Here is a 72,089-nt window from a genome sequence, read left to right as displayed (position 1 = left end):
TGCTTGAAAGTTTGTGGACCCTTTAGAATTTTCTATATTTCTGCATAAATATGACCTAAAACATCATCAGATTTTCACACAAGTCCTAAAAGTAGATAAGGAGAACCCAGTTAAACAAATGAGACAAAATATTATACTTGGTCATTTATTTATTGAGGAAAATGATCCAATATTACATATCTGTGAGTGGCAAAAGTATGTGAACCTCTAGGATTAGTTCATTTGAAGGTGAAATTAGAGTCAGGTGTTTTCAATCGATGGGATGACAATCAGGTGTGAGTGGGCACCCTGTTTTAGTTAAAGAACAGGGATCTATCAAAGTCTGATCTTCACAACACATGTTTATGAAAGTGTATCATGGCATGAACAAAAGAGAATTTTGAGGGCCTCAGAAAAAGCGTTGTTGATGCTCATCAGGCTGGAAAAGGTTACAAAAAGATCTCTAAAGAGTTTGGACTCCACCAATCCACAGTCAGACAGATTGTGTACAAATGGAGGAAATTCAAGACCGTTATTACCCTCCCTAGGAGTGGTGCACCAACAAAGATCACTCCAAGAGCAAGGCGTGTAATAGTCGGCGAGGTCACAAAGGACCCCAAGGTAACTTCTAAGTAACTGAAGGCCTCGCTCACATTGGCTAATGTTAATGTTCATGAGTCCACCATCAGGAGAACACTGAACAACAATGGTGTGCACGGCAGGGTTGCAAGGAGAAAGCCACTGCTCTCCAAAAGGAACATTGCTGCTTGTCTGCAGTTTGCTAAAGATCACATGGACAAGCCAGAAGGCTATTGGTAAAATGTTTTGTGGATGGATGAGACCAAAATAGAACTTTTTGGTTTAAATGAAAAGCGTTATGTCTGGAGAAAGGAAAACACTGCGTTCCAGCATAAGAACCTTATCCCATCTGTGAAACATGTTGGTGGTAGTATCATGGTTTGGGCCTGTTTTGCTGCATCTGGGCCAGGACAGTTGCCATCATTGATGGAACAATGAATTCTGAATTATACCAGCAAATTCTAAAGGAAAATGTCAGGACATCTGTCCATGAACTGAATCTCAAGAGGAGGTGGATCATGCAGCAAGACAACGACCCTAAGCATGCAAGTCGTTCTACCAAAGAATGGTTAAAGAAGAATAAAGTTAATGTTTTGGAATGGCCAAGTCAAAGTCCTGACCTTAATCCAATTGAAATGTTGTGGAAGGACCCAAAGCGAGCAGTTCATGTGAAGAAACCCACCAACATCCCAGAGTTGAAGCTGTTCTGTATGGAGGAATGGGCTAAAATTCCTCCAAGCCAATGTGCAGGACTGATCAACAGTTACCGGAAACGTTTAGTTGCAGTTATTGCTGCACAAGGGGGTCACACCAGATACTGAAAGCAAAGGTTCACATACTTTTGCCACTCACAGATGTGTAATATTGGATCATTTTCCTCAATAAATAAATGCCCAAGTATAATATTTTTTGTCTCATTTGTTTAACTGGGTTCTCTTTATCTACTTTTAGGACATGTGTGAAAATCTGATGATGTTTTAGGTCATATTTATGCAGAAATATAGAAAATTCTAAACTGTTCACAAACTTTCAAGCACCACACACTCTCTCTCTCTCTCTCTCTCTCTCTCTCTCTCTCTCTCAGTAACTTGCAAACAGAAGGCAAAAACATAAACATATATGCTTTTATGGTGTGTATTTTAGCTTCAGAGGAACTGCGTATTCCTCACATTAGGTTGAATATTCTCTTGCTACTTTCTGAAATAGAACTACATACAAAGCACTAGACTAGGTTTAACCAGCATTATATGTTTTAGTGCCTATTTTCTAAGTACTCATTTCCACTCATTCATGTTTTTTAAAACCTTCTGTCTTGACTTTGCCAGAAGACAGTTTGATTTATTTTCTAGTTGAATGCATCAGCTCCAGAAGACTGCAGTTATCTCTGACTTCATAGACTTTGTTTGCCCTAGTTAGCACAGCGCAGATCCAGTTTGCCTCATTATGGCCAGGCAAAGAGCGATAACTCAGGGTCAACCCCATGACACCCTCGTTTCAATGATTGATGAAAGAGAAGGTGTGCCTGTTTAACCTCCATCTTTAATGACAATGTGAATCTATTTCGAACCATAATTAAAATCTTTTCATGAGTTTTCATAAGCGCATTTTAGTAATCGCACCAAGCAATTTTTCAAGAGCAATATCTTCAAAATGTGCCTCGTTTTATCCCAAGTACATTTTTTCCAAGTAGAACAATAAGCTTTAATGGGTTATCAAAAGGTTTTGTCATTGATTTATCCACTCACAATCTGGCAGATTAATTATTTCCCCTGTTATCAGGCTTGTGTATTAAAAAGAAGCAATTTGTGTAATAATTTCTAGAATGGCACAAAGTAGTGGATATTTAAAGGTTTTTTTTAATTATTATTATTAATTATGGAAGCAGTTCATCACTACTGACATTTCATTCTCTCTGGCAAAAAAATTAAGCCTCATGTGTGCCATCACTGCATCCCATGGACAGTGGCTATAAATAGCACTGCATATTGCCTGGAAATAATGTGTTAAATCCATGTCAGTGAAAATTTAAGTGTCCTTTATTGCTCCACACATGCCATTGAATTGGATTTTCAGTAATAAAAGGTTGCACTACATGAGGAGCATGAAGTAATCAGGGGGTGGAATTAAATACTCAAGCTCACAATTAAGTATCAAAAGACATACAGGCTCAGTGGAAGGCAATGCAGCCAGTGTGTAAAGTGATGGACTGGATCCTTACAAAAAACCTTAGTTTAAGCTGCTGAACCCTGATACAACACATAAGAAAATTTAATTACACCCTTGATCTAGCTGATCAGGACTTCCATTAACTCTTTGAATATCGGAGTTAGGTGTGTACTATCATGTATAAGGTGATGGATTTCCAGGATTTGAATTTGCATTCGATTCATGGCCCATTCTCTTATTGCGGGTACATTTCAAGTGTTGAAAGAAAACAAAAAACTGGAATTTTTTTTCTATTAAACTTTTTTATTGTCATAGAACACACTTCAAATTTAACATTACAAGTATTTTCAAACCTTAAACCTGTAAGACATTAAATATTTATTCAAAAAATGTATTGTTAAACTGGACAACCCATGAACAGAATTGACGACAACAGAGTTGACATTTTCTGCCATTTTGTGTCTTAACTCCACATGCTAACCTCAAACTAGCTGGCACATGGCATATATAAAAACAGAATTTTATGGATTTTAATCATATGATTGCTTTTAAAAAAAAATGAGCAAGAGATTCACTCCAGTATCACAATAACAGATTTGACAAATAAATAATCTACTGCTGGTGTATCCTCAACATTTTGTTCAATTGAATGAGAGAAGAAACGTAATGTACGTCACTGCCTTTCTGAAGTTTCCTGCCAGAGGAAATGACATCTCTCAGTGTAGGTGTCATATGCATTATTAAAAGTCTTTGTGGATTTTATGCGGTTTTATAACAGAGTTAACAGAGTTGATGAGAACACTGGGATGAATATATATATATAATTCTTATTATTACTGAAATTTCACATAATACATACAGAAAATAGACTTTCTATGCAACTGATTTAATAACAGTTAATAGAATAAGCCCCAAAAAACACATTGTTAGACTGAATCACTTTGTTTATTCAAGCTGAATGGATGAATCGGTAGTCAAAGACAGTCACTAATGTGGGGGAAGGGGTGGGAGTCATTTAGTTAATGTTTTATGGATAAATTGGGTCTAAAATGTACATCAAGCAATGCTACTGGTGAAAGTTTGTCATAATTTGCGTTATTGTTCAAAACTGATTCAATAAAGAGTTCTTTTGTGGAAAATAACAAAAGGTTTATCTTGGAGACACGAAATGTGCCCTGAATTCTAGAATGACCCTTAAATATTCTATTTAGTGACTCTAAGTAAGTTAACAGAGTATGTTTTATCAGAAGCTGATACATTGCATGCTGCTGTTTTTCCCCCACATCTTTTTAAACTTTGTTAAACTAATGTCTGTAGAAGATATGTTCTCTCTAGGTAAGAGAGGTACCAGCTAGGTTCACTTCAAGCTAATGATACCAACATTTTTGAGTGCAGTTGTCATGGAGTTTAGTGAGATTAATGCTTGCTGAATCCACTCCTCGGACCTGCCTGATCCATCCTGGTGCCCTACGTCTGACTGGAGTTTCATCACGTCGCTCCTGTGGAAGACGGCCCCATATGGAGAATTAACAGTCGCACTTGGAAGATGCTCTGGACACTTACAGTAATGCTTTTATGGCTGATGACTACAGTTGACTTGCTAACTTTAGGACGGCAGTTGCCATGAACAGTTTTGCACTCAAGTTTCTATCAGTGAAGAGTTATAACATCAACAAAACAAACTTCATGTTAAAACTGTTAAAAATGTTATAATCACATTGTCTGTTATCACCCAAATGAGGATGGGTTCCCGTTTGAGTCTGGTTAGCTCTCAAGGTTTCTTCCTCATGTCGTCTGAAGGAGTTTTTCCTTGCCACCATTGCCACAGGCTTGCTAATTGGGGATAGATTAGGAATAAAATTAGCTCATGTTTAAAGTCATTAAAATTCTGTAAAGCTGTTTTGCGACAATGTCTATTGTTAAAAGCGCTATAAAAATAAACTTGACTTGACTTGACTATCACCCCAGGGTTCCGGGGTCTAATGGTCTTGTGTGTGAATGGGCAAAACCCCACAGCCACATTCCAAAACCCAGTGGAAAGCCTTTCCAGAATAGTGGAAGTTAACATAACAACAATGGTGGGACAAAATCTGGAATGGAAAGTACAAAAATGTAAAGGTCATGTGTCCACAAATAATGTATGTTGACAGCACTCACTGAGGCCATAATTCCCATAATCTACTTTCATTCTTCAGGGCACATCAAACTGCCACAAACCTTTTTAATAAAGAGGAAGCCTGAAAGGATAAAACCCTGTTTTGTGTGATTAGTGTCCCAAAATATAATCTGTAGCTAGTGTACAGATTAGAGTATAATATGTGATAAAAATTTTTTTTAAATATCTCTATCCAAGTCACTTCCTGAAGCCCCTGCAGTCATGGATTAGATGATACAGATTGATTAAGTCATTTCAGTATTTATTTATTTTACAGCTCATGATAATTCCCCTTATATAATGACAAATGCCTTTTTTTTCCTCAAACAATTTTAAATCTTAAATTAAAATGTTTTGAGTTAAGCTGAGCAAGATCATCCATCAGTACAGGGCGTTCCATTTTAAGTCTGGAGCTTTGGATGTGAGACAGGGATTTAAATATAATAGAAATGTAAATAGAATAAGCCTCCGGGCTAAGTGTGGGTTGCCATTAGTACAGCCGATTAATGCATCATGCAGTAGTCTTACTTGTCTGTTTAAAGGCCATTCCATCCAAATGGCATGTTACACAGTATTTTATATGTCTATTCAGTCAGTAAAGGGCAAATAAAAATTAAAAAAAATTGCAACCTTACCATAGGGCATATCACTACTGTAGATCGTGAACTTTTTCATGCATGTCTTATTGTGCATGTCAAAGATTCCCAAGGGATAAACTTGAGTAGGTGTTGGCATTAGTACTAAGGTGCATTATGTCGCATGTTTCCTTGATCCACTTCAGTTCCTCGTGTAGACTCAATTCCAGGCACCCTTGAGATACCGGGCCACTTTACTTTCATGTCACAACTGCATTTGAAGCACTTTTTCATTCCTTGAAACCAAAGACAAAATTGTGCAGCTTATTGATTTTTGCCATGCTAAACCCAACCCTTTACTTTAGATTCTTTTTCAAAGTCATTAGTGTCATTCTTTTCATTTTGTTTTGGTCTACACTAATCTTGTTGTATTAAAGAAAGGAACAACAGCCTGAGGGTGTGGAGGAGGAGCAACATCTGCTGGGAACCCAGAGCTGAAACGTGCATGCTGATGAATCAGCAAAGCAGGCTGTGGGTCAGGGATCTCCCAAGCCTACAGGTCAGGGTAACAAGCTAGCGGGTTAAGGAAGTCAAAATGGTTGTGAGTCAGGAGCTACTATTATGTTTGGAGAAGAAAGCAGATCCCAGTCGTAGGTATGTGTAAGAGCCAGCATACGAAGCATTATTATACATACAGGAGACTTTTTCGATGGAATCAAAACATGTATTCTATTCCCTTCTAGAGGGTTTCATTCATTTGGTTTGATAGCATGCAATATTGTTAGCATATTGCTTATCCTATGTGTATTACATCACTCTACCCAATGGAGAATGAGCCTTCAATATGGTTTACGGTATTGCATGGTTGTCAAGACAACATGACGATACTCGTCGGAGCTGATGTGAATGTTCAATGGGAGAGTTTTCTGCTGTGCATGCGCAGAAGCATTTCTGTGTTCACTGGTGGCGCCCGCAGTAAACTGTCGCATTGAATTGAAAATACCATAAGATACATATTACACCTAAAACTACCATGCTAACGAACGACTGTGACAATTTGTAAACCCTGTAAAATCTATAATTGTTTCATCAAATGTATAATAATAATAATAATAATAATAATAATAATAATAATAGCTGGCTTTTTTGTGGTATATCAGATATATTCCATTCAGCTAGCATGATATTGAACGAGTCTTTGACTCGTTCAATATCATGCTAGCTGAATGGAATATATCTGATATACCACTCAACGCCAGCCAATATTATTTAATTAGTGTATTTACCTCAGTACAGATTGAATAAAACTCCTCTACACAGGTAGAGAAGCCAAAGTAGAAGGAAGCACATTTGCCATGTTTGTTCTTGTCATAACAAGTAACTTAATACAGTTAGAAAAGAACCCAGAAAGGAAGAATGAAGGACACAGGCCACTTTGCTATAGGCCCAGGTACACTCTTCCCATGACCTTCCTTCAGGCTGGTTTTTGTTAACATTGTTGTTCTTGTCGCAAATTTTACAAAAGAAGTAAAATTCACCAAATTACAGGGAAAGAAACCACGAAATCGGATTTGACAGACCTTTTGACATTCAGTCGGCTCTTGTGCTGTTTAGACAATTTTGCATGATATATGCCAAAAAAAGGATGTGAGTCACACAGCTGTTCTTTCACACCACACCAATGTACATAGGTCTTGGCTGGATATTGTATGGGTTGGATATGATATTTTGAGATTATATACACATTTGAACACCAACAGGTTTATTACAGTTTAATTGCTATTGCCACAGACAAGCATACACAACAATTAAATAAGAAAATTAAACGATTCGTGGAACGTGTTAACTGGTTGCTTTCTAATCCTAAAAAGACTTTAAACGAGTGTTAGGCAGGCAGTGAAAGTGTAAACCCTTTAAACCTGGATAAAAGACTCAGACAGTACTAGTAATAAACTCTACAACTTAAATATGAGGATATTACAGATTTGCATGAAGATATGAAGTTTATCTTCGAATGGTGAATGGATATATCACGAGTGAGTGAAGTGAACGAGTCATACATTTTTCAACAGGAGAAGATAAACTTCATATCTTCATGTAACCGTGTAATATTCTTTATACAGTGGTGCTTGAAAGTTTGTGAACCCTTTAGAATTTTCTATATTTCTGCATAAATATGACTGAAAACATCATCAAATTTTCACACAAGTCCTAAAAATAGATGAAGAGAACCCAGTTAAACAAATGAGACAAAAAATATTAGACTTGGTCATTTATTTATTGAGGAAAATGGTCCAATATGATATATCTGTGAGTGGCAAAAGTATGTGAACCTTGGCTTTCAGTGTCTGGTGTGACCCCCTTGTGCAGCAATAACTGCAACGAAACGTTTCCGGTAACTGTTGATCAGTCCTGCACACCGGCTTGGAGGAATTTTAGCCCATTCCTCTGTACAGAACAGCTTCAACTCTGGGATGTTGGTGGGTTTCCTCACATGAACTGCTCGCTTCAGGTCCTTCCACAACATTTCGATTGGATTAAGGTCAGGACTTCGACTTGGCCATTCCAAAACATTAACTTTATTCTTCTTTAACCATTCTTTGGTAGAATGACTTGTGTGCTTAGGGTCGTTGTCTTGCTGCATGACCCACCTTCTCTTGAGATTCAGTTCATGGACAGATGTCCTGACATCTTCCTTTAGAATTTGCTGGTATAATTCAGAATTCATTGTTCTATCAATGTGGCAAGCCGTCCTGGCCCAGATGCAGCAAAACAGGCCCAAACCATGATACTACCACCATCATGTTTCACAGATGGGATAAGGTTCTTATGCTGGAATGCAGTGTTTTCCTTTCTCCAAACATAACGCTTTTCATTTAAACCAAAAAGTTCTATTTTGGTCTCATCCGTCCAAAAAACATTTTTCCAATAGCCTTCTGGCTTGTCCACATGATCTTTAGCAAACTGCAGACAAGCAGCAATGTTCTTTTTGGAGAGCAGTGGCTTTCTCCTTGCAACCCTGCCATGCACACCACTGTTGTTCAGTGTTCTCCTGATGGTGGACTCATGAACATTAACATTAGCCAATGTGAGCGAGGCCTTCAGTTGCTTAGAAGTTACCTTGTGGTCCTTTGTGACCTCACTAACTACGACACGCCTTGCTCTTGGAGTGATCTTTATTGGTCGACCACTCCTGGGGAGGGTAACAATGGTCTTGAATTTCCTCCATTTGTACACAATCTGCCTGACGTGGATTAGTGGAGGCCAAACTCTTTAGAGATGGTTTTGTAACCTTTTCCAGCCTGATGAGCATCAACAACGCTTTTTCTGAGGTCCTCAGAAATCTCCTTTGTTCATGCCATGATACACTTCTACAAACATGTGTTGTGAAGATCAGACTTTGATAGATCCCAATTCTTTAAATAAAACAGGGTGCCCACTCACACCTGATTGTCGCCCCATTGATTGAAAACACCTGACTCTAATTTCACCTTCAAATTAACTGCTAATCCTAGAGGTTCACATACTTTTGCCACTCACAGATATGTAATATTGGATCATTTTCCTCAATAAATAAATGACCAAGTATAATATTTTTGTCTCATTTGTTTAACTGGGTTCTCTTTATTTATACTTTATACTTTATACTGATTTATTATATACTTTTAGGACTTGTGTGAAAATCTGATGATGTTTTAGGTCATATTTATGCAGAAATACAGAAAATTCTAAAGGGTTCACAAACTTTCAAGCATCACTGTATTATATAGACACATCCACAAAAAAATTACGCAAGTTAATCAAAAGAGTTTAAATTTCAGTGGGAAAGCACTGGAAGTGACGTCATGGAGTGAAATATTGGGGAATATGCCACTCAGATCTACAATATATTTTGTATGAAAAATAGGAGTTTTTCAACACGAGAAGATAAACTTCATATCTTCAAGCCAATGTCTGATTTTCTTTTTATTATTTAGCACATTCACCAACAAAAAGTACCCAAATTTATCAAAACAATTCATTGATTTCCTCGCAAGTGACATGTAGAGATTTATGTCACGGTTTTGGTTCTCCATGTTCTGGATGTAGCTCGTATGAAAAATGCAAGTGGTGTATTTCCCAGTAAAACACTCATGTCTATATAATATATATGTGTTTGACTCTCTGATTTATGTTTCCTATTAAGAATTATAAAGATTTGGGCCATTTTAGATTATACAGTAGCTACTGTATATTGTTCTAATAAAATAAGGTAATTTGTAATATTTCTTACTTCAGTCATCATTTACAGTAATAATTTCTCACATTCGTGAGTCACAAGTACGTGTCCTTTGTTTTGATGTTCAGTTTTTAGAGTATATAAAACTGCACATCATCATGCACAAGGTGAATACTTTTATTCACACAAAGTAATGCAATATCAGTCAAGATAAAAAAGAAAAACGGCAACAGCATCTCTGCATGGGGTTTGGTTTGCCTCTTTTATTGCCTAGACACATTTTGTAATTGCAAATATTTGTGAGTGCATTTTTCAGATCATGTTACTGTTGGGCTCATAGCACTATTTTTCTTTTAATAAAGATACTCCCCAAAAGCTACTCGAGTAATAGCTGTCCCTTGTGGAGAATGATTAGCCTGCTAAATATTTTAGCATGCTAAGTGTTTGTACAAGCTGGGTCCATGAGATATTTAAATAGCTTTCAGGAGAGTAATGTATTTGGTGCAGGTGTGCTCAGTGGTAAGGAAGGGCCCCTACTTAGCCTAAAAAGCCACATACAGTACTATCTTTGGCTTTCCCATGCTGACTCTGTGTAATTCAGGAGTGAAGTTTTCTGGAAAGTGGAGGACACAGGAGAGCAGAACAGCTCTAAATACAGAACTTTATTACAAAACCTTTATTGCTTCCATATCAAGGGTTAGGGCAGCACAGTGGTGTCGTGGTTAGCACTGTCACCTCACAGCAAGAAGGTTATGGGTTCGAGCCCAGTGGCTGACGGGGCCTTTCTGTGTGGAGTTTGTATGTTGTCTGTGTGGGTTTCCTCCGGGTGTTCCGGTTTCCCCTACAGTCCAAAGACATGCAGGTTAGGCTAATTGGTGGCTCTAAATTGACCACACGTGTGAATGTGAGTGTGAATGGTGGTTTGTCTCTATGTGTCAGCCCTGTGATGATCTGGTGACTTGTCCAGGGTGTACCCTGCCTCTCGCCCATAGTCAGCTGGGATAGGCTCCAGCTTGCCCTGTACAGGATAAGTGGTTACAGATAATGGATGGATGGATATCAGGGGTTAAATGGTTCTGAGAAACAGCCATGCTAAATATCAGGACACTATGAAGATATTTTGTTGTCATCATCAGAATTGTAAATATGCAGAATATGTGCTGTAGTGTACTTTCACACTCTGGAAGAGCACAAAACGATTGTTACGTATGTAACCGCGGTTCTATGAATTTCGGATGACCGCCAGAGGCGGTGCTTAAAGCACCTGGATGTTCATCACATGCTCATGCAGTTCGAGTGTATATACCAACAAGGTCGCTTGTGACAGGGGTGACGTATGCCACTGCACCGGTACTTAAGGTACGTTCATCCCGGAAGCGTTCTCTTGGCAGTCTTCGCGTCAGCCTTCCGAGTGACAGCCAAGCTCTGGCAGTCATCCGAAATTCATAGAACCGTGGTTACATACGTAACCATCGTTCTATTTCATTTCTCCTGACCGCCAGAGGTAGTCCTTAAAGCACCTGGATGACTAATACCAATAGGGTCATGAGGAAGACCTACTTACCCTACGAATGGCTGAAAAGGGTGGCTGTGGCCAGTGGATTGTGCATGGCCACATTAACCCTATAAAACCTTGCAAACGTGCAAGTTGAGACCCATGAGGCAGCAGCACAGATATCAGAGAGTGGAACTCCATGTAGAGCCGCCCATGATGCAGCCACACTCTGAGTGGAGTGGCCTCAGATGTGGGGAGGGACCGGGAGGCTGCTGTTAGTGTAGGCATGGCTAATGGCCTCCACGATCCAGTTCGACAGTCTCTGTTTGGACAACGCATGGCCGTGCCTATGTCCAGTGTGACACACAAACAGTGCATCCGACTGTCGAAATGCAGCAGTCGCTTCAATGTATGCCCTCAGTGCTCGAACTGGGCAAAGAAGGACGTGACCTTGGCCCTGCTTATTCTCCTCAGGCAGTGGTCTGAAGGGTTCCAGGCTGAGGGGCTGATTGGTGTACGAAGAGGAGAAGTTCTTGGGCAGAAACAAAGGATTAGGCCACAATGTTACACCCGTGCCATCGGGGCTCCATCGTAAGCACTCCCGGCCAATAGACAGGGCGTGTAGTTCACCCGCTCTCTTAGCCGACGCCATAGCTAAAAGGAATGCTGTCTTTAAAGATAGCCATTTGAGCTCCGTCCCCTGTAGGGGTTCAAATGGAGGTTTACACAGTGCACTTAAAACCAGAGGCAAGTCCCAAGCTGGTCTTGGACTGCGTTGAGGGGGTCTCATGCGCTGAGCACCTTTAAGAAAGCGGCTCACCAGTGTGTGGGATCCCACAGTCAGCCCGTCCACCCTGTTGTGCATTGCGGATATAGCCGCTACATACACCTTGATGGTGGAGGGTGCAAGGCCCTCGTCCAGACGAGACTGTAAAATGCTGAGAATCACCGGTATCGGGCAACACGTCGGTTCCTGATGGCATGCTTGGCACCAACTCACAAAGAGCTTCCACCTATTGGCATAGAGCACATTGGTGGAAGGTGCGCAGGAGCACTGGATGGTCCTCACAACAGTCGGCTCACATTCTGCTAGCAGTGGGTCGGGCCCTTCAGAGGCCACACCCACAGCTGCAACCGTGCTGGGTTCGGATGCCAAATCTGACCCCCCATCTGTGAGAGGAGGTCCATCCGTGCAGGAAGACACCAAGGCTCCCCGTGCAGCAACCCGTACAGGGTAGGGAACCAGACTCTCCCCGGCCAATTGGGGGCTACCAACAGCACCCTGTGACCCTCCTTGAGGATCCTCTCAAGAGTGGGCAGAATTTGTGGGAGTGGTGGGAAAGCATACAGGAGCTGCTGTGGCCACTCGTGTGCCAGTGCATCTTGGCCCAGGGGGCTCGACGTTTCTTTCAGTGCAAACCACAGGGGACAATGTGTCGTGGCCTGAGAGGCGAAAAGGTCCACCTCTGCCCTGCCGTATTGCAGCCAAATGCTCTGCACCACTTCCGGGTGCAGCTTCCACTCCTCCGGGTCGGGGTTCTGTCGCGACAGAAGATCCGCAGCAGTGTTCCTCACTCCTGGTAAATGCATTGCCCTCAGGCTCAACAGACGAGGGTAAGTCCATGTCAGCAGGCGCCGAGTGAGCTTCAGGGAAGGTAGTGACCTGGTGCTGCCCTGGTGGTTTATATGATAGACCACAGATGTATTGTCGGTCCTTATAAGGTCATGCCGACCCGCTAAAACCAGAAGGAAATGTTTCAAGGCGAGGAAGACGGCCCGCAGTTCTAACACATTGATGTGTTGTCCCCGCTGTTGTGGGGCCCATACGCCCCGGGCAGTCCTGCACTGCCACACTGCACCCCAGCCGATCAGCGATGCATCAGTGGCGACTACTTCTCTGCGAGAGGGTATGGACCCCATGGGGACCCCCCGCGTTAGGAAAGAGCGCTCTCCCCATGGATGTAGACATGAGGAGCAACTGGCAGTGAGTCTGACTGACCTGTGCCTGTGATGTTGTGGATGTAAACCAAGGCTGTTCATCCAGCTCTGTAGAGGCCTGAGTGTGAGGAGGCCCAAAGGAACTACCGACGAGGCCGCGGTGAGCATACCTAGCAGTGTCTGGAAAGACCTGAAGGTCAGGGTTTGTCCCTTCCTGAAGCGATGTAACAGTCGGACAATATCGCTCACCCGTCGCTGAGACAGGGTTGCCCTCAACAGCTGAGAGTCCAGCTGAAGGCCAAGAAACACAGTCTTCTGGCTGGGTGTGAGGGAGCTCTTGGCGTGGTTCACCCTGAGCCCAAGCTTGGTGATGTGAGAAACCAGCACGACTGAGTCGCTGAGCGCGTCTACCCTTGACTGAGAACAAATCAACCAGTCATCCAGGTAGGGGAGGATACGCATTCCCCTGCTCTGAAGTAGGGACAGTGCTGCCGCGACGAATCTCATAAAGATTCTGGGTGCTAGGGAAATTCCGAACGGTAATACTCGGAACTGGTAAGCCCTCCCTTCGAAGGCGAAGCGGAGGAACTGCCTGTGATGAGGAGTGATGGGAACGTGGAAGTATGCATCCTTCAGATCGATGGTTGTGAACCAATCGTCCTGTCTGATGCTGTTTAAAGGGATAGTTCGGGATTTTTGACATGAATCTGTATGGCATCCCCATCAATAGTGTCGTGCAAACACACTGACTTACCCCTGACAGCATCCTGTGAGTCCAGTTCTTGTCCAGTTTTGGTCCAGATGAAAGTAGTCCGGCAAGTTTGTTGGGGTCACGAAAGTAAAATGTTTTTTGTCTCAAAACAGTATGTCTTCAAAAGAGTGATATATTTGCATCACAAAACCATTGTCAAATAAAAAGTCAGACCTCAAAATCGCTTGGCACTATTTTCTCTCCCTTCTTATCACTGCGCGCTGCCGCCAGGTGACAGCCACGGCTGTTTCATTCATTGTTTACTAGTGATGGGAATTTCGGCTCTTTTGGCTCTTCTTACTATAAGGAGCCGGCTCTTTCGGAAGATTTTTTATAATTATTTCTCATGACTTGTACATTCACACTGAGTACACATATCAATGCAAATTAACACGAAGGGATTTACTAGACCAATTTATATCTGGAACTATTTTCAGCCACAGCACAGGCAAAGCACCGCTGCAGGCGCAAAGACACCGCGCAGCGCCTGAAAACGGGTGTGCAGCGCCTGAAAACGGGTGCACAGCGCCTGAAAACCCGTTTTCAGGCGCTGCGCGGTGTCTTTGCGCCTGCAGCGGTGCTTTGCCTGTGCTGTGGCTGAAAATAGTTCCAGATATAAAAACAAACGTTTTACTTTCGTGACCCCAACAAACTTGCCGGACTACTTTCGTCTGGACCAAAACTGGACAAGAACTGGACTCACAGGATGCTGTCAGGGGTAAGTCAGTGTGTTTGCACGACACTATTGATGGGGATGCCATACAGATTCATGTCAAAAATCCCGAACTATCCCTTTAAGACGTCGGATGTGCGCAGCATATGGAATTTGAAGACCTTGAGGTGGTCATTCAAATGTCTCAGATCCAGTACGGGGCGAAGCCCACCCCCTTTTTTTGGGATGATGAAATAGGTGGAATAAAACCCACTGTTTTGTGAAGGTGGATCTAATGGCTTGATGGCACCCTTTTCCAGGAGGGCCAAGACCTCCTGGCGTAGTGCCAGAGCTTTGGCCTGATCTTTTACTATGGTCATTTTGACCCCTTGAAATCTCGGCGGTCGGCATCTGAATTGTATGCTGTAACCCTGAGAGAGGGTGGATACAACCCAGGGGTCCGATGTTACCACTTCCCAGTAGGCGAGTTGTTGACTGGTGAAGTGTCCGACCGCCGGAGTGGAGTAGTCAACGTCTGCCTCCACGCCCCCCTACCTTTGCGCCCACGTGGACACATGCCTCAGGCTGGCAAACTGCTGCCTGGCTTGAGTCACCTGAAGGGTGTGCTCCAAAGCCTGTTGTGCAGCGGCACCAAAGAGCTGTCCCGGAACAACTGGGAGAGTGTGGAGGGCCCTCCTGCAGGGCTCTGAGAGTGGTGACTGAGCCAACCATACCTGACGCCTGGCGAGGGTTAAAGACGACATCAGTCTGCCCAGCTCCCTGGACATTAAAGCAAATGCCTGCAGCGAGGCCTCACTTAGGCTTTGCAGTGATGGGTCTGCTCCAGAAGACTGAAGGGCCTGAGACTGGGCCAGGATCAGGTGAGATAACGAATTGCCTATGCGTGCAGCCCGTGCTGCAGCGTCATAGCTCTTCCCAATGAAGTCATCAGTCAAACGACACTGTGGCCGTGGACAGCGAGCATCGGGTCTCAACGCCTCGTCCGGCAAAAGGATCAGGGCAGCAAGGGCCAGTTCGATTGTTGGCATGCTGGCCAGACCATGACTGGACGCATCCTGCATGCTAGCCAACGCCCGGCAGTCACTAGGAAGGTGGGAGAAACGCCTGGGGTCCGCCCAGCATCTCTGCAGCTCCTCAATAAAGGGGGCTGAAGGTGGAATAGTGAAAACAGCAGAGGGCGAGGCCTGTCTAAAAAAGGCACTCTGCATCCGTACTTCAGATGGCGCCGTGTCCAACCCCAGGCGGGCTAGCGCCATTTTTACCGCGGGCTTGACCACTGATGTTCGGCTATCCACTGAGCCCTTCAGTGAACTGCGGCCAGTGTCTATGGAGTCGCCCCCCGTCCTCCCATTCTTCCGCATCTAGGCTGTCAGACGCCATAGTGGAAAGCACGTCCTCCTCTTGAAGCTCCGCGGCCGGGGACAGCACCGGAGGCTGTGGCTCAGGAGGAGTAAATGAAGCAGCAGTGGCAAGAGCATCAGCAGGCCGTGCCTCAGGCGGTTGTAGGTTATAGAGCAAAGCCTTAATCTCAGCAAACTCTGAAGCCAAGGTGTCCACTCGTTGCGCTAAGGGGTCTACCTTCTGGTGTTTGGGCCTACAGGGAGCCTCACATGACGGCTGCTTAGGGTGCTTCCTAGACTTAGGAGACAGAGCGCAGTCGCTCGGTGCTGGGGGCAGTCGAGAGCCCAAACTGCTTTCCAGCTGAGCAAGCCTAGCAGTGCATGCGGCTAAACTGAGGCAACTGCAGTTCATACATGCCTGTTCAGTTAATCCCTGTCGCAGATGATCGATGCCGAGGCAGCTCAGGCATCGATCATGACCATCCTCTGGCTCGAGAGGGGCTCGACAATCAGCACAAAACATAAACATGACCGCTGTTTATTCTACTTACCTAAATATGGATTAGGTGATGGTAAACAAGCAGTGTCAAAGTACCAATACAGAGCCAAGCAAACAAAACGAAATATCCGTGGCGGAGTCAGGAGCAAACACACTCACCCAACCACGTTCAGGTAATCAGCAATCAAAACTGAAATAAACAAGCTACAGTGTGAATCAAAAGCGCACAAAAACACCAAATAAGTATCACACTTGCAACAAAACGATGCTTATTAGATCGCTGCAAGGCGAGAAAACACCCATATGATCACGGTGAAACTGAAACTTATAATTAGAAGTTGCTAGCTGCCGAAGTCAGAGCAAACTCACTCATAAATGGCTTAGCTGAAAATACTTTACTTACCTTAAAGCTTCGAGACAAATCACTTAACCAAATGGCAAATCGCAGTCTTAAGAGGGTGAAAAAAACGCAGCTCCAACCCGTTAAGGGTTTGCAAGACTCCAGGTGATTGCTCTTAGCAAAAATAATACGGCTCAAAACAAACCTGCTTTGCATGAGAAGATGCAAGAGAACGCTTCCGGGGTGAACGTACCTTAAGTACCGGTGCAGTGGCATACGTCACCCCTGTCGCAAGCGACCTTGTTGGTATATACACTCGAACTGCATGAGCATGTGATGAACATCCAGGTGCTTTAAGCACCGCCTCTGGCGGTCAGGAGAAATGAAATAGAACCCAGGTTTACTTAGAAAACAAGTGGAGCTAAGGATAAACTGCCAGACCTAACTCAGGGCTATATGCCAGTATTATACCAAATAACATATAATATATAGATTTAGGCACTGCCTAAAAGCGGAGCTCCCATCTGTTTCTGGGTTGTAGAATTTTCTTATATCATAGCCAGTCTCTTTTGTTTTATTTATTTACTGGCTAACACTGGCCACCAGGTGGTGTGTATGACTGGTAATTACTAACACTGACCACTAGGCGGTGTGTATGACTGGTAATTACTAACACCGACCACTAGGCGGTGTGTCTCATCTCATCTCATTATCTCTAGCCGCTTTATCCTTCTACAGGGTCGCAGGCAAGCTGGAGCCTATCCCAGCTGACTACGGGCGAAAGGTGGGGTACACCCTGGACAAGTCACCAGGTCATCACAGGGCTGACACATAGACACAGACAACCATTCACACTCACGTTCAATTTAGAGTCACCAGTTAACCTAACCTGCATGTCTTTGGACTGTGGGGGAAACCGGAGCACCTGGAGGAAACCCACGCGGACACGGGGAGAACATGCAAACTCCACACAGAAAGGCCCTCGCTGGCCACGGGGCTCGAACCCGGACCTTCTTGCTGTGAGGCGACAGCGCTAACCACTACACCACCGTGCCACCCCAGGCGGTGTGTATGACTGGTAATTACTAACACCGGCCACCAGGCGGTGTGTCTCATCTCATCTCATCTCATCTCATCTCATCTCATCATCTCTAGCCACTTTATCCTTCTACAGGGTCGCAGGCAAGCTGGAGCCTATCCCAGCTGACTACGGGCGAAAGGCGGGGTACACCCTGGACAAGTCGCCAGGTCATCACAGGGCTGACACATAGACACAGACAACCATTCACACTCACATTCACACCTACGGTCAATTTAGAGTCACCAGTTAACCTAACCTGCATGTCTTTGGACTGTGGGGGAAACCGGAGCACCTGGAGGAAACCCACGCGGACACGGGGAGAACATGCAAACTCCACACAGAAAGGCCCTCGCTGGCCACGGGGCTCGAACCCGGACCTTCTTGCTGTGAGGCGACAGCGCTAACCACTACACCACCGTGCCACCCCAGGCGGTGTGTATGACTGGTAATTACTAACACCGGCCACCAGGCGGTGTGTCTCATTTCATCTCATCTCATCTCATCTCATTATCTCTAGCCGCTTTATCCTTCTACAGGGTCGCAGGCAAGCTGGAGCCTATCCCAGCTGACTACGGGCGAAAGGCGGGGTACACCCTGGACAAGTCACCAGGTCATCAGAGGGCTGACACATAGACACAGACAACCATTCACACTCGCATTCACACCTACGGTCAATTTAGAGTCACCAGTTAACCTAACCTGCATGTCTTTGGACTGTGGGGGAAACCGGAGCACCCGGAGGAAACCCATGCGGACACGGGGAGAACATGCAAACTCCACACAGAAAGGCCCTCGCTGGCCACGGGGCTCGAACCCGGACCTTCTTGCTGTGAGGCGACAGCGCTAACCACTACACCACCGTGCCGCCCCAGGCAGTGTGTATGACTGGTAATTACTAACACCGGCCACCAGGCGGTGTGTATGACTGGTGGTACACGGACACGGACAAACCACAAAAAATCGACTCGATGGGTTTACTATTTTTTCTTAGGTATGGTGCTCTGCTGGAGCTCCACTACTATTATTATATCCAAAATGTAATTTTGTTTATATTCTTCAAGGGGAATATTCAAGAATCTGACTCATTTCAGATAACATGTACAAATCCAATATTTACAAATTATGACTGACTTTACACTACAGAAATGCATCTCCATGATCAATAATGGGTGCATGAGCAAAATGAAATGTATTTTTGTTTTGATGGTAAACATAAGGTGTTAAAGGGAAGAATTATAAACGTCAGTAGGAATCTGAAATAACAACATAGGTCCTATCATATTATCAGTTTGTTTCTTACATAGGCCCAGAGAGAGATTGAGAATGTATATACAAAAACAGACTGCTTCATATGAATCTCCTCTCTCTGGCCAAACACAAAAATTATATAGTGGTACAATAATGTTTTCTTTTGGTTTTAGATTGGCGTGCAGTGGAAACTGCAGAACCTCATTTTCATAAAACCTCTTTTAAACAAACAGACCACACACATACTGTACACTGCCCTAATTTCCCCACACACCAAGACACACAAACAACAGACGTTACCAAACTGCTAACAAGGAACCTGCGCAGGTTTATATGGGAATGACTATAATAAATATCCCTCAGTTGCAAATCTACCTGGCTGTGCCACCATGACACGGCTTTATTTCCTACACATACACAGACCTGTGTGTGGGAAGTTATCACTATCGTTATCACTCCTGCACCACACATGAACATCTGGTAGAAAAGAATGCTTAGAAATTAGATATGAAATAGCAAAACATGAACCTTACCCAGGGTTTTGAAAACATGATGATGAAACACCATCTCTGAGTTTATATACACCCTTGAGCTCCTCTGCAACTCTCTTTGGCTTGTTAATGCTTCTAGCAGCCTCAAGAGGTTCTTCATGAAACCTTTCAGTATTAACATAAACCAGTTTTCCTTCTATGGCACATGGCTGAATTTCAAAAACCTCCCAAGTAGCATTTAAACATAACAGTAAATGTTTTTTCCAATAATCTGGATTTTAGTGATCAGTAAATACATGTAAGGTCATAGCTATTGATTTTGAGACACAGCTCATGACACCAATAATGACAACAACAGAAATTTTTACCCACAAGACTCATCCTTGTGTGTACAACCCCAATTCCAAAAAGGTTGGGATGCTGTGTAAACTGTAAATAAAAACAGAATGCAATAATTTGCAAATCATGGAAACCATGTCAATATTTAATTGAAAATAGTACTTAAGACAACATATCAAATGTTGAAAAACTGAGAAATGTTATTGTTTTTTGAAAAATATATGCTCATTTTGGGGCAGCACGGTGGTGTAGTGGTTAGCGCTGTCGCCTCACAGCAAGAAGGTCCGGGTTCGAGCCCCGGGGCCGGCGAGGGCCTTTCTGTGCGGAGTTTGCATGTTCTGTCCGCGTGAGTTTCCTCCGGGTGCTCCGGTTTCCCCCACAGTCCAAAGACATGCAGGTTAGGTTAACTGGTGACTCTAAATTGACCGTAGGTGTGAATGTGAGTGTGAATGGTTGTCTGTGTCTATGTGTCAGCCCTGTGATGACCTGGCGACTTGTCCAGGGTGTACCCCGCCTTTCGCCCGTAGTCAGCTGGGATAGGCTCCAGCTTGCCTGCGACCCTGTAGAAGGATAAAGCGGCTAGAGATAATGTGATGTGTGTGTGTGTGTAGTACTTAAGACAACATATCAAATGTTGAAAAACTGAGAAATGTTATTGTTTTTTGAAAAATATATGCTCATTTTGGGGCAGCACGGTGGTGTAGTGGTTAGCGCTGTCGCCTCACAGCAAGAAGGTCCGGGTTCGAGCCCCGTGGCCGGCGAGGGCCTTTCTGTGCGGAGTTTGCATGTTCTGTCCGCGTGGGTTTCCTCCGGGTGCTCCGGTTTCCCCCACAGTCCAAAGACATGCAGGTTAGGTTAACTGGTGACTCTAAATTGACCGTAGGTGTGAGTGTGAATGGTTGTCTGTGTCTATGTGTCAGCCCTGTGATGACCTGGCGACTTGTCCAGGGTGTACCCCGCCTTTCGCCCGTAGTCAGCTGGGATAGGCTCCAGCTTGCCTGCGACCCTGTAGAACAGGATAAAGCAGCTACAGATAATGAGAGATGAGATGAGATATGGTCATTTTGAATTTGATGTCAGCACCACGTTTCAGAAAAGTTGGGACAGGGACACGTTTACCACTGTGTTGCATCACCTCTACTTTTAACAACACCTTGTAAATATTTGGGAACTGAGGAGAGCAATTGCTGTAGTTTTGAAACAGAAATGTTGTCCCATTCTTGCTTCATATGCAATTTCAGTTGCTCAACAGTTCGGGGTCTCCTTTGTAGTATTTTGCACTTCATAATGTGCCAAATGTTTTAAATAGGAGACAGGTCTGGACTGCAGGCAGGCCAGTTTAGAACCCGGACTCTTTTACTACGGAGCCATGTAGTTTTAACATGTGCTGAAAGGAGTTTGGCATTGTCTTACTGAAAGAAGGAAGACCTTCCCTGAAAAAGTTTTTTGTCTGGAAGGCAGCATATTGCTCCGAAATGTGTATATCATTCAGCATTAATGATGCCTTCCCAGATATAAAAGCGACCCATGTCATGTGCACTAATGCACCCTCATACCATCACAGATGCTGGCTTTTGAACTGTGCACTGATAACAAGCTGGATGGTCCCTCTCCTCTTTAGCCTAGAGGATGTGGTGTCTATGATTTCTGAAAAGAATTTCTACTTTTGATTCATCAGACCGCAGGACAATTTTCCACTTCACCTCAGTCCATTGTAAAAGAGCTCGGGCCCAGAGAAGGTGGTGATGTTTCTGGATATTGTTTATATATGGTTTTAACTTGCATTTGTGGATGCAGTAATGAACTGTTTTCACAGATGATGGTTTTCTGAAGTGTTCCTGAGCCCATACAGTGATTTCCACTACAGACATGTGTCTGCTTTTAATGCAGTGTCGCTTGAGGACCTGAAGCTCACAGGCATCCAATTTCAGTTTTCAGCCTTGTCTCTTGCATACAGAGATTTCTCCAGATTCTCTGAATCTTGTAATGATATTATGTACCGTAAATGATACGATTCCCAAATTCTTTGCAATTTTACATTGAGGAACGTTATTCTTAAATTGTTGCACTGTTTGCCCACGCAGTCTTTCACAGAGCAGTGAACCCCTCCCTCCCCATCTTTACTTCTGAGAGACTCAGCCTCTCTATGGGAGGCTCTTTTTATACCCAATCATGTTACTGACCTATTGCTAATTAACCAAATTTTTATTATTATTACTTTTTAGCATAACACAACTTTTTCCAGTCTTTTGTTGCCCCTGTCCCAACTTTTCTGAAATGTATTGCTGATATCAAATTCAAAATGAGCATATCTTTTTCAAAAAACAATAAAATTTCTCAGTTTCAACATTTCATATGTTGTCTTTGTACTATTTTCAATGAACTATGGGGTTTCCATGATTTGCAAATCTTCACATTCTGTTTTTATTTATGTTTTACACAGTGTCCCAACTTTTTTGGAATTGGGGTTGTAAATAAAGTGTACAGGGAAGAATGTGAACAATGATTCTCATGTTACCACTGCCTATGTACATATACAGTATAGAGCTTCTTCTTGCTAGCTAGGTAAAATACTACAACCCCGATTCCAAAAAAGTTGGGACAAAGTACAAATTGTAAATAAAAATGGAATGCAATGATGTGGAAGTTTCAATATTCCATATTTTATTCAGAATAGAACATAGATGACATATCAAATGTTTAAACTGAGAAAATGTATCATTTAAAGAGAAAAATTAGGTGATTTTAAATTTCATGACAACACCACATCTCAAAAAAGTTGGGACAAGGCCATGTTTACCACTGTGAGACATCCCCTTTTCTCTTTACAACAGTCTGTAAACGTCTGGGGACTGAGGAGACAAGTTGCTCAAGTTTAGGGATAGGAATGTTAACCCATTCTTGTCTAATGTAGGATTCTAGTTGCTCAACTGTCTTAGGTCTTTTTTGTCGTATCTTCCGTTTTATGATGCGCCAAATGTTTTCTATGGGTGAAAGATCTGGACTGCAGGCTGGCCAGTTCAGTACCCGGACCCTTCTTCTACACAGCCATGATGCTGTAATTGATGCATTATGTGGTTTGGCATTGTCATGTTGGAAAATGCAAGCTCTTCCCTGAAAGAGACGTCGTCTGGATGGGAGCATATGTTGCTTTAGAACCTGGATATACATTTCAGCATTGATGGTGTCTTTCCAGATGTGTAAGCTGCCCATGCCACACGCACTAATGCAACCCCACACCATCAGAGATGCAGGCTTCTGAACTGAGCGCTGATAACAACTTGGGTCGTCCTTCTCCTCTTTAGTCCGAATGACACGGCGTCCCTGATTTCCATAAAGAACTTCAAAATTTGATTCGTCTGACCACAGAACAGTTTTCCACTTTGCCACAGTCCATTTTAAATGAGCCTTGGCCCAGAGAAGACGTCTGCACTTCTGGATCATGTTTAGATACGCCTTCTTCTTTGAACTATAGAGTTTTAGCTGGCAACGGCGGATGGCACGGTGAATTGTGTTCACAGATAATGTTCTCTGGAAATATTCCTGAGCCCATTTTGTGATTTCCAATACAGAAGCATGCCTGTATGTGATGCAGTGCCGTCTAAGGGCCCGAAGATCATGGGCACCCAGTATGGTTTTCCGGCCTTGACCCTTACGCACAGAGATTCTTCCAGATTCTCTGAATCTTTTGATGATGATATGCCCTGTAGATGATGATATGTTCAAACTCTTTGCAATTTTACACTGTCAAACTCCTTTCTGATATTGCTCCACTATTTGTCAGTGCAGAATTAGGGGGATTGGTGATCCTCTTCCCATCTTTACTTCTGAGAGCCGCTGCCACTCCAAGACGCTCTTTTTATACCCAGTCATGTTAATGACCTATTGCCAATTGACCTAATGAGTTGCAATTTGGTCCTCCAGCTGTTCCTTTTTTGTACCTTTAACTTTTCCAGCCTCTTACTGCCCCTGTCCCAACTTTTTTGAGATGTGTTGCTGTCATGAAATTTCAAATGAATCAATATTTGGCATGAAATTTCAAAATGTCTCACTTTCGACATTTGATATGTTGTCTATGTTCTATTGTGAATGCAATATCAGTTTTTGAGATTTGTAAATTATTGCATTCCGTTTTTATTTACAATTTGTACTTTGTCCCAACTTTTTTGGAATCGGGGTTGTAGTACAAAATTAATATAGATATAAATATATTATGCCAAATTATTATGGCATGTTACAAAAAATAAATAAAAAATCTGAGTCCTCATCTCCAATTTACAAGTCCGAATGCAGTTAATTCACGAGTCCAAGTCCGAGTCATCAGTGCTCAAGTCCAAGTCGAGTTATGAGTCCTTAAAATTAGGGCATAAGTCAGACTCGAGTCCGAGTCTTGGACTCGAGTACTACAAGCCTGGTTCAAAGACATGCAGTTAGGTTAACATGGGGCAGCCATGGCCTGAGGTTGGGCTGAAGTGCCCTTGAGCAAGGGCACCTAACCCACAACTGCTCCCCAGGAGCTGTATCACAGCTGCCCACTGCTCTGGGTATGTGCATGTGCTCATTGCTCACTTATGTGTGTTCACTGTTTCAGATGGGTTAAGTGCAGAGGTTAAATTTACTGTGTGCTTAAGTCTGTGCTTGAGTCTACGTGTGACAAATAAAAGGCTTCTTGGCTTAGCTTCTTCTGTATTCTTTTTTTTTTTTTTTTAAGATTTTTTTGGAGGCTTTTTTCACCACCATTGGACAGGACAGTGCAGAGACAGGAAACGAGCGGGAGAGAGAGACGGGGAGGGATCGGGAAACGACCTCGGGTCGGAACCGAACCCAGGTCCCCGGATCCACGGCACCCCATCCACCCGAGCCACAACGCCTCCTTCTTCTGTATTCTCATCTCATCTCATTATCTCTAGCCGCTTTATCCTTCTACAGGGTCGCAGGCAAGCTGGAGCCTATCCCGGCTGACTACGGGCGAAAGGCGGGGTACACCCTGGACAAGTCGCCAGGTCATCACAGGGCCGACACATAGACACAGACGACCATTCACACTCACATTCACACCTACGGTCAATTTAGAATCACCAGTTAACCTAACCTGCATGTCTTTGGACTGTGGGGGAAACCGGAGCACCCGGAGGAAACCCACGCGGACACGGGGAGAACATGCAAACTCCACACAGAAAGGCCCTCGCCGGCCCCGGGGCTCGAACCCAGGACCTTCTTTCTGTGAGGCGACAGCGCTAACCACTACACCACCGTGCCACCTCTTCTGTATTCTTATGAGCATAATTAGATGATGTTCAAATACAACCCTGAATGTAGGATTCTAATTATAACATACCGAGTTATGTTGCCGTATTCTTGTATAGTGTGATATTCTCATAAACTGAAATCCATTATTGCTTCTTCTTTTTTTTTTTCCTCCATGTCTATTTTGGCAGACACAAAATCCTTTCAAATGGCTTGGATCACCTGAGCAGAAACAGATTTCAGGGCCAAATCATGTGTTCTACAGATTTTCTTTTTGCAACGATGCCTCCTATAGGTTGCCTTGAAAAAAATGACGTCTTGCCAGATATCTGTCCACAATAGAATCAGATATTGAGGGTTTCTATACACGCATGAGTCTCATAAAATGATTCATCGTGTCTATCCTGGCCATACACAGTGTACAATCCCTGAGCTATTTTTAAGTGCAAGTTGCTGCATCTATGCCCACAGATGGTTCTTTCTGTGGTTAGAGCTGAATATGTCTCTAAATCTATGGAAGCTGAAGTAAATAAATTTTGTTTTTGAACAGCTTTGATAAATAATCCTGATTCCTTTCAATGCCTACCCATCCACCCTTTTCTTTCCTTGGGCAGATCACATCTATTACATCTTCACCCTCTACCCCATGCTTATTGAACGTGAAAAAATTAAATAAGGTTTTAACTGACGAGCTGCAGGTAGCCATCCTATACATGAAATAGCAAAAAAAAATCCTTCTAAACATTGCTCTTAATGGACATGAGCAGTACAGTGTACCAAACAAACTGCTGTGCCCCAGAGATTATCATGCCTTCCTCAGGCCTGCAAGCATGGATAAGAAGAAACAGTCCTGTAACATCCAACTTCCCATCTAAAACAATGAGTAATTGGTGGTCAAGTCTACTGGTAAGTTCAGTTCAGAGTTTTATGCTTAACTGCGGCAGAGACATAAAGTGTTTGGTCCCATCAACTTGGAGATCCAATCCCATTAGAATGTGCAACTGAAAAAAAATGTGTCTCAGAACAAGTAAGAAATCGTCACTGAATGGGTTGCTCAGTTCCGGACGTCTTGGCATTGAACACAAGAAGGTTAGTGGAAAAGCTCAGGCGGCAGTCCTTAGCACAAGATGTGGACAAATTTTTCAAAGCTTGTAGTATCTGTGCTCTGTCTCGCACCACATGACAACTACCCTCAGGTCTCCTAGACCCTCTACCCATCCCACATCAACTATGGTGTCACACCGCATTAGATTCCATCACTGATCTCCAAGTCTCCGAGGGTAATACCACAATATTAGCAATTGTTGATTGATTTTCGAAAGCATGCCATTTGATAGCTCCCCCCAAGCTCTCTACAGTCATGGAAACAGCATCAGATATTTTCAAGGAGGTATTTAGACATTTTGGTCTCCATGAGGACATTGGATTGGACTGAGGAGTCCAATTCACTGCATGTGTATTGCATGCACTTTGCACACAATTAAATATCAATGTTGGTCTGTCCCCAGGGTATTATCCCCAATCCAGCGACCAAGTGGGGCGTATGAACCAGGAAATCAGTAGGTTCCTGACAACATTGCAGTAATAATCAACATGACTGGAGTTGCTATGCATGGAATTCACTATCACACTCATTCACAGGACTCACTCCCTTTCAGTGTGTGCCCAGTTACCAACAACAATGGTCTGGAGAACATTTGGATGCCCCATAGTCAATGAATGGATCAGAAGAAGCAAGCAAACCCAGGAAACAGGATACATTCATCTGCAGAGAGTAGAACCAGGCAAACAGACATTACTACCCTCAGCCACTCAACTGTAACCTGGATTAATCTGCCTCTCCACATGAGACCTGAAGAACGGTCCTGAGTACCCTTAGGCAGGCCCCTTTGTAGAAGTGGTTTGACCTCAGGAACCATGTTCTTTGTTCTTTTTGGAAAACTTTTTGCAAAAATACAATAACAGCATATCTGTCCCAAAAAGTGGAATACAAATCATTGAATTGAATACTGAATGGTTATATATTAATAAAATAATAATACCTTGTAAGAGAGTCAAAACTGAATTTTCCTGCCTATACTATAAAACCTAAATTTTCCATCAAATTTTAAAACTCAAATGCAGGGGTTAATACAATCACAAACGCTATTTTATATCAGACTAAACTTTGCAATGCATAGGCTGTTTATTCAAAGTTCTCTACATACAACCCCGATTCCAAAAAATTGGGACAAAGTACAAATTGTCAATAAAAATGGAATACAATAATTTACAAATCTCAAAAACTGATATTGTATTCACAATAAAACATAGACCACATATCAAATGTCAAAAGTGAGACATTTTGAAATTTCATGACAGCAACACATCTCAAAAAAGTTGGGACAGGGGCAATAAGAGGCTGGAAAAGTTAAAGGTACAAAAAAGGAACAGCTGGAGGACCAAATTGCAACTCATTAGGTCAATTGGCAATAGGTCATTAACATGACTGGGTATAAAAATAGCATCTTGGAGTGGCAGCGGCTCTCAGAAGTAAAGATGGGAAGAGGATCACCAATCCCCCTAATTCTGCGCCGACAAATAGTGGAGCAATATCAGAAAGGAGTTCGACAGTGTAAAATTGCAAAGAGTTTGAACATATCATCATCTACAGTGCATATCATCATCAAAAGATTCAGAGAATCTGGAAGAATCTCTGTGCGTAAGGGTCAAGGCCGGAAAACCATACTGGGTGCCTGTGATCTTCGGGCCCTTAGACGGCACTGCATCACATACAGGCATGCTTCTGTATTGGAAATCACAAAATGGTCAGGTACTCTCGGGTGCGCTCCAGACAGCGCGCTGCCGTAAACGACTCACACTTGCACAGGATTAAGGCACAATCAGTGCGTCTATATAAAAGCGGTTAAAACACGCTTACTTTGCGAAGTATTGAGTTGCGTTGCTGACACATTACCGAGTCTTATTTCCTTGTTTGGTTTCCTGAGCCCTGATTTCCTGTTTCTCATCTTTGAGTCTGCCTCGTCTACGATAGCCTGTTTGTGCCTCGCTCGACCTATTGCCCGTTTCACTGTTTTACGATTTTGCCTGCCGTTCTGGATTGTTTACCTGCCTTCACTTGTATTAATAAACACACCTTTTGCACTTCCATCCGTCTCCCAACCATCTCTGACAGAATACTTCGCACTCCCTGATAAAGAGAACGCACATTCACCTGTTCATACGTCATGTTCAGGAACAAACTAATGTTAATGGCGCTAAAACAGCCACCGTCAAGTGGTGCAGTTGGAGTCTTGTTCTTGGATCGATAGTGGACTTGACTCAAAAAAGTTTAACAACTTGAACACTGGGGACTCGGACTTGAGGTTTAGTGACTCGACTATAACACTGCTTTGAACTGCGGGGGAAACCGGAGCACCCAGAGGAAACCCACACAGACATGGGGAGAACATGCAAACTCCACACAGAAAGGCCCCTGTCAGCTGCTGGGCTCGAACCCAGACCCTTCTTCCTGTGAGGTGACAGTGCTAACCACTACACCACCGTGTCACCCATATGAAAATATGAAAATGAATACTCTGTATAGCTTTGTTATGAGGCAGCTTTAAGCTAAAGTTCAAATTAGTAAATCCAGTAAATTCCAGTAAATCTCACATTTCAATGCTCAAAGACCGACAAAGAAATATATTCAATCAAGCTGCTTTATGTTGTAAACAGTAAAGTGATGTATAAAATTTCTGACAGCAAAGTCACACAGTAATGGAGGTTTGCACACAAAACCTGAAGCATGCACAAATACAAACAGATCATTATCATCGTGTTTATTTTGATCATAGGAATTCTTCATATGACCTGAAAAATATTGTTTTACCTTTTCAGTCTTCCATGATAAATATTCCAGCACTTTTTTTTTAACTTCATGCTCGTCAAGCTTTAGTGTATTTAAGCTCTTTTATTCATATACAGGGCAATAAAAAAAATTAAACAATGTTAAAAACATACTGGCGGCATTTTCTTTACAGTTTTCTGTTCTTTACAATACTGTTGTCATTTTTTGTGTAATGGCGGCTACTAGGTTGAGTTTTAAGAGGAAAGGTCTGTGCATGGGTGGTTCCACTGGCATGTTAAAGTATATGTCATATGACACAGACAGCACAAAAATGTTACTGACATTTTTGAATCACCCTGTGATTTATGTACTATGGCACATACAACAAGGTTATAGAAATATCTAAAATTTCCAATCAAAAACATATAAAGCATGTGCAATTTGTTTACCAATCCATCAACGGGATCAAACTATATTTGTATTCAATAAAATAACATGGTCTTGCTGACTGTTGTATGATTGAGCAAAAATTTTAGTGCCAAAAGACAATTATTTGGAAAGCTCTAAGGCTTTAAAAAAAGGGCTTTAATATGCTCTAGACTGTGAGCAGAGACAGGAAGGCGTCCAATTCAAAGTTATCAAACGTCAAAAGCATAATAAGGTTATATGTTAAATCAAATATATTTTTTCTTTTTTTTGTTACTCTGAAATGACATTTCAGCCCAAACTGATAGCCTTAAAATCTGAATAAAATCTGTCACAAAAAATAAGTAAATTATTCCCCATTATGAAATGTAAACATGAGACAGGATATTTGCAGTGCACCATTTTTTAAAAAGAAACTGTTGAAAGAAAATCCATACACCCTGTATGTCTGAATCCATTGTTTACATGTTTATTACTATATAGTACCATTTATAGTCCCAAGGTTTCCAGATGGGTATTTGGAGTATTTCTTGCTCAGGTGGCCCAACCCTTTAGGTGTTTACACGGAGTCAACTTTCACTTGGTTGTTGTTTGACATTAAAGCCGACGGCTTGCTTTTTATCCTGTCTACAGCATCATTAGAGCTGTCTGGGTAGAACATCCTCGCAGTGCAAAATGCGATGATGATTTTTTTGTACTCTTGTCTAAAGTTCTGATTGAGCAGTCCATAGACGATGGCATTAAGGCAGCTGTTAAAGTAGGCCATGAAATAACTGAAGACAAAGAGCCACTCCGGGATCAGAGGCGCCACCCGTTCAGGGTTCACAGCAACGGCCAGGCCGATGAAGTTGAGCGGTGCCCAGCAGATTGCAAAAAGCACAAATACTACAAACATTGTGACAAAATTCCTCACTGTATGTGGTGTAAGCCTGGCTCGGAACTCAGGCTTGACTCGCCTTCGTACTTGGATGACCAGAATCCAGATCCTCAGGTAACAAAAGGTGACGACCAATATGGGAAGGATGAAGTGGAAGAAGACCACGGCAATTGTATAGGCCGAACTGGCTGACTGTGCAAACGTGCATGAGTACACCCGGGGGTCGTACTGCAGCGAGCCCACGAAGAAGTTCGGCACTATAGCGACAATAGTCAGGATCCAGATTAGGACGACATAGCACAGGGAGTTTTTGTCACTGTAGAGCTTGTCATATTTGAGGCTATGACAAATGTAACAGTATCGGTTTATAGCAATGCCAGTGATGTTAAATATGGACCCAATGACGCTTAATCCCATCACAAAGCCACTGATTTGGCAATGTACAAAGCCCAGGTTCCATCCGTTGTTGAAAATCGACATCAGCACCAGTGGGTAGGGATAAACTGCCACTACTAGGTCTGCTACTGCCAGGCTCACCACAAATATATTCCCTGCAAAAAAAAAAAAAAAAAGTGTATTTTCAGGCCTGATTTTCCATTCACATAAGACTGAGAAATTGAGGTAAGCATGTAAAATGATTTTGACTATAAAATATTTGCAGAAAAAAACATGAAATCTGAAACAGTGAAACAGAAAACACATTTTAACATTTAAACAGATTGCTAATATTTTCCAAAGCCTTTGAACAAAGATACGCTTTTTTTTATTATAGAAGAGAATTGCTTGATTTTTTTTGGGGGGGTGACATCAGATTAGATTTGCATACAAGTTAAACCTGATATCTGACTGGTTTACTACAATGGATTAACGATTGACTAAATATAGTTTTGTTTTGTAAATATATATCAGTTCTCATTTTTTTATCATCTTATTTTGTAGTGATAATTTTTTTTCTTACTTTCCCTTGTGGTCATAAAAAGCATTATAATGATTTGACACTAATAAAGAACATGAGCTGCAAACCCTAAACAGGAACGTAAAAATAAATAATCAAACAAAAGCAAGAAACTTTAAAAGGAAAAATGTAACAGAAGACAGAAACAAAGACAAAAATCTCATCTCATCTCATTATCTCTAGCCGCTTTATTCTGTTCTACAGGGTCGCAGGCAAGCTGGAGCCTATCCCAGCTGACTACGGGCGAAAGGCGGGGTACACCCTGGACAAGTCGCCAGGTCATCACAGGGCCGACACACAGACAACCATTCACACTCACATTCACACCTACGGTCAATTTAGAATCACCAGTTAACCTAACTGTTGTTGCCATTGTTGTTTTTACTCTATGTCAATGACATGAAATCAGCGGTCAACTGTGAGTTACTTTTATACGGAGATGATTCTGCTCTCTTGGGCTACGTTTACATTAGACCGTATCTGTCTCGTTTTCTTTGCGGATGCACTGTCCGTTTACATTAAACCGCCTGGAAACGCCGGGAAACGGGAATCCGCCAGCGTCCACGTATTCAATCCAGATCGTGTCAGCTCCGGTGCTGTGTAAACATTCAGAATACGTGGATACGCTGTGCTGAGCTCTAGCTGGAGTCTCATTGGACAACGTCACTGTGACATCCACCTTCCTGATTCGCTGGCGTTGGTCATGTGACGCGACTGCTGAAAAACGGCGCGGACTTCCACCTTGTATCACCTTTCATTAAAGAGTATAAAAGTATGAAAATACTCCAAATACTGATGCAAATACTGCCCATTGTGTAGTTATGATTGTCTTTAGGCTTGCCATCCTTCCACTTGCAAGTAGTAAGTGATATGCGCTGGGATCACACACACAGCGGCTCAGTCCCGAATCGTGGCTTGTGCACTACACTCGCGCGCTCTGTGAGCTGCGCAGGGCCGGAGTGCGCACCCTCCAGAGGGCACTCGCTGTTCAGGGCGGAGTGATTTGGAGCGCAGGATGCCTGCGGAGCCGAGCGTATCCGTGTATTGGCGTTGCTGTGTACACGCAAATCGTGTATTGGTGTTGCTGTGTGCACACTAATCGTTTTAAAAACGTTAATCTGATGATCCGCTGATGCGGTCTAATGTAAATATGGGCTTGGTGTCAGACAAAGATGTACACGTCATCGAACAATCTCTGAGTACCGAGCTATCCAATGTGTACGAGTGGTTAGTCGATAACAAATTGTCTCTCCATCTAGGTAAAACGGAATCAATCCTTTTTGGCTCAAAACCAAAAATCAATAAAATTCAAAATTTAAAACATACAATGTAACAGTAAACAAATTATTCCAAAACTCAAAATAAAATATCTTAGAGCAATTATTGATAATTACGTTTCTGGCGAAGATATGGCCCAATCAGTTATTCAAAAGGTCAGCTCCAGGACCAAATATCTGGCTCGTAAATCAAAATACCTGGATGGTGAGACGATGAAGTTATTGGCTACCGCTCTGGCTCAGTGTCACTTCGACTATTCGTGTTCTTCTTGGTACAGTGGTCTTACTAAAAAAACTAAGCACAAACTTCAAACGTGTCAAAATAAGTTAATTCGTGTTGTATTAAAACTCCATCCCCACATTACCCCTGCCCACTTTATTCAACTTAATTGGTTACCAATAGAAAAACATGTTGTCCAACTAAAGCTAAATCATGTTCATCAAATTGTAAATAACACCTCCCCTTCTTATCTCTCTTCGTTTTGTACCACTGTCAGCCAAGTCCATAACATCCGAACTCGAGCAAGTGTCGGGTCACTGGCCTTACCCAGATTTAAGACCACACTGGGTAAGAGCACATTCAGGTACACGGGAGCTGCAGACTGGAACAGCCAACCCACAAGTGTTCAAACGCTCACCAATAAACAAACATTTAAGAAACAAGTCAAAAGGTTTTTATTAGAATCATTAAAAATGGACTCTCCCATGTACTTTTAATATGTTTGTAAATTGTCATTCAATTTCTGTGTAATAAGTCTTGATAACAATTATGATATTTTGTGATATATAAAACTTGTGATAGTTACATTTCTTAAATTTATTTACTATTAATATTATTAATGTTATTTTTATACACTTTGTTTATTTACACATTTTTTGTAATTTTTGTCCTCTATCATATTGTCACCATTTTGTAATTTTTTATGAGGACCACAATGGAAATAAGTCATTTTATTAGACTTTTTTGTGTCATCCTTGGTTTTTTACATGTCTTTATAATAATTAAATGTGTATTTTATTGTAAATGTACATGTGGAAAACCTAAATAAAATCAAACCTGCATGTCTTTGGGGGAAACCGGAGCAAACCCACACAGACAACATGCAAACTCCACACAGAAAGGCCCTCGCCGGCCACGGGGCTCGAACCCAGGACCGTCTTGCTGTGAGGCGACAGCGCTAACCACTACACCACTGTGCCGCCCACAAAGACAAAAATGATCCTATAAATTATGACTATATACCAAAAAGCTAGCACACAAAAAAAAAAGTACTTCCTGCCTGATATCTTTCAGAACTCAAGGTTACGACTTGTTATAGATGTCTTTTTCATCAATGATGCCAATGTATTTTAATAGAATGACCTTCACCACTTTTAATTAAGTCATACCTTTCCTAAGTCTATCAGCTGCTTTCTCTATTAAAAGCATTTGGGTTGCACCTGCTTTTGTTATATGATATTTTGTTCTCCTTTGAGGAACGTTCTGAACTTCGGGGCCCGTCTCAGGAGAGAGTTATGATATGGTTCATTTAATAATATAGCAGCACTCTTTCTGTTAGAATTTTTTTTTCTGTCACAGCATTTAAAACATGCGCAGCGATTGCAACTAATTTTACATTGCCTTGAATTTTTTTTCTTTGCATCAGTCAGTTAGCTCAGACATGCTACTTGCAAGACTGAGACGCATGTAGCATGACCTGAGCAATAGTGACATGGAACCCTTTCTCCCATCTGTCTTCCCTCATTAGCACTAAGCCTGTGTGACTCTGTCCTCTGCATGCGGCATCTTATTGCCGGGAGGAACGGGGGAACACAAGTTTCAAAATACCATTCATGCTTTTTTCACAAGTTCAAGTCACCCATGTGGCTTTCTTTGGATAAGAAGAAAATATTTTATATTCTGGGTTCTAAAGCATTGAGCTGTGGTGTTTTACATGTTGACTGAACTAAGGCTTGTTGATAGATAAAAATAAATCCTGGCAGATCAGATCGTATGATTCCTGGTATGGTACTTTATGCTTTCCCGACTTAGTGGATTTAGCTTGATGTTCGAAGCAATCATTAAAGCAGAATAACAGAACAAAATTATTCTTTGAGGGATGAACAGACGAGAACAACCACAAAGTCCTCAACGTGCCCCTGGATCCTTTCTGCCTACATCATCTCCATCTTGTGAAGGAGTGACAACTAGTCTCTATTATTTGACTCTGTACTGTTTCAATCATAATGCAAGTAGTGTATAAGGCAAACACTTGACCCTAGCTATGAGTAATTGTAAATTAATACTGTGCATTCTTTTTAGCCTGAATTACATTCTTGGATGATGCCACCCATTTCCCCACAAGTAACATGCATCTTTCTTTCTTAAAGACACTTTAGGAATAGAGTAGATGTCAATTGCAGTTTCCTACATTGGTAAAATTATGCTACATTTACAGCTTTTTTTTTAAATCAAAAGTTCTGCATGTTTGTAGCATTTGCAAAACATGCAAAATTAGACTTTTTCCAGTATGACACATCAACATTTAAGTTCAATATATCATAAATTTGTGTACTGAACAGACCCCTTGCACTACATTGACATCCATCACATTTACATTAGCAACCATTGCTACCCTTGTCCTGGGGACAAGCAAACTTTACGTACTGAAGACAAGCGATATTGAAGATGTCAGACATCTCTGGTTGGAAGAAAACTACAGCTAAAAAACCTTTACTACTGGATTACTTGGATAATCTACGTCAGAAAGAAGCAAAGATAGATATATATGGAAATCAGAGTATATTAGTGGTTATGATCCGTACAAAGTTCCTCGAAATGATTGGAGTGATGTAGATTTGTGGCCTAGTGTTACCTACAGAGATTTTGGAATGTACCTTCTCATTGCACTCTCTGTTTTATTTAGTAACTTTTTTTTAATTATCGTTTGCTGGAAGAGGAGAGCAGGGAGGATTGAGAATCGAGCAGCTGTGGTTTGTTCACACGATACGAATTCTTGTAGCGTCCTAGCAATCATCGCAAAGACACGTACAAAAAGCCCCAAAATACCTACTTATACAGGCAAAAATGATACAGGATTTATCTTGTACTGTCCTGATCCCCAGATCTTTAACCCAGTCACGTATAACAAGAGTGCTCTGAGAGCACAATCGCTGGCAACTATGCTATAACTCTAGTAAAATGTAACTGAACTGAATGAAATTGCTATGCGTATTACTGACATAAAGAATCCTGCCAAGTTTCATGAAATTCCTCCAAAAATTGTGAGAGGAGTTGATTTCAGAAAGTGCGTACCCTTCTTGGGATGGACAGACGGATATTGCCATGACATAATCCCCCTTTGGGCCTTTCGGCCAGTGGGGAATAAAAACTTTTTGCCAAGTTACATGAGATTCCTACAAATATTATGAGGGAAGTTGATTTCAGAGTGCAAGCACACCTTGAAGAAATTACCAAAGTAAAAGTTTGTTAATAATCAAGGACATAACTCTGGTACAATTTGCCCAAATTAAACAAAATTTCAATATGCGTATAACTGTCATATAACAAAGCTTTTTGCCAAGTTTGGTGAAATTCCTCCGCAAATTGTGAGAGGAGTTGATTTCAGAAGAACGTACACCCTCATGAAATTGTCAAAGCACAAGTTATTTAATCAAGGGCCAAAACTCTGGTAAAATTTTCACAAATGAAATTAAATCGCAATATGCGTATTACTGTCATATAATAAGGCCTTTTGCCAAGCTTCGAGAAATTCGTCAAAAAATTGTGAGAGGAGTTGATGTCAGAAGGCAAGCACACCTTCATTGAACTGTGAAAGTACAAGGTTGTTAATCAAGGGCTGTAACTCTGGTAAAATGTAGCTGGATTGAACAAAATAACAATATGCGTACTAATGACATATAACAAAGCCTTCTGCCAAGTTTGGTGAAATTCCTCCACAAATTGTGAGAGGAGTTGATTTCAGAAGGAAAACACACTCTCATGAAATTGTCAAATTATAATTTTGTTAATCAAGGGCTTTAACTCTGGCAAAATGTGACTGAATTTAATGAAATTGCAATATGCGTCTTACCGATATATAACAAAGAATCCTGCCAAGTTTTGTGAAATTCCTCCAAAAATTGTGAGAGGAGTTGATTTCAGAACATGAGTACCCCTCCCAGGACGGACGGACGGAAATCGCCACGACATAATCCCCCTTCGGGCCTTTCGACCATCGGGGGATAAAAGGTTGTATGCCTCCATGGTCTTCCAGGTTTTCATCTGTGTGTCCATGTAGAATGATATCTGCAGCACAAGGTAGTTTGAGATGTTGGGGAACTCAACAGATGGATAATTTTTCAAATCAGCAGAAAAATCCTTCTTTACTAGCGCATCAGGATCTATCCCACTGCAAAGAGAAACTTTCCGAAGGTATCTTGACTGTGCATTGGCCTCTAAACTGCGAAAATAGTCGGAGACGGTTTCACTAGTGGTTTACATAACGACAGCCAAATCGGTTTGTTTGACCACCACTTCATTCACCGGAAGTAAACTCGCAAGCAAAGGTCATGTGACTGAATACAACCTCTATTCTATTCCAGGTTAACCACTCACAAAGAATGACCGAAAAACCTTTAACTCCTTGGACTGTCAGTGAATAAAATGGCAAGATGGTGGCCGCACATTTCGACTGTATGGCAGGCCTTGGAGAGAGCTGTTCTCACATACAGTCCTGCTCACCATTATTGGCACCCCTTCATTTTTTGCATAACCTGTACAATATCTTCAGAAATAAATGGAAATGTACCAAATTTATAGCATCAGGATCTTTTAATTGGAGGTCCAATGAAATTTAACAAAGAAAATTGTTTTTTTCAACTTACATATTGTAATTTCAAAGAAGAAACAGAAAAAACACCATGTGCAGCAATAACGGCACCCCTCTTTAATATTTGGTTGCACACCCTTTGGCAGTGATGACAGCCTCCAAACGTTTATTGTAGCCATCTATAAGCTTCTTGCACTTCTCAACTGGTATTTTCTCCCACTCTTCCTTTACAATTTGTTCAAGCTCTTGAACGTTTGCAGGGTTCTTTTCCTCAGTGGCAGATTTCAGCTCACCCCAAAGATTTTTGATTGGATTGAGATCATTTTAAAACAGTCCATTTTTTTCCCTTTTCAACCATTCCTGGGTGCTTTTGGATGTGTGCTTTGGGTCTTTGTCTTGCTGAAGGACCCATGATCTTCGACTCAAACCAAGTTTTCTTACACTGGGTAGGACATTTCCCTCTAAAATATCTTGATAATTCTCTGATTTCATGATTCCTGTGATACGGTCAAGGCCTGCAGTACCAGATGCAGCAAAGCAGCCCCACAGCATTATGGATCCTACACCATGCTTAACTGTTGGTAGGGTGTTCTTTTCCTTGTAGGCTTCATTGCGCCATCTGTAAACAAACTGTTGGTGTGCATTGCCAAAAAAGTCTATTTTTGTTTCATCTGTCCACAGAACATTTTCCCAGAAGGATTGCGGTTTGTCCAGGTACTCTTTGGCAAAGATCAGTCGTTCCTTTTTATGTCTTTTCCTCAGCAATGGTGTCTTCCTTGGCCTTTGTCCATAAAGCCCTGTTTGGTTTAGTGTGCGGCATATGGTACTTGTTGAAATCATGACCCCAGACTGTTCCAGGTTGGCCTTCAGGTCTTTGGATGTTTGACGTGGTGTCTTGTCCACCATTCACACCAACTTTCGAAGACTTCTCTCATCAAATTTTTCTCTTCCCCCCATGTCCAGAGAGGTTCTTGACAGTTCCATGCTTGGCAAACTTCTTAACATTACGCACTGTTGAAACAGGGATACCAAGGTCTTTGGAGATGGCCTTATACCCTTTGGAGGTCTTGTGTATGCTAATAATAGCTCTTCTGATGTCCTCAGACAGCTCCTTTGTCTTCACCATTATGACAAAGGAACAGGGAATAACAGGTGGCTTTTTAAAACATGGAAGTCATCATTCATTGGCTAATTCATGTCACATGGGCACAGACAATTTATTACAGGTGATTCTCATTTGTGATTTACCACAGGTGAGTCATAATGTGTTTCCATACTGATTTACAGCAAAGGGTGCCAATATCAGTGACACAGCAAGCTTTAAATTTTTATATTTTTCCCCTCATTGTTTATTGTTTTAAATTGTTGTTTATCATTTGCTCTTTTGTATCAAACACGAGTTCTCTATAGAAAAAAGTTGTTTCACTTGATTCATTTTTTTCAGGAGGAGATATTCCACATTATGCACTTAAACTTCATGGGTGCCAATAATGGTGAGCAGGACTGTAGCATCGTTGTTGTGGGCTCAAAGCTGGAGTGAAACAAAGGGATTCACTGACAGTTACAGATACAAAGGCGTACTGGGTTCTTCCTACTGCTGTGAAAAAAAGTCAACTATTCCTGGATCAGAGATAATTTTCCTTTCTAAAGAAATGCCCATCAAGTTTCTAAGCGACAATCGGAAGTTCAAGACAAAGTTCCAGGTAGACGATAATACCGTTTATCTTTGTCTCTATTTGAATGATTGGAACAACCAAAACCAGCGCAAAAATCAACCATATTTAAGACAGATTAAGCCTTGCTTACAGGAAAGACAGTGTCTGGTTATCCCTCAGGAGAAATTATCACGTGATGTGTGATGTCACACGCAAGGGGTCTATATCATAATTTTGGCATAAATGGGGCACTAAGGAAAATGTCACATCTTAATTTTTAAATGTCAGTAATTAACTAAGGTTAAATATGGTTAAGTTTTCATTATGAACAGGGCTATCGACTCACCTAAGATTACAGCATCTGTCTCACTTCATCCTCAAAAAAACCCTTGTCTTGACCCAAATAACTTCAATAACTATAGGCCCATTTCTAATCTAAATTTTACTGCCAAATTTCTTGAGAGGATTGTCACTTCCTGGCGAGAGTCTCATCTTGATCTAAATAATACTGAACCATTTCGGTCATATTTTGCTTCTCCTTGACCTTAGTTCTGCATTTGACACGGTATATCATCACATACTTATTGCTCATCTCTCAGCTATTGACATCACTGGTACAGCTCTGGCCTAGTTTACCTTTTATCTTAGAGACAAGAAGCAGTTTACCTCACTTAAAAATCATAAACTGTCTGATTGTCTGTTGAGGCAAGGTGTTCCGCAAGGTTCTGTCCATGGGCCCATTCTTTTTTTAATATACATACTGCCACTTGGTCAAATAATTCAGTGCCATGGTCTGAGATTTCACTGTTATGCTGATGATATGCAGATAAACAGTACCAGTCAAAAGTTTGTACACACCTACTCATTCATATTTTTTTTGGACTATTTTCTATATTGTAGAACAATACTGAAGACGTCAAAACTATGAAACAACATATGGAACATTCACTCACTGGCCACTTTAACAGGAACTTGTTCTTGATTCTAAGATTCCTGTTCTTGGCTGGCAGGAGTGAAACCCAATGTGGGCTTCTGCTGTTGCATGCTGAGATGCTTTTCTGCTCACCACAGTTGTAAAGAGTTGCTATTCGTTACCTCCGCCAAGGAGGTTATGTTTTCGGTAGCGTTGGTTTGTTTGTTTGTCTGTTAGCAACATTACGGAAAAAGTAATGAACGGATTGCTCTGAAATTTTTTCCAGAGGTGTGACTGGGCACACGCAACAATCCATTAAATTTTGGCAGTGATCTGGATCACCTTCTGGATCCCGGATTTTTTTAAAGGATTAATTTTTTCCCCATTGAAATGAAAGGGCACGTGACGCAAAAAAACAGATTTTTCCTTCTGTAGGCCAAACCGTAAGGTGTAAAGTCATGAAACTTTGTACACTGATAGAGGAGTGGACCCTGATTGATTTCATCAAGTTTCATGTTGGTACGTCTCACGCTCTAGCGCCACCAACTGATCACAATCTTACATGCGTTCATGCACGTAACTTTTGATCCGTATGTCCGATTTTCATAAGTGTGGTGCCGCTGGAATCCTTGGAGTTAGACGATTCCAATGCACCCCATCACGTCATTCTCCGCCTAATTAGATTTTCCGCCATTTTGAATTTTGTCCAAAGTGAAGGTAGAGTGACTCTGGCCGCATATTTTGTCCGATCATCACGAAACTTAGCATACATGATCTCCAGTCCATGCCTAATGAATGCTATTTGTTTCGCTCTCATACGTCGACGCGTTCGCCCGTGGCAGCCAATCAAAATCGACGGCGAAGCCACCAAACAGAAAGTGAGCTCATATCACGGAAACGCTTTGACGTATCAAGACCATATTTAGTGGCATGACTTTCGACACCATCCAAACTACCCTCATCAAATATGATGTCATTTGGCCACTGGGGGGGGGGGGGGGGGGGGCGCGTCACAATTAGCAAAAATGTATTTTGGCTCATATCTCAGAAACGTTTTGACGTATCAAGACCATATTTGTTCAGATGACTTTCGGCACCAGTTCATGTATCCTCGTCAAATTTGGTGTCATTTGGCCACTAGGGGGCGCCACAATGAGCAAAAACGTGTTTTGGGTCATATCTCTTTACGGATTTAGAATTACATCTACATTTTCATGTTAGTGATGCTCTGGGATGTCCCTGTAAAGAACCTTGCCAGCCTGTCATCTCCGTATGAGAATCCGCCTTGTGTCTTGGCCAAACTTTCGCGTGTTGACACAAAACTTGCTGTGTAGGCGTGCGGTCGCCTCTCTTGCCGGGTCGCCATGGCGGCGCACCTGAGCAAGCACAATTTCGCATTTTCTCCGGAAATGCATTCTAGTTATTATTATTACCTCCGCCAAGGAGGTTATGTTTTCGGCAGCATTGGTTTGTTTGTTGGTTTGTCTGTTAGCAACATTACGGAAAAAGTAATGAACGGATTACTCTGAAATTTTTTCCAGAGGTGTGACTGGGCACAAGTAACAATCCATTAAATTTTGGCGGTGATCTGGATCACCTTCTGGATCCCGGATTTTTTTAAAGGATTCTTGGCGGAGGTCTGCGCTCTCCGAGTGCTTTTCTAGTTACTATATCTTTCCACACAGCTCGAACCACTCTGGCCATTTTCCTCTGACCTCTCTTATCAACAAGACGCTTCCACCCACAGAACTGTCGCTCACTCAGTGTTTTTTGTTTTTCGCACCATTCTGTGTAAACTCTAGAGACTGTTGTGTGTGAAAACTCCAGGAGATCAGCAGTTTCTGAAATACTCAAACCAGCCCATCTGGCACCAACACCCATGTCACAGTGAAAGTCACAGAAATCACTATTTTTCCCATTCTGATGTTTGAAGTGAAGCTGTTGATTTGTATCTGCATGACTTTATGCATTGTGCTGCTGTCAAGGCTGATTAGAGAACTGCATAAAACAGCAGGTGGATGGGTGTTCCTAATAAAGTGGCCAGAGAGTGTATATGGAATTATGTGGTAAACAAAAAAGTGTTAAAAAAAGTTTCATAGTTTGGATTCATTAAAGTAGTCACTGATTACCTTGATGACGCTTTGCACACTATTAGCATTATCTTAACCAGCTTCATGAGGTACCGGTAGTCACTTGGAATGCTTTTCAATTAACAGGCGTGCCTCGTCAAAAGTTAATTAGTGCAATTTCTTGCCTTCTTAATGCATTTGAGAGCAAACAGTAAATAGTAAATAATAAACATACAGTAAATAGCCCTATTCTACAACTGTAGTAATCCATATTACGTCAAGAACCGCTCAACCAAGTAAAGAGAAATGACATCCATCATTACTTTCAGATATGAAGTGACTTAATTAATAAAAATAAAGAAAAACCACTGAATTAGAAAGTGTGTACAAACTTTTGACTGGTACTGTATAGTAGGACTGTACTAGGTGCAACTCACCTCTCCCATCCTTATCCATGATGTGAAGGGTTGGTTGGACTGTATTTATCTTAGATGGAACACAGATAAAACAAAAGCTTTACTCACTGGTACTGAATATCTCTTATCTGGGCATCCTTCTCTCAAACTTAATACCGATGGTGAGATCACCGATTCTACACAAACCAAGCAGAACCTCTGTTATTTTCGATCAAACACTTTCTTTTGATTCTCATGTAAACTCCCTGATTAATACCACCTTTTTTAACCACCTTTTTTGCATGCCTTCATAACTCTCAGTGGATGATGCTAAAATGCTTATCCATGCCTTCATTACATCACAAATGAACGACTGCAATGCCCTTCTTTTTGGCCTCCCAGTTAGAACACTTGCTTGTTTACATACAGTCCTGCGCAAGTGTCTTAGGCACCCTATTTTTTTTTCTGTACAAACTTTGTTATAGATTTCTATTTTATGACTTCTATGTTATCGAGTCAGTACAAAAACATTTTAGAGTTCCAAACGTTCGTTCAGCACAAAATTAAATGTTACAGGAAAAAAAAAATGTTTGTATCTGAGCAGCATATTCCATAAGACACCACTTTTCAGATTAAAAAAAGAAATCATAATGAAGGCTACTGGGTTTTGGTGCAAAATTAAGAAGCGAGTGTGACAAAGTGTCTAGAAGAACTGTGGCTGGTTCTGCAAGATGCTCAGTAAAACCTACAGCTCATTTCCTTATAAAACTGCACTCACTGTACCTGAGACGGATACACGTCATTTCGTCCAATGCCATTTTGTCCAATAGTTCAGACATTTCATCCAAAGCCTTTTTCAGACGCACTATCAATTATTTCATATTTCAGGTATTTGTTGGTTCGAAAAAAGGAGGAATTCTCAATGGAATTTGACCGAAGCAAAGCACATTTTTGCAAAATGAAAACGAAACCGGAAATTATGGGACTCAGCGAGTGTCAACTTCGGGCGCATTCAGCTGGGGCCGCTTGTGGGGAGAGATCATTTTTATTAGACCAAATTACATAAATCTATACTCGCACTTGCCAAATATCTTTGGCAAGTGCGAGATATGAGATATGATATCCAAATATGAGAAAACGTGCGTTTTTTCAGTCTTTATATAGGCACGCTGATGCCTCTTGATCATGTGCCGGTGAGTCTCATTAACAGCACGCGTGAGAGAGTCCACTCGGGTGTGCTCCGGACTGCGCGCGCGCTGAGCGGACTCTCGCACACACGCTGTTAATGAGGCTCACCTGCACATGATCAAGAGGCATCAGTGTGCCTATATAAAGACTGAGAAAACGCACGTTCAGGGCGAAGTATTACATCACGTCAGTGCGCATTACCGAGCCTTATTCTCCCGTGTAGATTCCTTGGGTTTCCGATCCTGTTTCCTGTTCTTAGTTTCTGTTTTTGCCTTTGCCTGATTTAGCCTGTTTGTGCCTCGCCCAACCTTTTGCTAGTTTCACGTTTACGAGATTGCCTGCTGTTTTGGATTGTTTGCGTGTGTGTTTTTGATAGTGCTTAATGCACTCCCTTAAATGAATGATGGTTTGTTTATATCTCGATCTTGTCGCACGTATAAAATAATTGATAGTGCGTATGAAAAAGGTTTTGGACGAAATGTCTCAACTATTGGACGAAATGGTCAATGAATGAACTGTCTTGATCACCCTGAAACTACTTTTTTTTTTTCAAGCAAAGGGTCGTCTCACACCAAATACTGACTTTGTTTCATTTATTATGGATGACTGCTGTTTATAGTATTTTTTAATGTTGAAACATTTCATTTAATCCATTTTTGGTCTACAGCATTTCTTCACATGTGCCGAAGACGTTTGCACAGTACTGTACATTCAAAATTCAACAGTCAGACTTCTCACTCGTACTTATTGCACAGCTCACATCCCTCCTATTCTATAGAATCTATATTGGTTGCTGGTTTCTTTTCACATCCAGTACAGTGCCTTGCAAAAGTATTCATCCCCCTTGGTGTTTGTCCCATTTGGTTGCATTACAAGATGGAATTAAAATGGATTTTTGGGGGGTTAGCACCATTTGATTTACACAACATGCTTTACCACTTTAAAGGTGCACTTTAATTTATTGTGACAAACAATAATTAAGATGAAAAAACAGAAATCTGGAGTGTGCATAGGTATTCACCCCCTTTCGTATGAAACTCCTAAATAAGAGCTGCTCCAACCAATTCACTTCATAAGTCACATAATTCGTTTAAAAAGATCCACCTGTGTGCAATCAAAGTGTCACATGATCTGTCACATGATGTCTGAATAAATCAACCTGTTCTGGAAGGACCCTGACTCTGCAGCACGACTAAGCAAGCAACATAAAAACCAAGGAGCCTCCAAACAGGTCAGAGACAAAGTTGTGGAGAAGTACAGATCAGGGTTGGGTCATAAAAAATATCCCAAACTTTGAATATCCCAGGGAGCACCATTAAATCCATTATAGCAAAATGGAAAGAACATGGCACCACTACAAACCTGACAAGAGGAGGCCACCCACCAAAACTCACAGACCGGGCAAGGAGGGCATTAATCAGAGATGCAACAAAAACACCAAAGATAACACTGAAGGAGCTGCAAAGATCCATAGCAGAGATGGGAGTATCTGTCCATAGGACCACTTTAAGCCGTACACTCCACAGAGTGAGGCTTTATGGAAGAGTGGCCAGAAAAAAGCCATTGCTGAAGAAAACATGTTTGGAGTTTGCCCAACAGCATGTGGCAGACTCCCCAAACACATGGAAAAAGATTCTCTGGTCAAATGAGACAAAAATTGAACTTTTTAGCCATCACGGGAAATGTCATGTGTGGCACAAACCCACACCATCCCTACAATGAAGCATGGTGGTGGCAGCATCATGCTGTGGGGATGTTTTTCATCTGCAGGGAAAGGAAAGCTGGTCAGGACTGAAGGAAAGATGGATGGCACTAAATACAGGGCAATTCTGGAGGAAAACCTGTTTGAGTCAGCCAGAGGTTTCAGACTGGTATGAAGGTCTGAAAATAGGGTCCAGCAGGACAATGACCCTAAACGTACTGCTAAAGCTACACTGGAGTGGTTTAAAGGGAAAGATTTAAAATGTCTTGGAATGACCTAATTAAAGCCCAGACCTCAATCCAATTGAGAATCTGTGACATAACTTGAAGATTGCTGTACATCAACGCAATCCATCTAACTTGAAGGAGTTGGAACAGTTTTGCCTTGAGGAATGGGCAAAAATCCCAGTGGCTAGATGTGCTAAGCTAATAGAGACATACCCCAAGAGACTTGCAGCAGTAATTGTAGCAAAAGATGGCTCTACAAAGTATTGACTTTGAGGGGGGTGAATACATATGCACACTCCAGATTTCTGTTTTTCATCTTAATTATTGTTTTTGTCACAATAAAACAACAATGTGCACCTTTAAAGTGGCATGTTGTGTAAATCAAATGGCACTAACCCCCCAAAAATCCATTTTAATACCAGCTTGTAATGCGATAAAACAGGACAAACACGAAGGGGGATGAATACTTTTGCAAGGCACTGTACATGGCCTCGCTCCCACATACTCACAAGACCTGTTACAGCCTGTCCGTATGTTGAGGTCTACTGATTCTAAATTAATATTGACTCCCAAATATAGATGTTCCTCCATGAATGTTCGAGCTTTCAGCAGCGCAGCTCAAATATTATGGAAATTCTTCCCAAAAACCTCAGCCAAAGTGCCTCCTTTTCCATTTCCTCTATTTAAGGGCCATCTGAAATCTCACCTTTTCTCTTTATGTTACTCTGTGTCTGTTTTGTTGTGCTATCACGTAATGTCTGGGGGGGGTTTGTGTGTGTGTGCGCCGGTATGTGTGATTTTTGTTTGCTACTAATTATCATCATTATCATGTCATTTTTATCTTTTACACTTGAGTGCAACACTTGAATGTTTTATAATGGCTTTTCAGCACCGGTGCTAAATGTTAAGCTGCCAAGTTCTTTCTTTCTAAACTTGCTGATAGAAAGTGTAATGATCTACCCAGTTTTACATTGGACTGCCCATTTTCCTTATCGTTTGATATATTGAGCATACTGCAATGCTTTTCTGCTCTTTCTCTAAAGAATGATCACCTAAGTTACCATAGCATTCGTGTCAGTTTCAAACAGTCTGGCCAATTAAGAAGCACACCATCAAAAGTATTTTGGTTGCTTTCCCCCCACTATTCTGTGTAAATTCTGGAGACTGTTGTGCTAGAAAATCCCAGACAATCAGCAGTTTCTGAAATACTCAAACCAGACCATCTGACACTATATATCCTATATGGCCAAAAGTATGTGGACACCTGATCTTCTCACCCGTATGTGGACCTTCCCCAAATTGTTGCCACAAAGTCAACAAAACAATACTATACTGTTTACATTCAGAGAGGTCTTTTTTTTTTTTTTACTCATGGAAAAAAAAAATAGACATTTTATAGAATCGTAAAATTTACAATAGAAAACGTTGATTGTCACTTAACAACTATTACCATCATCCTCAGTGTCTGCCTCATCACCTGCACCACCATCATCGCTCGTGGTGTTTAAACACAAGCTGCGTTGTTATTTCTTCAGTCATCTCATCTCTCTTCTCATGCCAGTGGGGAAATAAGCACTGATTCATTCAGTCAGTTTTGTTCTGTTGACGACATTTCTTGCTATTAATGTTATGGCATTAAACATGTTCACTCTTAGTGCGCTGTCATCTGTGTGTAGTGTGTGTAAGTGTTCGCCTGTTTTGATGATGTGATGAAGCAGGTGCATTTGGACAGCCACTATCTGAACACAAACTGAATTCTGTTTCACTATGGCGTCTATCTATCGCTCCAAAACCCTCATCAAATCAGGAGAAAATCACACTTAGCTAACAAGGTTTAAATATCTTTCACAGCAGACGCACTGTTTTTCCCACTCTTTGTTAAATTTAATTTTTTTTTCGATTCCATTTTCTGCATCAGCATGGATCACATGGATTGATCACAAAAGCAAAATGCATTAATTTTCTGCCTTGTGTATTCCAATATGGAGAGCACGTTATCGCACTAGCTGTTATCGAACTTGGCCAAGACTATACTAGGATTATCTTTTACCTCTTTGTTAAATTTACTTTTTTATCCAAAGTGATCTTTGGAAGAAGACACCAAGCATCGCTTCCTCATCATTTTGGTAAAATACCTTTATGCTTTATTAACAGAGATTTCAAAATATATTATTAGAAAAAAAAAAACTCATTTGTGGTCAAAACCAGATTTTTTTTTTTTGAAAGTTTTTGTGTTTTCCAGCATTTAGTCTAACAGGCTTTTACTAAGTCACACTTATATAAGCTGCTTTTGACATTTTTTTTTTATTTATAGTGCAAGATGGACTTTACTTTTTTTTTTTTTACAACTCATTCCTATCTGAATGCCATTTTACTTTCACTCTGAATTAATAGATAATAATAATAATACTTTATTTATCATATGTAGACTCAAGCACAGTGAAAACCCATCTGAAGTAATAAACATACACATGCATACACAAGTGAGCAATGAGCACACACACATACCCAGAGCAGTGGGCAGCTACGTATGCTGCAGCGCCTGGGGAGCAGTTGGGGGTTAGATGCCTTGCTCAAGGGCATTTCAGCCATGATACAGAGGAAGGGGAAAGTGCTGTTCATTCACTCAACTCCCCTCACATTCTATTGCCGGTCCCAGGAACCGAACCAGCGACCCTTTGGGCTCAAGGCTGCTTCTCTAACCTTCAAGCCATGGCTGCCCCCATTTCAAATTATCTTAGAATTGGAAAGGCTTTGTGACATCAGCTTTAGTTTTAGGGGAACCAATGACCCAGTACAATCCCCTGTATCCTCTGTGTATTTCAGTCAACGTGAACTGACAGATAGAATCTTAACAATAATCACGATTATGTCATGTGGATTTTCATCTGTGGCAATCGTGACAAATATAGACCCCTTTCACTGACGTCACCCGAAACCGGAAGTAAACAGACCCTGCGCCATTTTGGAAGACCAACAAACTCGTGATAACGGCAGCGGTATGTGAACCCACGAGAATAAAGTGGAGTGGCAAACGACTTAAACAAACAAATCTGAGCTGTTTTATTTATGATTTATTGGCCCAACAGTAGACTTGAAAGAAACCTGTGTGAGACTTGGCAAAAAACTGTGGATATAATGGATAAGTCTGTGCATGATCTGTGGACACTTTGAGGTAAGCAAACGCAAGAAATTCAGATTTAAAACATGCTAAATTGGCCTCAAGTTGATAACTGTATGAGGAGCAAGCCTCCCAGACTTCTACAATTTAATAATAATAATAACTATGTGTAGGTTATTCTTAATAACAGCTGTAATATCACGAACCAAGCCACTAACAACATAATTGTAAGCCTGTAGTCCTTTGTAGGCTTTCAAGTCATCAGCAGTGTAGGCACTGGGTGTAAACAACAAATAGTTTACAATGTCTGGGTAGCAAACAGATGGCAGAATTGGTGTCCGGTCCTCCTTATGTATCTGACACGGAGAAATAATATAAATCGTGCTGCCTACCAGATTACAGTCGTCTGTTTTATTGTATCAGTACTAGTATCACTTACTATACTCATCATGACCAGCTTGCTTTTTTTCCATTTGACTGTCGCAAGTTTTTTCAGGCTGGTACAGTCAAAAATTGAAAAAAGTTTTGGCCTACTAAACTAGTCATCGATTCTACTAGTGTATTAATTGGAGTCGACATGAAAACGTTAGGTAAAAACTTTAAACCAATACAATCTTCTTCAAAGTTTCACCAAATGGTTTTATTTATGCAATTTAAAGCTCATAATACTGTATAACTTTGGTCGAGTAAAAGCACGGAGCAAAAACATGGCTGAATCCTGAATCCTATTTGTTTAAATAGGGGACTACATAGGCGGCAAAATGTAGTTTCTTTTTCCCTACCATGGAAGCGCACTTGTATACCGAGGAGGAAAGCAATTTGCATTACAGCCGTGAGGCGGCTCGGCTCGGTTTTCCCTTTCGGGCGCTCTCGTTTTCTGTTAGAATTTGGTAAAGAAAAAATATATATATTATTTACCAGCTTACCGGGTCCATTAACATAAATCTGACAGCTGACAAGGTCGGGATATAAACGAACTTTTGCGTTAAACTGTGTGCTTGGATTCACATAATTTTTTCTGAGTCTTATGGGTCAAACCCATCAATCACAGCCAGTTTCTCCACATACCGTGCCCTTTCTGCAACTGGTAATGTACTCACATAACCCGAATTATCATCCATCGTGTCACTTTACTCTTGCTCGTACTTTGTTTTATATTGTGAGTGCATGTACTTGGTCTTCCAATATGGCGCCTAACAAAATCTCGCGGCGCGGTGACGTCATGTGAAAGGGGTCTATTAAACCATGGCAATGATGAAATACCCTTTTTGTAGAAAGTAAGACCTTTGTGGTTCCTTTTCAGAAAAGAAAAGTGGCATTTCATTTTTAGTGAACTCTCATAGCAATGAATTACGAGATGGCTTCAACAAAAATGTCATATACGTATACAGAAGGAAGAGTTTTTGCACATCTACTTATTTTATAGGCCATTATTTCAACTCCTGTCTTTTCTAGCATCTCAGATCTTAGGCAAATTGAAAACCGGCCTTTGGAAAACGTACCATATGAGCTCTGGAGTTCATATGTGCTGTGTTCAGGAAGAGAAAGTTCCTTGGTCTTTAGTCTGAGCACTTTCTATCAGAGTCAGGACCTTTTTCCACAAGGTAGCATATAAGATGTTACCAAGCCGCACCCTAACAGAGCAGAATGTTTCTATGCACAGAACTAAAGTAATATACAGTAGATATTTCGGGAGAGCCTAAAAGCGGAGCTCCTGATGAGTGTATAAGCAAAATATTTGCAAGGGCACAAACTCAACCTGAATAGAATAATAATATTAAAGCATATGAACCATCGACGGTGGCACGATGGTATAGTGGTTAGCACTGTCGCCTCACAGCAAGAAGGTCCTGGGTTCGAGCCCAGCGGCCAATAAGGGCCTTTCTGTGTGGAGTTTGCATGTTCTCCCTGTGTCTGCGTGGGTTTCCCCCACAGTCCAAAGACATGCAGGTTAGGCTAATTGGTGGCTCTAAATTGACCGCAGGTGTGAATGTGAGTGTGAATGGTTGTCTGTGTCTATGTGTCAGCCCTGTGATAACCTGGTGACTTGTCCAGGGTGTACCCCGCCTCTCGCCCATAGTCAGCTGGGATAGGCTCCAGCTTGCCTGCAACCCTGTAGGACAGGATAAGCGGCTACAGATAATGGATGGATGGATGGATGGATGGATGAACCATCGAATTGTGTTGTGTATTTCACATTAGTAAATTGTTGTGTTGTCTTGTGACAGTGAAACCAATAATGCATCACAGTTCCATCCATCCATTATCTGTAGCTGCTTATCCTGTTCTACAGGGTTGCAGGCAAGCTGGAGCCTATCCCAGTTGACTATGGGCGAGAGGCGGGGTACACCCTGGACAAGTCACCAGGTTATCGCAGGGCTGACACATAGACACAGACAACCATTCACACTCACATTCACACCTACGGTCAATTTAGAGTCACCAGTTAACCTAACCTGCATGTCTTTGGACTGTGGGGGAAACCGGAGCACCCAGAGGAAACCCACACAGACACAGGGAGAACATGCAACCTCCACACAGAAAGGCCCTCTCCGGCCACTGGGCTCGAACCCAGGACCTTCTTGCTGTGAGGCGACAGTGCTAACCGCATCGCAGTTATGAATACATATTTATTCCTTTCTTTGACACCGCATGCCATGCACCAGAAACACCATGGCATTTATTATGGTGGGACTCTGCTGGGTACCTGGTGGACAGCAGGGAACCCGCACTTTCACTTTACATCATTACTATATAGTTACGATTGAATAGCAAACTTGATATGTTAAACAGTTGTCTGGTTATATCTTTCACGGCCAGGCACTTTGGCACATGTGCACAGCACCATTAGGACTAACTACCATGCACCTGTTCCTGATTAGAACGAAATCACAGCGCATACATATAAGTAGGCATATCAGGTGAAAATTCAAATTCAATCCGAATTGCTTGAAACTGGTCTCATTGAATTCAGAATTGAATGCAGAACAAGGCATTTTTTACAGAATCAAAATGTGTTTATCCATTCTTGAGATATTACAAATCTGTGGCAGCGGGGGCGTGGCCAATGGTCTGTGAATGGAGGGCGGAGTAAGGGAAGGTAAGTGGTGGAATCACTGCACCTGATGGGAATTAATCTGTGTTTGTGTGTCTTCCCCAGTGACCGCACCCTTTAAAAGGAGAGAGAGAGAGCAGAGAAAGGGAGCTCTCTCCCCAACCAGAACACTTGTGTGTGTGCGCGCGCGCGCGTGCGTGTGTGTATGGCTGGGAGAGTGTGAAAGACAAGCTGAAAAGCTAAAAAAATAAAAGTTTTTGAGAACTCAGTTCTGGCCTGCCGTGTTTCTGTGCTCCACCCACCTGGTCAGATACTACAAAATCAAAGATTGAAAAAAACGGCTTAATTTTTAGAAAACTGACATAATATGTATTGGGATCACATGGTCCAAAATGGGCCTCATTAATGAATGAGATCAAATGTTTTTTTTCTTAATAACTCTTCTACTTTTCAAGATATGTATACGGAAAATGGCAGGCACATACAGTGGTGCTTGAAAGTTTGTGAACCATTTAGAGTTTTCTATATTTCTGCATAAATATGACCTAAATCATCAGATTTTCACACAAGTCCTAAAAGTAGATAAAGAGAACCCAGTTAAACAAATGAGACAAAAATATTATATTTGGTCATTTATTTATTGAGGAAAATGATCCAATATTACATATCTGTGAGTGGCAAAAGTATGTGAACCTCTGCTTTCAGTATCTGGTGTGACCCCCTTATGCAGCAATAACCTCAACTAAACGTTTCCGGTAACTGTTCATCAGTCCTGCACACCGGCTTGGAGGAATTTTAGCCCATTCCTCCGTACAGAACAGCTTCAACTCTGGGATGTTGGTGGGTTTCCTCACATGAACTGCTTGCTTCAGGTCCTTCCACAACATTTCGATTGGATTAAGGTCAGGACTTTGACTTGGCCATTCCAAAGCATTAACTTTATTCTTCTCTAACCATTCTTTGGTAGAACGACTTGCATGCTTAGGGTCGTTGTCTTGCTGCATGACCCACCTTCTCTTGAGATTCAGTTCATGGACAGATGTCCTGACATTTTCCTTTAGAATTCACTGGTATAATTCAGAATTCATTGTTCCATCAATGATGGCAAGCCGTCCTGGCCCAGATGCAGCAAAACAGGCCCAAACCATGATACTACCACCACCATGTTTCACAGATGGGATAAGATTCTTATGCTGGAATGCAGTGTTTTCCTTTCTCCAAATAGAACGCTTTTCTTTTAAACCAAAAAGTTCTATTTTGGTCTCATCCGTTCACAAAACTTGTCTAGGGACAAGTGTTGTGAATTAGCTTTGGCTACAAATACTGTGATGCATACATCAGATAACTGTTCCAGATATCTATGTCTTTGTATCTGTCCCTATTCAAAAATAAACAATACAATACAATACAATACAAAAACATTTTTCCAATAGCCTTCTGGCTTGTCCATGTGATCTTTAGCAAACTGCAGACAAGCAGCAATGTTCTTTTTGGAGAGCAGTGGCTTTCTCCTTGCAACCCTGCCATGCACACCATTGTTGTTCAGTGTTCTCCTGATGGTGGACTCATGAACATTAACATTAACCAATGGGAGAGAAGCCTTCAGTTGCTTAGAAGTTACCCTGGGGTCCTTTGTGACCTTGCCGACTATTGCACGCCTTGCTCTTGGAGTGATCTTTGTTGGTTGACCACTCCTAGGGAGGGTAACAATGGTCTTGAATTTCCTCCATTTGTACACAATCTGTCTGACTGTGGATTGGTGGAGGCCAAACTCTTTAGAGATGGTTTTGTAACATTTTCCAGCCTGAAGAGCATCAGCAACGCTTTTTCTGAGGTCCTCAGAAATCTCCTTTGTTCGTGCCATGGTACACTTCCACAAACGTGTTGTGAAGATCAGACTTTGATAGATCCCTGTTCTTTAAATAAAACAGGGTGCCCACTCACACCTGATTGTCATCCCATTGATTGAAAACACCTGACTCTAATTTCACCTTCAAATTAACTGCTAATCCTAGAGGTTCACATACTTTTGCCACTCACAGATATGTAATACTGGATCATTTTCCTCAATAAATAAATGACCAAGTATAATATTTTGTCTCATTTGTTTAACTGGGTTCTCTTTATCTACTTTTAGGACTTGTGTGAAAATCTGATGATGTTTTAGGTCATATTTATGCAGAAATATAGAAAATTCTAAAGGGTTCACAAACTTTCAAGCACCACTGTAGATGGTTGTATACTGAATATAAATTTGAAAAATTTGTAATAAACAAATTATGCAAATCAGTATTTCATTAGTATTAATTATGCTAATTAGGTAAAAACATTAAATCGGTACACTCAATAAAAAGTAATAAAATATTATTTCTAATTCCCTCTTTGTGCTCTGTAGACCTTTGTATTTCTCAAAAGCAGGTGTTTTATATACTCATGTTTATATGAAAGAATATATATATGTTATCTACCAGCTGGGAGGTCCGTATCGTGAAAAACCGTGACCAAGGTCTTGAAAGTACTGAGCGAGGCCCTCTGGGCCGAGGTCAGTATTCAAGGCCGAGGTCATGGTATTTCACCATACGGACCGACCTTAAGCTGGTAAATAATATATTTATTTTTTCTTTACCAAATTCTAACAGAAAACGAGAGCGCCCGAAAGGGAAAACCAAGCCGAGGCGAGCTGCCATTTTGAATCCTCATTCACGGCTGTAATGCAAATTGCTTTCTCCTCGGTATACAAGTGCACTTCCATGGCAGGAAAAAAACTACATTTTGCCACCTATGTAGTCCCCTATTTATACAAATAGGAGTCATTCAGGATTCAGCCATGTTTTTGCTCAGTGTTTTCACAAATTACAGGTTTTAGCTTTCTCCTGAAATGTTTTCTTTTATTTTGTCTTCCTCAGGGTAGTAAAACTCGCTTTCGCTGTGAAGACTGTAGTTATAACTATCCATGATGTAAAATTAATGCTATTTTCCTGAGAAATGCTGGCAAAAATTTATAAGATTTTTGATAATCTTATAAATAAATCTTATAAAAAAAAAGATAAATGTTGACAAAAAAAAAGTTACTATGTTTGTTGTTGTTGTGAATGAGCGAGTCGCCAGAGGTCCGTAACCGGGGTCCGTAACTGGGGTCCGTATCGTAGGATACAGACCCGCTCGCCAGCCAATTAGAGCGCAGGATTTGGACCGCGAAAAAAATATAAATGATTATTTCGATTAATATTCACAGCTTTCAAGGCTGATCTCGAAAAACTGTGTGTATGAGCCACATCCAATTTGAACAATTCCAATTAATTGAACTTAAATTGACACTTGCGTTTCTGACTTCCGTTTTTTTTAAATATCATTCTGGCCACTAAGATCTCAATAGTTTTTATTGAAACAACTACAGTTATATTCTCATCTCATCTCCTCTAGCCGCTTTATCCTGTTCTACAGGGTCGCAGGCAAGCTGGAGCCTATCCCAGCTGACTATGGGCGAAAGGCGGGGTACACCCTGGACAAGTCGCCAGGTCATCACAGGGCTGACACATAGACACAGACAACCACTTACACTCACATTCACACCTACGGTCAATTTAGAGTCACCAGTTAACCTAACCTGCATGTCTTTGGACTGTGGGGGAAACCGGAGCACCCGGAGGAAACCCACGCGGACACAGGGAGAACATGCAAACTCCACACAGAAAGGCCCTCGCTGGCCACGGGGCTCAAACCCAGGACCTTCTTGCTATGAGGCGACAGCGCTAACCACTACACCACCGTGCCGCCCTCAGTTATATTCTAAAATATTTATTTACATGAATCAGTTTGATTTGAAAAAAATAAGTAAAGGTATGAAAACTCACTTCAGAGTCTCCCGTGAAGCAAAACATCAAAACTAGCCGATGGAAAATTTTGCTGAATACTTCATCAGAAACAGTGAGAGCGAGAGAACATCCCTATAAAAGTGATCTGATTGATAGTCACGAGTAATCCAGTCGGAAACCAATCAGAAGAGAGCCTGACCGCTTTCCCGTGACTCAAAAATCACTGGCAGTTTCCTGACGTCCCGCGAGCAGAGAGTGTAACCTGTTGTACCGAATTTAACCTGCCGTTACTCCCAAAGTACCGAATAGATCTTAACGAGATAAATTTCTTTGGAAAGCAGAGATTATAAGCTTTTTAATTATAGTATTCAAGAGTTAAGCAACAACAGATTTGGAAACTTAGATGAGTGTCTGCATGCACAATTTTTACAGCACGGCCAGCGAACGTCTGATATGCCTAATATAAGGACTCTCAGTAACACACAGACTTTGCTAAAGCCTTGTATTTTGTATCGCTTTTCTGGTTTTGACCCAGTTTGTGTTTTTGCACTGAGAGTATTGTATTACCTCCGATATCCTGTCTGTGCCTCACTCGACCACTGCCTGTTATTCGACTCTGCCTTTGTCTTCGTTTTGGATCCGTTTGCTAACGTTTTCAATAAAACTAGTAGACTAATAAAACTGTTTTAACTAGTTTTATATGAAACTGTCAAATATTTTCCAGAAAATGTGTTTGTAAATAATCCCACATTATTTTTTAACAACAAAAAAAAAAAATTAAATAAGCGCTAGATAAAAACCCATCTATCTTATGGAAATAAAGATACAAATTTTGTTGTCCAGTCATCAAGTGTTTATGAGATACGTTGCCTTGCACTTACAGGTCGATGCATTACCATATTCTCTTAAGTATGGAGCTCTGCTCGGCTATGAGTTGACTTTAGCACCTTTTACTGAGAAAGAAATCCAAAAGAAAGTCGCAGGGCAGGATAGTAAGAAATGAGGACATAAAAATGAACTATATTTTCTTTTTTTTTAATACAATTTAATCCAGCAAGCATAATCCCACAACGAACCATGGTGCTTCTTTTGCAATTAATTATTTGCTTGCATTTTAATGCACTTAGGTTATACTTTTTAAATTATAAGCCAGATCACAAATCCCTGAACTAATTGGCTCATAATTAAGTGATCAGTGTCATTTTAATCAAGCATGCACAAGGGAATATTCTGACTCTTATCCCAATTAAGTAAGGTCCACTAAAGTACGTTTTCCTTCTATCATACAGACTGCATAACGTGCTGCAAAGAGTTCCCCATGAATGAACAATGAGCTTCACTTAATAAAACTGCCTTGGGCTTACAAGCCATGTCAGGGCCACTAAGTGAGAATAAAACAGTGAGAGAACAGGAGTAAGAGAAATAGAGTGTGCCAGAGAGATTCAAATATAATTACAGAGGCAAATTCCTTCAGAAAAAAAAAAAAAAGCATTAGATTTCATCCAGGATAGCATACGTTGTACAACATGCCTTCCCACAAAGCCTTGATGAACATCATATTTAACCGTTCATGAGTTGTACTGGCTGTAGGGTGCTGCAGGGAATGCTGAGCGTGTTTAAATCAGTGCTACAGGCCAGGAGGAACTACTTGCTCTGAATAATCCAAACAGACAGTGATGTCACAGGGGATTGAGACTTTCTGGTTGAATTGGTATATCTGTGTCGAGGGAGAGGGAAAACTGCTGTGTTCCACATGTGAAATAAAATGCACAGTAAATAATTTGTGTATGTATGTATGTATGTATGTATGTATGTATGTATGTATGTATGTATGCATGCATGCATGCATGTACAGTTGTGATCAGAAGTTTACATATAGTAACATGAATGTCATCTTAGATATGAATGTCATGGCAATATTTGGATTTTCAGTAATTTCTTTGAACTGTTCTTTTTCTGAGGCAGAATGTACAGCATACATCTTTAAAAAAAAAACCTAGAATTTGGTGCACAAGTTTTAGGCCATGTACACACGTAGCCGGGTATTTTTAAAACCGAACATTTTCTCCCCCTCCGTTTATAAAAATGTTTTATCCACACCACCTCGTCTTCGAAAAAAATCCCTTCCACACATAACCGAACATCTGCGTTTTCAAACACATTCATAAGCATTCCAAACCTGTAGATGGCATTATTTCCCCAAACCTGTAGATGGCATTATTTCCCCAAATCCTACCCCCAATCACATCAGAATAGCACCTGCACAATAATTAACGCTTTCAAGGCACTACTCCGATCCATTACTCTTTGTCCATGCTTAATCTGGCTTCTGTAGTAAACAAAGGTCGCACGTTTGACGTCAGGGCAGATTTGTTGTCATTTTTTTGGCGCAGATTGTGACGTTCTAAAACGCAAAACTCTGGTTATCTCTGTCTACACGAAAAGGCATACACGGAGTTTTCAAAAATCTTCACTTTGCCCGGAGTTTTTTTAAATATTCGTTTTTGATGTGTTTTCATGTGGATGACAGGCCAAAACGTAGAAAAATGTCTTCGATTTAGCAGCTACCCGGCTACGTGTGGACGGGGTCTTAATTTTCTTTGGGTTTTCTGAAATCAACACACGGTCAAAAATTATACATACAGCACAACTAATATTTGGGTAAAATGTCTCTTCGCAAGATTCACCTTGACCAAACATTTTTGTTTACCATGAACAAGCTTCTGGCAGAATTCTGGTTGGATATTTTGCGACTCTTCATGGTAGAACTGGTAGAGTTCAATTAATTTTTTTTTTCATGCCATGGACTCAACTTATAAGCACGGTCCATATATTTTCATTAGGGCTGAAATCAGGACTTGTTTTAGACTTAATGTTAGCATGCTTTATCCTCCACAACCAGCTCTGATGCATGTTTGGGTTCATTGTCCTGTTGTAACTCCCAAGTCCCATGTCGTGTTCAAGTTTCTGATGGTTTATGCTGAAGAATTCTGAGGTAGTCCTCCTTCTTCATTATTCCATCCACTTTGTGCAATGAACCAGTCCCACTGGCAGCAAAACAGCCCCAGAGTATGATGATCCTACCACCACCACCACCAGCTGGTACAGCGTCCCTCTGCACATGGTGGTCATTGTGGCCAAACAACTCAATTTTTGTCTCATCTGACCATACAGCTATCCTCCAGAAGACTTTCTTTTTCCGTGTGGTCAGCTTCAAAATTTAGTTAAGCTTGAAGGTGTCAATTTTGGAGCAGAGGGTTATTTCTTGGATAGCAGCCTCTTAGTCCATGGTGATCTGAACTGTAGACAGTGATCCATCAGCTTCCAGTTCATGGCAGGGTTGTGCCATGGTGGTTCCCAGGTTGTTCCTGACCATCCAAACCAATTTCCTTTCAACTGAGGGTGACAGTTTCGGTTTTCTTGAAGCAAAGTGGCTTGGCAAAGTGACTACACCTCACAATAACTTGGATACAATTGTTTGAATTGATCTTGGAATTTGAAGTTGTTTAGAAATGGCTCTAAGAGACATTCCGGAGTTACATATATCTGTGATCCTCTTTCTCAGATCTGCACTGAGTTCCTTGGACTTTCCCATTTTCCTGTGTGTTGGTCAATCCAATGAGTGCTGTAAACAAACCCTTTTTATGAAGGCACAGAGAAGCTACCAGCTGTAGTCAATCATGATCACTAACAGGAAATTAAGAGACCTCGACCTTGGCAAGATAAGAGATGTTTTGGAAGTTTCAGCACCTCTGAATTAATAATCTAATTGAGTGTATGCAAGTTTTTGACCCTGTATACAGTGGGGCAAAAAAGTATTTAGTCAGCCACCAATTGTGCAAGTTCTCCCACTTAAAAAGATGAGAGAGGCCTGTAATTTTCATCATAGGTACACTTCAACTATGAGAGACAGAATGGGGGGAAAGAATCAAGGAAATCACATTGTAGGATTTTTAATGAATTAATTGGTAAATTCCTCTGTAAAATAAGTATTTGGTCACCTACAAACAAGCAAGATTTCTGGCTCTCACAGACCTGTAACAACTTCTTTAAAGAGGCTCCTCTGTCCTCCACTCGTTACCTGTATTAATGGCACCTGTTTGAACTCGTTATCAGTATAAAAGGCACCTGTCCACAACCTCAAACAGCCACACTCCAAACTCCACTATGGCCAAGACCAAAGAGCTGTCAAAGGACACCAGAAACAAAATTGTAGACCTGCACCAGGCTGGGAAGACTGAATCTGCAATCGGTAAGCAGCTTGGTGTGAAGAAATCAACTGTGGGAGCAATTATTAGAAAATGGAAGACATAAGACCACTGATAATCTCCCTCGATCTGGGGCTCCACGCAAGATCTCACCCCGTGGGGTCAAAATGATCACAAGAACGGTGAGCAAAAATCCCAGAACCACACAGGGGGACCTAGTGAATGACCTGCAGAGAGCTGGGACCAAAGTAACAAAGGCTACCATCAGTAACGCACTATGCCACCAGGGACTCAAATCCTGCAGTGCCAGACGTGTCCCCCTGCTTAAGCCAGTACATGTCCAGGCCCGTCTGAAGTTTGCTAGAGAGCATTTGGATGATCCAGAAGAGGATTGGGAGAATGTCATATGGTCAGACGAAACCAAAATTGAACTTTTTGGTAAAAACTCAACTTGTCGTGTTTGGAGGAGAAAGATTGCTGAGTTGCATCCAAAGAACACCATACCTACTGTGAAGCATGGGGGTGGAATCATGCTTTGGGGCTGTTTTTCTGCAAAGGGACCAGGACGACTGATCCATGTAAAGGAAAGAATGAATGGGGCCATGTATCGTGAGATTTTGAGTGAAAACCTCCTTCCATCAGCAAGGGCATTGAAGATGAAATGTGGCTGGGTCTTTCAGCATGACAATGATCCCAAACACACCGCCCGGGCAACGAAGGAGTGGCTTCGTAAGAAGCATTTCAAGGTCCTGGAGTGGCCTAACCAGTCTCCAGATCTCAACCCCACAGAAAATCTTTGGAGGGAGTTGAAAGTCCGTGTTGCCCAGTGACAGCCCCAAAACATCACTGCTCTAGAGGAGATCTGCATGGAGGAATGGGCCAAAATACCAGCAACAGTGTGTGAAAACCTTGTGAAGACTTACAGAAAACGATTGACCTCTGTCACTGCCAACAAAGGGTATATAACAAAGTATTGAGATGAACTTTTGTTATTGACCAAATACTTATTTTCCACCATAATTTGCAAATAAATTCTTTAAAAATCAGACAATGTGATTTTCTGGATTTTTAACCCCGCCGACAGTAGTCGGAGGGGTTATTATTTTCACCTGCGTCAGTCTGTGTGTGTGTGTGTGTGTGTGTGTGTATCTGTCTGTCTGTCTGTCTGTCTGTGTGTCTACAAGATATCTCAAGAACCAATGGATCGATTTGGACCAAATTTTGTACATGTGTTGCCAATCACCCAGGAAGAAAACCATTAAATTTTGGAGGTCAAAGGTCAAAGGTCAAGGTCATGGCAGAACTTCGAAATTTTCGCCCAATGTATTTTAATAGGGAAAAGGCGGGGTTTGCACTCGTTAGAGTGTCCCTGTCTAGTTTTTTTCTCATTTTGCCTCTCATAGTTGAGGTATACCTATGATGAAAATTACAGGCCTCTCTCATCTTTTTAAGTGGGAGAACTTGCACAATTGGTGACTGACTAAATACTTTTTTGCCCCACTGTATATAATTTTGACCCTGTGTTGATTTCAGAAAACCCAAAGAAAATTAAAACTTGTGCACCAAATTCTAGTGGTTTTTTTTAAATTAAAGATATATGCTGTGCAATCATTCTGCCTCAAAAAAAGAACAGTTCAAAGAAATTACTGAAAGCCCAAATATTGCCATGACATTCGTATCCAAGATGACATGTCACTGTATATAAACTTCTGACCACAACTGTATGTATTCAGTGTCTGTGTGTGTATCCATGTGTATGGCTGTTGAACTTGTGGTATGATTATTTGAAACGGGAAAGCCATTGCCAATTCCCAGTGAGTCAGATAACTATGCATGAGGCCTGGGACATCTCCTCATGAGAGAGAAGCATAATGAAGTACATTGTAGGGTAATAGAACAATTAGTGAGTTAACCGTGACCCACTAATCACACTAGGCATTGCACTAAACCCAGTGGGAGGTCACACTGCAGAATGCATTCCATAACTCCCTTTGTGCAATTACATTAACACAGAAGAATTCTGTTAGTACTGTTTAATTGGTAGTTTAATTGGTCCAGACATAAATAACACTGACATGGTAAACAACACACTATTAAGCTGTCAGTCATGCATTAAATACATTTTCCACGGATTGAGTTTTGAATGGGAACGATTCTGCTCTGTCCCTTTCCTCTCACTCTCTCACTTACTCCACACACACAGGCACACAAATCATGTAATGAAGATAATAAACATTACAGCCAAATTTTCACTGACGTAACCTACACTCTATAGGTTTTAATTTTCTACTGCTATGTTTTACAGTAGCACACGGTGTTGTCTCTACTGGCAGATGATAGTGGCATATGGGACAGTATGTCACTGGCAATAAGCACTCTGTCCACTTGTGGGAGAGTAACTGGCTATTTCAGGTCTGTTTGATATTGAGCCAGTTACCTGAAGCTTCTAAGCTGTGGGTCGTGTCTCCGAGACAATACGATGCAATAAAATGAAATGTGACAATAAAAAGCCTGCTTGACATAAATAAAAAGTACAACAGAGCAACACTAGGTAGTTGCTTCCTCGTGTTTGTCACATTTTATGAAAAGAATGTCATTATGTCTTAAAAAAAAGTGTTATATTTAAAATCTAATTCTCGCTTTTGTCTTCCATTGTTAATAAAAAGGACTTTCACTGTACTTGAGACATAAAGCAGCCTAAGATTTTAATGTACTCTGAATACAATGTATACAGTGGCATGCAAAAGTTTGGGCACCCTTACTGAAAATGTCTGTTACTGTGAATAGTTAAGTGAGCAGAAGATGAACTGATCACCAAAAGGCATAAAGGTAAAGACGACATTTCTTTTCAGCGTTTTCTACAAGATTTGTGTATTATTTTTGTTTTGGGCCCTGTGACGACCTGGCGACTTGTCCAGGGTGTACCCCGCCTTTCGCCCATAGTCAGCTGAGATAGGCTCCAGCTTGCCTGCGACCCTGTAGAACAAGATAAAGCAGCTAGAGATAATGAGATGAGATTTTTGTTTTGTACAATTGGAGAGTGAAAAAAGAAAAGGAACACCATGCGAAAGTTTAGGCACACCAATACATTTGAGTTCTCAGGTAACTTTTACCAAGGTTCCAGACCTTAATTAGCTTATTGAGCTGTGGCTTGTTCAAATTCTTTGTTAGGAAAGGTCAGATGATGCAGATTTCAAAGCTGTATAAATTCTCTGACTCCTCAAACTTGTCCCTAAAATCAACAGCCATGGGCTCCTCTAAGCAACTCCCTCGCATTCTGAATAATAAAATAATTGATGCTCACAAAGCAGGAGAAGGCTACAAGAATGTAGCAAAGTGTTTTCAGGTAGCTGTTTCCTCATATTGTAATGTTATTAAGAAATGGCAGTTAACAGAAACAGCGGAGATCAAGGTGAGGAAGATGAAGATGGAAGATGAAGAACACTTTCTGAAAGAACTGCTCGTTGGATTGCTAGAAAGGCAAATAAAAACCCGTTTGACTGCAAAAGACCTTCAGAAAGATTTAGCAGACCCTGGAGTGGTGGTGCACTGTTCTACTATGCAGCGACACCTGAACAAATATGACCTTTGTGAGAGTCATCAGAAGAAAACCGTTCCTGCGTCCTAGCCACAAAACTCAGCGTCTGAAGTTTGCAAATGAACATCTAAGCATGCCTGATGCATTGTGGAAACAAGTCCCGTGGACTGATGAAATCAAAATAGAACTTTTTGGCCACAATGTGCAAAGGTATGTTTGGAGAAAAAAGGGTGCCAAATTCCAGGAAAAGAACACCTCTCCAACTCTGAAGCATGGGTGTGGATTGATCATGCTTTGGGGTTGTGTTGCAGCTAGTGGCACAGGGCACATTTCACTGGTCGAGGGAAGGATGGATTCGAATAAATACCAGCAAATTCTGGAAGCAAACATCACACCATCTGTAAAAAAGTTGAAGTTAAAAAGAGGATGGGTCCTACAATAAGACGATGATCCAAAAGACACCTCAAAATCTACAATGGAATACCTCAAGAGGCACAAGCTGAAGGTTTTGCCCTGGCCCTCACAGTCCCCTGACCTAAACATCATTGAAAATCTGTGAATAGATCTCAAAAGAGCAGTGCGTGCAAGACAGCCCAAGAAACTTGTAGAACTGGAAGCCTTTTGCAAGGAAGGACGAATGTGTGAAAATCCCCCAGGTAAGAACTGAAAGATTATTAGCTGGCTACAAAAAGTGTTTACAAGCTGTGATACTTGCCAAAGGGGGTGTTACTAGGTACTAACCATACAGGGTGCCCAAACTTTTGCTTCGGGCCCTTTTCCTTTTTTGTCATTTTGAAAATGTAAAAGATGAAAATAAAAAAAATGTTTTTGCTTAAAATATAAAGGGAATGAGCCATCGTTAACTTTATGCCTTTTGGAAATAATTTCATCTTCAATTTGCTTAACTGTTCACAGTAACAGCAATTTTGACCAGGGCTGCCCAAACTTTTGCATCATGAATAGCAAGTATATACAGTGCTGTGCAAAAATCTTAGGCACATGCAATGAAATGCTGTAGAGCAAAGATGCTTTCAAAAATAATGAAATTAAATGTTTCTACATTAAAAAAATACTATAAAAATCAGTAAGCGGTAATGCATGAAATAAAGTCAATATTTGGTCTGCGACGACCCTTTGCTTAAACAAAATAGCAGTCTCAGGTACAATGAGTGCAGTTTTATAAGGAAATGAGCTGTAGGTTTGAGCATCTTACAGAACAGTTCTTTTGGATACTTTGACCGTCACACTCGCTTCTTAATTTTGCACCAAAACCCAGTAGCCTTCATTATGCTTTCTATTTTAATCTGAAAAGTCATATCTTATGTAATATGCTGCTCAGATACAAGCTTTTTTTTCTGTAACATTTAATTTTGGGCTGGAAAACGAATATTTGGAACTCTAAAATGTTTTTGTACCGACTCGATAATGTAGAAGTCATAAAACAGAAATCTATAACAAGTTTGTATGAAAAAAAAAACCAGGGTACCTAAGACTTTTGCATAGTACTGTACGTAAGTGTTTTTATATGGCTATCATATTAGTCCTGGGTCTTGCACATGATTGCCTGTTCTTTGGTAAGTCTTTTGGTATAAAAGGCATCAAAAATATTTCAAGTGGCACTCTCAGAGACCGCTGATCACAGTCACAGCTTTACCGCTTGCTCTAGGGTGAATTCCATCACTTCCTCACATAAACAAAGAGTGTTAAATGTCTCTTTTAGACTCTTTGATCCTCGTAATCTCCCTGCACTTTGTGTCTAGTATACCATGATTATAGTAAATATCGAGGATTAAATGAGATGTCCTTCAAGAGTAAAGTGAAAAAAGCAAGTACTAAGTATTGAATTTACTTAGTTCACACACGTGTGTGTGTGTGTGTGTGTGTGTGTGTGTGTGTGTGTGTGTGTGTGTGTGTGTGTGTGTGCGTGCATCATTTATCATTTGGACCTGAATGAAATATCTAGCAGTGAGTACTGAAAGTTTTCTTTCAGTTTGCTCACTTTTGGAAATAATTGTGCGATGCACTGTATTGAGTTGAAACTAGAAATGATGTACGCAACAGCATATTCAGTGCATCACTTTGATCAAGTTTCACACAGAGATTTTTAATTTGAGAGTTTTTTCCATTTAACCAGTCCTTTGGGAAAATACAGAATAGAATAGAATAGAATAGGTCAACATTAAACAAAATTGATTTGCTGCTCAAGTATCAGCTAAATTGATGCTATGGCAGTGAATAAAGGAAAACTGGGACAGAGTAAGTTAATATAGACCTTACACACGCACAGTAGAATTTAAGACAAGAATTGGAACGCATACAGAAAAGAGCCCTCTCTATTATCAGCCCAGGCATCGCTTATGAGGATGCTCTGGAACTCGCTGGCATCCCGGCGTTGAAAGATTATTGTGATTCCATATGTAGCAGAACATTCGACGCAGTTTTAAAAGACAAGGAAAATGGACTGAATAAGTTGCTGATTAATTCTGCCTATACTTTAAGAACAATTTCATCTCAAGTGGAAAACCAACAGATTTAAGAATACTTTTATTATTACTTCATGCCTTAAAAAGAACTAATTTTGTTTTGTGTATGTGTGTTAATTTTTGGTATTGCATTTGAATTCTAAATTTGGTGATATATTAGAATTCTATTTTTTTTTGTATAATCGTATACATGAATATATCAATAATTTAGCATTATTAGTGTTTGTTCATTTTAATGGATTTCAATTTAATTTGTCAATAAATTATAAAACTTGATGCATTAAAATGACCAAGGATACTTGTACTGGATAGTACTTAATTTCAAAAAGTAAAAAAAAAAAAAGAGGGAAAAAACACACTAATGAGTCAACATTTCAAGTGCATCTGTTGTAGGTTGTTTTTGTGAAACTGTTTATTGTGACGTGACGTGTGCACTGCATGCAAGTTGCGCGTGAGGAAAGACTGCTGTGTGCACATGCATGTGGTGCGCAGAGAGAGAGAGGGAGAGAGAGGGAGAGAGAGAGAGGTTTGGGGAAGTGGAGATGCTTTGAAGAAGAGGTTTACCTGCGTTTCTGAGCTTCTTATTCCTGTAGACGGAGAAGATAACCAGCAGGTTGCCCAGGATGTCCACCACGATGGTGAAGATGAGCACACTCCCCAGGGTGCTCGAGAGCCACGGAGGACGGCTGAGTGGGAGCTCCTGAGGGGGCAGCGAGGAAATGTTCGCTAATATGCTGCAATTTGTGCTCATTTTAAACCTCACTTCTCAGTCAGCATCACTCACAGGTGTCGGCGCCATTGCGAAAACAAAACTTTTCGAGTCGGCGGGACTTTGCGCTGCGCAGAAACCGCGGGAACCAAAGCCGCCTTGCGTCTCGTGCGTCGCTCGTGAGGCAGCACGTGGGCGCGCGCGCGCGCGCACTTTTATAGCTTTGGAGCGACTTCACATATGATAATTCAGTTCACTCTTAATGCCGCGACTCGTCTATGTGTAGAAACGCTGCCCCGCCGTGGAAGAGAACAGAATATATTCACATTCTCTCTCTCTCTCTCTCTCTCTCTCTCTCTCTCTCCCACCCTTATTTCTTTCTTTCTCTGTCGCACAACCTCATTCACTGTTTTGGTGCCGATTCATGAAGGTTCCAGCATCTCATCTCATTATCTCTAGCCGCTTTATCCTTCTACAGGGTCGCAGGCAAGCTGGAGCCTATCCCAGCTGACTACGGGTGAAAGGCGGGGTACACCCTGGACAAGTCGCCAGGTCATCACAGGGCTGACACATAGACACAGACAACCATTCACACTCACATTCACACCTACGGTCAATTTAGAGTCACCAGTTAACCTAACCTGCATGTCTTTGGACTGTGGGGGAAACCGGAGCACCCGGAGGAAACCCACGCGGACACGGGGAGAACATGCAAACTCCGCACAGAAAGGCCCTCGCCGGCCCCGGGGCTCGAACCCAGGACCTTCTTGCTGTGAGGCGACAGCGCTAACCACTACACCACCGTGCCGCCCCAGGTTCCAGCATACAGTAGTTAATAGAGGGAGATGGTTAGGAATGGGGGCGGCACGGTGGTGTAGTGGTTAGCACTGTCGCCTCACAGCAAGAAGGTCCGGGTTCGAGCCCCGTGGCCGGCGAGGGCCTTTCTGTGCAGAGTTTGCATGTTGTCCGTGTGGGTTTCCTCCGGGTGCTCCGGTTTCCCCCACAGTCCAAAGACATGCAGGTTAGGTTAACTGGTGACTCTAAATTGACCGTAAATGTGAGTGTTGTTGTCTATGTGTCAGCCCTGTGATGGGTGACTGCAGGGTGTACCCCGCCTTTCGCCCGTAGTCAGCTGGGATAGGCTCCAGCTTGCCTGCGACCCTGTAGAACAGGATAAAGCGGCTACAGATAATGAGATGAGATGGTTAGGAAGGCCGGCAGACTTCAAAGGACTAAGTCAAGTCAAGTCAACTTTATTGTCAAATATGCTATACATGCTCGACATACAGCACAGATGAAATATCAGTCCTCTCTGACCCATGGTGCAAACTGGCAATGCAATAAATAAAAATAGAATAATTGAAAAACACAAACAATATAAATAGTAACACTCTAGATAGGAAGTAGACATAGACTAAACACTCAAACAATATAAACAGTATAAATAAAACAGTGTAAACACTAGATAAGAACTACACACAGACTAAACACTCAGACAATATAAACAGTATAAACACTCTAGATATGAACTAGACGTAGACTAAACACTCATATATATAGACATACATACATATATATACACACACACACACACACACACAAATTGGTTCAAATAACCAAACAGTCAAGGGCACTTGAGGTATAGCAGGTAAACATGAAATAAGCAGTTCATAACTCTTTGTTCAACGTTATGACATGTCACGTGACATTTACCGTGCACACGGACCCTATTTTGCTATAGAAAAGACTATGCATGCGATGTATTTTTAGTTTATTGAGAATATTCTAAGAATTTTGGATTAAAATCAACGTTTTTGCAACAAGAGTAAAGTAGCGCGAAGCTCACTGAAAATATCTCATCTCATCTCATTATCTCTAGCCGCTTTATCCTGTTCTACAGGGTCGCAGGCAAGCTGGAGCCTATCCCAGCTGACTACGGGCAAAAGGCGGGGTACACCCTGGACAAGTCACCAGGTCATCACAGGGCTGACACAGACACAGACAACCATTCACACTCACATTCACACCTACGATCAATTTAGAGTCACCAGTTAACCTAACCTGCATGTCTTTGGACTGTGGGGGAAACCGGAGCACCCGGAGGAAACCCACGCAGACACGGGGAGAACATGCAAACTCCACACAGAAAGGCCCTCGTTGGCCACGGGGCTCAAACCCGGACCTTTTTGCTGTGAGGCTCCAGCGCTAACCACTACACCACCGTGTATTATGAAACTATTATGAGCAAAAATTGAATAACGCTGTACGTACTTTAAAAGCTACTGGGATAATAAAAGGTCTCAAAACATCGAGTATCAATATTTTATCTTTTGGAATCGAAGTAAAAAAAATTAAAGTCTCAGACCTTTTTTTTTTTTTACAATTTTAGGATTGTTTAACTTGTACTCAGTTTCGAACTGTTGAAGCTCACCTCTACGAGATGCCAAATTTTCCCTATTTCTCAGTTCGCTTGATTTGAAAGATTCTGGCTTTTATTACTATTCTTCTTAAAGAAATAACAACCAGGAAATCTGGGGCAAAGATTTTTTTTTTTTTTTTGATAAGCCTTCAGTATTTGGTTTTGATTGCCGTATCGTAAAACGATGATGGTTAGAAAACAGGTAAATTGACGGCGTTTTTTACAATAATTAAGATTTATTTTAAATGATTTTCACTCAGGGCGGCACGGTGTTGTAGTGGTTAGCACTGTCGCCTCACAGCAAGAAGGTTCGAGCCCCGTGGCCGGCGGGGGCCTTTCTGTGCAGAGTTTGCATGTTCGCCCCGTGTCCGCGTGGGTTTCCTCCGGGTGCTCCGGTTTCCCCCACAGTCCAAAGACATGCAGGTTAGGTTAACTGGTGATTCTAAATTGACCGTAGGTGTGAGTGTGAATGGTTGTCTGTGTCTATGTGTCGGCCCTGTGATGACCTGGCGACTTGTCCAGGGTGTACCCCACCTTTCGCCCGTAGTCAGCTGGGATAGGCTCCAGCTTGCCTGCGACCCTGTAGAAGGATAAAGCGGCTAGAGATAATGAGATGAGATGAGATGAGAATGAGATTTTCACTCATCATATACATAGTTTTAAATGTTTTGTTTTTAAGTTTTCTTTCGCTTCTAAAATTACGAGTTTTAACTCAAAATCATCTCTAAATTCACTGTCGTCCTATATGTTTGTTTGGCCGGTGTGCACGGTCGTGGTCACGTGATGGTACAGTTCAACCTCAAATACGAAACAATAGGACGGTCCTTTGAATTTTGCCGGGTTTCCTAACCATTCCCCTCTATTAACTATGGTTCCAGGTTCGAACCCAGCAGCCAACGAGGGCCTTTCTGTGTGGAGTTTGCATGTTCTCCCCATGTCTGCGTGGGTTTCCTCCGGGTGCTTCAGTTTCCCCCAAAGATATGCAGGTTAATGTGGGGCGACCTTGGGCTGAAGTGCCCTTGAGCAAGGTACCTAACCCTTAACTGCTCCTCGGGCGCTGTAGTATGGCTGCCCACTGCTCTGGGTGTGTATGCGTGTGTTCACTGCTTCAGATGGGTTAAATGCAAAGGATGAATTTCACTGTGCTTGAAGTGTGCATGTGACAAATTCATTCACAAACTGCACTGTCAGAAACTTCAACTTGAGGATAACCATATCATGAGGTGGCTCAATGAACACTGAGAACCCAAACAAAACTCACAAGCGGTCAAGACTCTAAAGTGCATATCCTGGACCAATTTTTTTTTTTGTATATCCCTTAACACACTCATCCAGAAGGGTAATTTTACACAAGGCCATCTGTCTACAGCAGAAAAAAATTAAATAACAAAACGCATCTGGAAAAATCCCAAGGATGTCTGGAGCCAGATTTGTGATGTCACCTGCAGAAGCGCCAGCAGGCTGTGCGAGCTTGCACGGTTTCAGTGCACAGTCTGTGTAGACCAAGTTTAGCAGCTAGCGATTTTGTATTGAAATATGGAATTGTCAGCTGAGCGCAATGTGGGAAACGAGAATCACTAATCCCATCAAGATTGGTGTTGCTACACCCTCCTACGATACATCTGTTAACCATTTTAATAATTATGTGATAACGTTGAAGAAATTTGCAGAAAACCACCAGGTCATTTTTTCATAAACAAACCAGTGCTGACGTAGGATTCAGAAAGAGGCGTCCCGCACGTGACGTCACGAAATTCAATGTTTTCCAAATTCAATGAAATCCAAATGCCAAGTTTTTTCAGAGGCGGACCAATTCGCCTCAAATGGTTTGATTTCAACTGAATTTTTCTGGTATTGCGCAAGGTAAAAAAAATTGCACAAAATGCAAAATGTGACAGATATTTGACCAAAGTTTAATATAAAATAGGAGAATTACATTGATCTTGCTCCTGAATTTACCTGTGATATGCACTTTAAGTTTACTTTTTGGAAATGTATAAAGTTGAGTTAGGCGGCATGGTGGTGTAGTGGTTAGCACTGTCGCCTCACAGCAAGAAGGTTCTGGGTTCGCAGCCGGCAAGGGCCTTTGTGTGTAGAGTTTGCATGTTCTTCCCGTGTCTGCGTGGGTTTCCCCGACAGTCCAAAGACATGCAGGTTAGGCTAATTGGTGGCTCGAAATTGACTGTGAGTGTGAATGGTTGTTTATCTCTGTGTGTCAGCCCTGCAATGCTCTGGTGACTTGTCCAGGGTGTACCCTGCCTGTCGCCCATAGTCAGCTGGGATAGGCTCCAGCTTGCCTGCGACCCTGTAGAACAGGATAAGCAGCTACAGATAATGGATGGATGGATGGAAATAAATAATGAAGTACAGTGGATATAAAAAGTGTACACACCTCATTAAAATTATAGGTTTTTCTGATGTAAAAAAAAAAGACCACAATAAATAATTTCAAAACTTTTCCCACCTTTAATGTGACCTATAACCTGTACAATTCAACTGAAAAACAAACAAATCTGCGGCGGCATGGTGGTGTAGTGGTTAGCACTGCCACCTCACAGCAAGAAGGGCCTGGGTTCGAGTCCAGTGGCTGACAAGGGCCTTTCTGTGTGGAGTTTGCATGTTCTCCCCTTGTCTGTGTGGGTTTCCTACGGGTGCTCCGGTTTCCCCCACAGTCTAAAGACATGGAGATTAGGCTAATTGATGGCTCTAAATTGACCGTAGGTGTGAGTGTGAATGGTTGTTTGTGTCAGCCCTGCCATAACCTGGCGACTTGTCCAGGGTGTACCCCACCTCTCACCCACAGTCAGCTGGGATAGGCTCCAGCTTGCCTGTGACCCTGTAGAAGAGGATAAGCAGCTACAAATAATGAATGGATGGAGCAAACAAATCTGTTAGCGGGAAAAGCATAAAAAATTTTTTTTAAAAATACAATAAGCTGGTTGCATAAGTGTGCACACACTTAAACTAATACTTTGTTGAAGCACCTTTTGATTTAATTACAGAATTCAGTCTTTTTGGGTCAGAGTCTATCAGCCTGCCACATCTAGACTTGGCAATATTTGCTCACTCTTCCTTGCAAAAGTGCTCCAAATCTGTCAGATTGCAAGGGCATCTCTTGTTCACAGCCCTCTTCAGGTCACCCCGCAGATTTTCAATTGGATTTAGGTCTGGGCTCTGGCTGGGCCATTCCAAAACTTTTTTGGGTCACTGTCATGCTGAACGATGAAATTCCTCTTCATCTTTAGCTTTCTAGCAGACACCTGAAGGTTTTGGGCCAAAATTGACTGGTATTTAGAACTGTT

General features: G+C 41.6%; 1 protein-coding gene across 1 annotated transcript; it reads right to left on the bottom strand.

The window, feature by feature from the left end:
• Nucleotides 1-29,929: 29,929 nt before the first annotated feature.
• On the bottom strand, nt 29,930-66,410 carry mtnr1ab (melatonin receptor 1A b). Its single transcript, XM_060926957.1, has 2 exons — nt 66,224-66,410; nt 29,930-30,798 (listed from the first exon to the last, which is right to left on the bottom strand). The coding sequence occupies exons 1-2, from the start codon at nt 66,408-66,410 to the stop codon at nt 29,930-29,932; spliced, it is 1,056 nt and encodes a 351-aa protein (XP_060782940.1).
• Nucleotides 66,411-72,089: the final 5,679 nt, after the last annotated feature.

The sequence above is a fragment of the Neoarius graeffei genome, chromosome 8 (genome assembly GCF_027579695.1).
Source record: "Neoarius graeffei isolate fNeoGra1 chromosome 8, fNeoGra1.pri, whole genome shotgun sequence".
Classification (NCBI taxonomy): domain Eukaryota; kingdom Metazoa; phylum Chordata; class Actinopteri; order Siluriformes; family Ariidae; genus Neoarius; species Neoarius graeffei.
This window is presented reverse-complemented; position numbering and strand designations above follow the sequence as displayed.

Excerpts from the sequence above, each read along its gene's own strand:
- mtnr1ab (XM_060926957.1), bottom strand. The coding sequence starts at position 66,410 with ATGAGCACAAATTGCAGCATATTAGCGAACATTTCCTCGCTGCCCCCT. Across the intron at positions 30,799-66,223 it reads TAAGAAGCTCAGAAACGCAG|GGAATATATTTGTGGTGAGC; the intron begins GTAAACCTCTTC and ends TTTTTTTTGCAG.